The 52,383-nt window shown below is 47.2% G+C and overlaps 3 protein-coding genes and 1 pseudogene across 4 annotated transcripts; 1 reads left to right on the top strand and 3 right to left on the bottom strand.

Annotated features, from left to right (window-relative positions):
* The first annotated feature begins 13,328 nt into the window (after window positions 1–13,328).
* Window positions 13,329–16,777, top strand: LOC119303813 (actin-depolymerizing factor 4-like). 2 transcript variants are annotated; one of them, XM_037580962.1, is made up of 4 exons: window positions 13,329–13,439; window positions 14,707–14,742; window positions 15,989–16,251; window positions 16,355–16,777. In XM_037580962.1, the coding sequence occupies exons 1-4, from the start codon at window positions 13,329–13,331 to the stop codon at window positions 16,503–16,505; spliced, it is 561 nt and encodes a 186-aa protein (XP_037436859.1). In that variant the 3' UTR covers window positions 16,506–16,777. The 2 variants fall into 2 exon arrangements, with proteins under 2 accessions (XP_037436859.1, XP_037436860.1); XM_037580963.1 differs by lacking the exons at window positions 13,329–13,439; window positions 14,707–14,742 and adding an exon at window positions 14,802–15,022.
* Window positions 16,778–17,566: 789 nt separating this feature from the next.
* On the bottom strand, window positions 17,567–23,258 carry LOC119303814 (DNA-binding protein HEXBP-like). Its single transcript, XM_037580965.1, has 4 exons — window positions 22,991–23,258; window positions 22,160–22,461; window positions 18,518–18,607; window positions 17,567–18,357 (listed from the first exon to the last, which is right to left on the bottom strand). Exons 1-4 carry the CDS (start codon window positions 22,991–22,993, stop codon window positions 17,844–17,846), a joined length of 909 nt encoding a protein of 302 aa, XP_037436862.1. The 5' UTR covers window positions 22,994–23,258; the 3' UTR covers window positions 17,567–17,843.
* LOC119303815 lies at window positions 18,614–22,151 on the bottom strand (annotated as a pseudogene).
* Window positions 23,259–28,709: 5,451 nt separating the features above from the next.
* LOC119303816 (SEC14-like protein 1) lies at window positions 28,710–34,943 on the bottom strand. The gene is made up of 7 exons (XM_037580966.1): window positions 34,656–34,943; window positions 33,350–33,684; window positions 31,842–31,996; window positions 31,273–31,377; window positions 30,446–30,702; window positions 29,890–30,110; window positions 28,710–29,457 (listed from the first exon to the last, which is right to left on the bottom strand). Exons 1-7 carry the CDS (start codon window positions 34,909–34,911, stop codon window positions 29,098–29,100), a joined length of 1,689 nt encoding a protein of 562 aa, XP_037436863.1. The 5' UTR covers window positions 34,912–34,943; the 3' UTR covers window positions 28,710–29,097.
* Window positions 34,944–52,383: the final 17,440 nt, after the last annotated feature.

The raw sequence follows: 52,383 nt of genomic DNA on the forward strand, positions 1-52,383 counted from the left end.
CCAAAAAAAAAAGAGAGAGGCCAAAGAAGCCTACAAAAAAGAAAAAAAAAGAAAAAAAAAGAAAAAAAATGAGAGAAAAGAGAGAAGGGACAATGTTACTATCCTTTTACCACACTTGTGCATCAAAGTAGCACCATGTTCTTCATATAGAGAATTTTCATTATATAACTTGGCTTGTATATTCCAACGATGGGCTTCCTCAAGTGCCCTAGGTATTCATGAGCAAGCAAGTTGGATGCACACCCACTTAGTTTCAGTTTGAGCTTTCATACACTTATTGCTCTAGTGCATCTGTTGCATGGCAATCCCTACTCCTCGCATTGACATCAATTAATGGGCATCTCCATAGCCCGTTGATTAGCGGTGTCGATGTGAGACTTTCTCCCTTTTTTGTCTTCCCCACACAACCTCCATCATCATATTCTATTCCACCTATAGTGATATATCCATGGCTCATGCTCATCTATTGCGCGAAAGTTGAAAAGGTTTGAGAACATCAAAAGTATGAAACAATTGCTTGGCTTGTCATTGGGGTTGTGCATGATTTGAATATTTTGTGTGATGAAGATGGAGCATAGCCAGACCATATGATTTTATAGGGATAACTTTCTTTGGCCATGTTATTTTGAAAAGACATGATTGCTTTATTAGTATGCTTGAAGTATTATTGTCTTAATGTCAAATGATAGACTATTGCTTTGAATCACTCGTGTCTTAATATTCATGCCATGATTAGATTGCATGATCAGGATTATGCTAGGTAGCATTCCACATCAAAAATTATGATTTTTATCATTTACCTACTCGAGGACGAGCAGGAATTAAGCTTGGGGATGCTGATACATCTCCGTCGTATCTATAACTTTTGATTGTTCCATGCCAATATTCTCCAACTTTTACATACTTTTGGCAACTTTTTATACTATTTTTGGACTAACATATTGATCCAGTGCCCAGTGCCAGTTCCTATTTGTTGCATGTTTTTGTTTTGCAGAGAATCCATATCAAACGGAGTCCAAACGGAATAAAAACTTAGCGCAGATTTTTTTTGGAATATATGTGAATTTTGGGAAGTGTAATCAACGCGAGACGATGCTCGAGTGAGGAGCGCGCCCCAGGGGGTAGGGCGCGCCCTGGGCCCTCGTGGCCACTCCGTAAGGCGGTTGGTACCCTTCTTTCGCTGCAAGAAAGCCAATATCCAGATAAAATCATGTCAAAATTTCAGCCCAATCGGAGTTATGGATCTCCTGGAATTTAAGAAATGGTGAAAGGGCAGAATCAGGTAGCACAGAAACAGAAGGAAACATAGAGAGAGATCCAATCTCGGAGAGGCTCTCGCCCCTCCGCCGCCATGGAGGCCATGGACCAGAGGGGAAACCCTTCTCCCATATAGGGGGGAGGTCAAGGAAGAAGAAGAAGTGGGGCTCTCTCCACCTCTCTCCCGGTGGCGCCGGAACACCGTCGGGGCCATCATCGCGATATCGATCTACACCAACAACTTCACCACCGTCATCACCAACTCTTCCCCCCTCTATGCAGTGGTGTATCCCCTCTTTTACCCGCTGTAATCTCTACTTAAACATGGTGCTCAACGCTATATATTATTTCCCAATGGTGTATGGATATCCTATGATGTTTGAGTAGATCCGTTTTGTCCTATGGGTTAATTGATGATCGTGATTGGTTTGAGTTGCATGTTTTATTATGGTGTTGTCCTATGGTGCTCTCCGTGTCACGCAAGCGTGAGGGATCCCCGCTGTAGGGTTTGCAATATGTTCATGATTTGCTTATGGTGGGTGGCGTGAGTGACAGAAGCACAGACCCGAGTAAGTAGGTTGTTTGTGTATGGGAGTAAAGAGGACTTGGTGCCTTATAATGCTATGGTTGTGTTTTACCTTAATGATCTTTAGTAGTTGCGGATGCTTGCTAGAGTTCCAATCATAAGTGCATATAATCCAAGAAGAGAAAGTATGTTAGCTTATGCCTCTCCCTCAAATAAAATTGCAATAATGATTACTGGTCTACTTATCGATTGTCTAGGGACAAATAACTTTCTTGTGACAAAAAGCTCTCTACTGAAACTAATTTAGTTGTGTCCTTATCTAAACAGCCCCTAGCTTTTATTTACATGTTCTTTATTATCTTGCAAACCTAGTCTACAACACCTACAAAGTACTTCTAGTTTCATACTTGTTCTAGGTAAGGTGAACGTTAAGCGTGTGTAGAGTTGTATCGGTGGTCTATAGGACTTGAGGGAATTCTACCTTTAGCTCCTCGTTGGGTTCGACACTCTTACTTATCGAAAGAGGCTACAATTGATCCCCTATACTTGTGGGTTATCATCCCCCTACCATCCTTCTTCTCCTTTGCGGCTGCCTTTTGAGCAGCAGCATGAGCAACATCATTGGGTTGAGCCAGCACAAATGGACGAACCGTAGGCGGCACCTCGAAAACCACTAAATCAGGAGGCATCTGGTCCGTAGGAGGCTGGGAGTCCTCGACATAGGACGGTGGTAACTGGCTCTCGGACAGCACGATGGTCTGACTAAACTCCTGCATTTGTGTGGTCATGTCCTACAAACGTAAGCATCATCAACACCACAAGACACTACACATGGATAGTAGGAACTAGCAGTACAACATGGACATATCGAACTAGCAGGAACACATGCACACATGGACGATCTAGTTGAAGACATCACTACCAAATCCATGAAAGCATACCATAGCTCAACACAGCATAATAGAGCACTAATCATGGACACATGGATGATCTTGTTCAACACTTGCACACTAGCATAACACCAATCCATCCATGACCACTAGCTACCAACACTTGCCCACATGAAAACAACCCCTAGCATGCTCCAAATCCATCACAACTAGCTACTACAACATCACAGTCCAACGGATCAGACGAACTAACCATACCACATGGACAGATCTAGCTAGAACTAGTAGAAAGGAGGTGGTGATTGAACTTACAAACGCCATTGGAACGGCCGCGGAGGAGGTGCCTGGCACGTTGGAGAGGAGGACGAGTTGACTTGCTGCCACAGTCAACCAGTCGCCGGAGTAGTTGCGCCTCTTACCTCATTGTCGAAGTGCATCCACGTCGGAGGGAAAGCTCAAGAGGAGGAAATGATGGCGGGAATATTGGCGTGGCAGTCACCCTCAATATATCGGGCGACCGAATCGGCATGCGGTGACTCGAATTCGTCCCGCTGCTTTTTCAGAGAAGCACCATCGCTCCCTCCATCTCCCTCCCCTACATATGAGGAGAAGCACCATCGCTAAGGGGGAAGGAGGAATCCTTCCTCCACCCCAAATCGGCCTCCCTCAAGAGGGAAAGGGGTGCCTCCCTTATTGGGCCTTGGTGGCCCAATTCCTTCTCCACCACTTGGCCTTTTTAGGCCTGTTGATATTAAATTAAATATATAAATATTCTAAATACATCTAGACCACACGCACACACACATATATATATATATATATATATATATATATATATATAATTTAACATCCCCAAAAACATCTTCCACCTATATATAATTTATCGGTAATACCCGATATTACCCGATACTCTCTGAAACCCTTCCAGTGACCCCGACATGCTTCCAGATCCTCTCGGGAACTGTTCTGAATATTCATGAAACGCTTCCAATTAACATGACTCCCGTACCACTAACACTCAGCAGATCGTGATTGCCTTAAGCTTATGACCCCGTAGGTTTGGTAACCCATAGACATCAACGAAATCGTTTGTTCAATCACTGGCAGCGGGATCTTGGACGTCTGCATCGGTCCCTATGAGCACATGAATGATATTTGAGTGAATCTTTGGTTAATTATCATGTGATCTTCCCTTTGCTTCACGATACTTCACAAAACCATGGTGCATCGGTATCCTCCCGGGTCATCACTATGCTCGTTATACCAAAATCCTCGTTACCAGTTTTGTTCTTCTTTCTCGTTACTGTGGTCCGACATCCCTGTGACGAAGTCATGTGTGTCTGGCCAGACGATGATTGATGCAGCCACACCGAGAGGGCCCTAAGAATATCTCTCCATCATCGGAGGAGCAAATCCCACTCTCGAGCTATCCGGTCACTTATCAAACTTTTCGATGAACTTTTAAGTTATCATTATGATCACCGTGTTACACGTGACGTTGAGCAACCCCAAACCCATCGTATGGTAAGAAGTGATCGTGATACTATCATGGTCTAAGGAGTAAAATCACACGTTAACACTCTGTGTTATTAAATTGAATACAGGCGATATTAATTTAATTCACAACAAACAAGTTTGGGTCGATTCAATATGAGCGTTCTTCCAATGTCATAATCTTCAAGTTGTTTTAGGACTATCGTTTAACACCTTAAAGTGTATCCTAAGATCCGAAAAACATGATCGCCAACAACAAATTGAGCTAGTCCTAGAGGCAAGACTAGGAACATTTTATTTAACCATTTATTATTCCACATGTGCATATGAGTTTTTCACTTAATCGCATATTCCAGAGTCATAGCAGTTCTTGGTTGTTCTGCTCGTAGAACAAATTTATATTGCAGTCGATGCACCCAGTGTATTCCAACAATGTGCCAATGAAAAACTCTACAATATGGTTGTTCTTAACAACAACTTTTGTGAAAATTTCTCGACGAGCATCAACAACTACCTCTTGCTGGATAAAGTCATTCTCAACAATCAATAACTTCTATGAGGATTTTTCGGTGAATATACACTCATTCTTGTTACTGCATATGATACTAATATTGGATAACAACTTCACTGGTAGCATGTTGACTAACATATCTTTTGGGTTATTATTGTTGATGGTACCGAATAACCATCTGCCAGGAGAGCCACCAGACAACATAAATAAGCTACACACTTTTTGTGGGGTCATTATTTGAGAACAAGATATCTAGATCCATACCAACATTAATTGATTTGTTATAAGTCTCAAACCACTTGTTTTCATCAACCATGGGTGAATCTAGATGGAGGCCGTGGAGGGGGCCACATGCCCCCCCCCATGGCCTCCACCTTCTCTTGGGAGCTCTGTGTTGCTCTTGGGTGTGCTATCACCAGAGCTTGGGAAGCACTCACCCCCTAAAAAACTTGACGCCTACAACAACAACTTGTCTGGCTCACTCCTTGGACAATTATGTGCTAATGGGAAACTCTACAACACAACAATTTTTACCAACGACTTCTTCGATGAGCGTTGACAACTACCTCTCACTGGATAACATCATGCTCAACAACAATAACTTCTCTCGAGGGTTCCAGGTGAATACACGGTCGTTCTCATTGCCGCATACAAATGCTAATATCGGATAATACCTATATTGGCACCATGTCACCCGAGATATCTCTCAAATTGAGATGAAAACCAATGTCTCCATCCCGACGTCTGTGACTGAGCTATTGGTATTAATGGTGCAAGATAGCTAGTTATCGAGAGAGCTACCAGCCAACATAAGAAAACTCCACACAGACTTTCCATGTTGTCATTATCCGGGAATAATATATATGGATCCATGCCGACATCAAATGAATTATTGCAGAATCTCAAGTCAATTCACCTCAGCTAACATGGGGGGCAGACCCCCCCCCTCTCTCTCCCAAATGAACACAATGATTCTCTCACATAAAAAAGTACATGGCTGGAAACGTGCACATCGTAAAGGGAGAATATCATACGAAAAACTAACATTCAAAAACACTTCATGGAAACCACATTTGAACATTAAAAACAAAATAACTGTCGGATCTCGGGTTCTGGCAAAACTCTTAAGGTTCGAACACTGGGGTGCGCACGAAGATCTCCCCCTACCAACCTATGCCCTCAACCTCGCCACGATCTCAAAGGCAAGCTTGACGAACTCGTACACAAGGGACACAAGATTTATACTAGTTCGGGCCATCGTTGTAGTGTAATACCCTACTCCAGTGTGGTGTGGTGGATTGCCTCTCGGGCTGAGGATGAACAGTACAAGGGGAAGAACAGCCTCCTGAGGTGAGGTGTTCTTGTGCTTGGTGGGTGTGAGGACAGGTTGGATCTAGTCCAAGATGAGATGGCTGAGGCTCAGTTGCCTCCTACTGTGGTGGCTAATCCTATTTATAGAAGCCCTGGTCCTCTCCCCAAATATTGAGCGGGAAGGGATGCTACAACAGCCAATTTGAAAGGGGACAGCTAGTACAAGTTATCTTGACAAAAGCAGTCTTCGTCTGCCAAAGGCTCTGGTGGTGACGCCGCCATGGGCTCCATGGTGACCTCCGTCTTGCCGTCCTGCAGGTCTTGATCTCGTTGCACCGATATGGAAACATTTGCTTGACGCCTCAGTATTCCTCGCCTGTGCTTGCCTTCTTAGCACCAAAGAGGAAACAATGACACTATGTGCGTTGGCGCCCGCCTGGCGCCCTCCTGGTCTCGATCGTCATGGCTCACGTCATTGGAGCCTCGCGAGGTTTGCCTTGCCTTGATCTCTCTGCCCCTCGCGAGCTAGCCTGGTGAGGCCGCTCCCGAGGAGGTCTTGTGTCGTCCGCCTTGCGAGGCTTGGCCCCTCGCGAGGGTCTTGAATGCTTGTTGGTGAAGATGGGCCATAGGGCCCCTTTGCAGAGCCACGCCGTGGGCCGCAGGTAGGCAAGTCTGGGGACCCCTGTTCCCAGAACGCCGACAGTAGCCCCCGGGCCCAAGGCGCGCTCGGGCTTGGCTTCGAGGCAAAGCCAAAGGGCAAGTGCAGAGCGCCACGGGCCCCAATAGCCTACGGCCTTGGTCGTGGCATGGCGGTTGATTGGAAGTGGGCGTCTCCGCTTCCCCACGCTGCCTCAGCAACTGCCCGACCTGACGAATCCCCGCTGCATGCAAGGAAAAATCATCATTACATGTGATCATGGGGGGCGCTGGTTGGCCTTCTTCTGCTATAAATGGGGAGGGGGCAGATCCCCCGTCGCCCATCTCTTTCCATTCCGCTCGCTTCTCTCCCTTTGCTCCATCACCAGTAGCGACACCAATGGCGCCGTCGAAGAGGTTCTCCGCCGCGGAGAAGGGGAAGGCCCCTCGCGAGGGGCCCGGCTCTCCGGTGCCCAAGCGTGGACGCGGCCATCCCCACAAGCACGCCGCGACCGCCGCCGTGGCCCCCTGCAGCTGCAGCGGTGCCGCTTCACGTGGCAGGGGTCGCTCCGGTCGTGGCAGTCTTGTTGATGAAGGGAGACGTGTCGTGGTTGCGCGGCCTCCCTGGCCGCACTTCCACTCGGCTGAGGTGCTGCCGGAGTTCGTTGTCTGGTCGGAGAACCCGGCCGGCAACTGGCTTCAACTCCCGCGCTTCTTCGCCGACGAGCCGCCGCCCTCAGGTTCGCATGGGCTCTGGCTACAGGCTGACGGCTGCTGCAGCAGAGCTTCCTGGGCCGCGGTTGAGGTCTCCATCATGGGCAACATAGCCATGGCCCACGCCTGGCAGACGTTTGCCCGCGCGCGTGGCCTGGGAAGGCGGTGCACCCTCCATTTCAAGTATGATGGTGACGCGACCCTCTACGTGAGGGTGTTTGAGGAAGATGGTCGCCGTGCCGGGTGCTGCCCCGAGGTCAACGACGGCGAGGAGGTGCTCGGCCTTGGCGATGGTCGTGATGAGGATGAGGGCGGCCCCGCCCTTGGTGCCGACCACGTCTCGTCCAGCTACGGCGGCTCTTCCTTCGGCGACAGCTCCAGCAACGGTGGTTACGACCAGCCGTCGCGCCTGCTTCGAAGGCGGCAGAGGGTCGTCTCATCGTCGCGCCTCCGTGAAGCGCGAGGAGGGGTCTGGCTGAGCTCGGGACGGCGCCAAGAGCCCGCCCTCGCGGACCGCTGCAGGGGCACGCGCCGCTTTTATTTCATTCTTCCTTTCCTTCATGTATTAAGAAAGAAGCCAGTATGGGCCCCTGAGGGGCGTGCAACAAACTGTGATTTCTCAAGTATTATGCTATGTTTATCGTTCATGTGCTGTGTCGCAACATCGTCGTTTTATGTAGAGATAACTTAGATTGACTTGCTCAGAGTAGTCTCCTCCTCACGAGGCGCTTGCTTCCTGGTGCCTGTCGAGGCCTCCTTGGCCTGGTAGGCGCTTATGAACTGCGAAAAAATCGTTAAGAGGCTTATCATTCACCCGAGCCTTAGGCTCCACTGGCTTTGACCCAGCGCTTCGTATCACGGTACCCGAGGAGCACGGATTAGGAGAGGTGCGCCAGCTTGTGGGCTCGAACGAGGGTGCCTCACGAAAAGCAGACGAAAGGTAGAGGAAAAACGCTCACGAGGGCACCTGTCCAGCCCCCTCGCGAGGAATGCGAGGGAGAGAGAGAGTATAGGCTAAACTGAAGACGGAAACAGAGGCAGAAGGCGACGGAACCAAATCAGCGAAGAACACCAGAAGCAAACTTCGATTAAAAGAGGGCGAGCCAACTACGGAAAGCAAATGAAAATCTGCGTCCGGCACCTAGTCTAGTCTTCATGTCTTCTCACCAGTGCGGAGCTAAGTGCTGCCACTAGGACGTGGGAGGGAGCCCCTGAGGCCCGAGGGCGGCACTCCTGAGACTCCGGGGCATGTACAGCCCCACTCATTATTACGTGAGAGTGTCATGAGCGGAGACCTTGACAGGCACTGGGCCTTCTTCACAGGCGTTGGGCCTTTCTTCACAGGCGCTGGGCCTTTCTTCACAGGCGATGGGCCTTTCTTCATGGATAGAACTTCCGGAGGTGCTAGATGTTCCAGGCGTTCTGGATGGGTACCCCGTCCTGTGTCTCCAGGCACGCGGCACCAGGCCTGGAGACATGGACGACCTTGAACGGGCCCTCCCACATGGGTGAGAGCTTATGCGGCCCTTCCCTGGAGAGCACCCGCCTCAGGATGAGGTCACCCACCTCGAGCGTCCTGGAGCGAACGTTGTGACAATGGTACCGCCGCAGTGCCTGCTGGTATCTTGCCGCCCATAGTGCAGCTTCGCGGTGGCGTTCCTCCCCCAGCACGAGGTCCATCCCCTGCATGGCGTCCTGCTGCGTTTCATAAAACGCCAGGACCCGTGCGGAGCGATGCTTGACCTTGTGAGGGAGGATCGCTTCTGCTCCGTAGACGAGGAAGAATGGGGTCTCGCCCGTGGGCTTGGTAGAGGTGGTGCGGATGGACCACAGCATGGACTGCAGCTCGTCGTGCCAGCCCCTGCCGTAGGCTTCGAGCTTCTTCTTGAAGGTCCTGGTCTTGAGGCCTCTCAAGACCTCCGTGTTGGCGTGTTCAGCTTGGCCATTGCTTCAGGGGTGCACCACTGAAGCGTAGCAAATCTGCATTCCAAGGTTAGTGCAGTATGTTTTGAAAAGATTACTGGTAAACTGCGAGCCATTATCGGTGATGATGCGGTTGGGGACCCCAAAACGGCTCACGAGGCCCTTGATCAACTTGACCGCAGAGCCAGCTGGGATGATGCGGACGGCTTCCACCTCCGCCTACTTGGTGAACTTGTCGATGGCAACGTAGAGGTATCGGTAGCCCACAGGCGCTCGAGGGAATGGGCCCAGGATGTCCAGTCCCCAGACTGCAAATGGCCACGAGAGTGGAATGGTTTGGAGGCCCTGAGCTGGCTGATGGATTTGCTTGGCGTGGAATTGGCAGGCCTCGCACGATCTCACCAGCTCAGCTGCGTCATTGAGCGCCGTAGGCCAGTAGAATCTGCTGCGGAATGCCTTGTTGATGAGGGTTCATGACGACGAGTGGTGCCCGCAGTCCCCGCCGTGTATGTCGGCTAGCAGCTCTTTCCCCTGTTCCCTAGAGATGCAACACAGTGAAACATCATTTGGCCGCTTCCTGTATAACGCACCGTCCTGGATGCAGTATACCGTGGCTTGCCGGGCCACACGCTTCGCGTCCTCCTCCTTCTCCGGCAGCGTTCCTTGCATAAGGTATTCCTTGAATTCCTTAGTCCAGCATCCCTCCTGGGGCTCGAGCACCAAGAGTAGATGTGCTCCCGAAGTCGGGCCACGGGTTGGGGCTCCCATGGCAGGTGGCTGCGGGAGCTCCTCCCGAGGCTGTGTTGTCCTTGAAAGCGGTGGTGTCGCCGATGGCTTGAAGAGCCGCTCCTCGAAGACGTCAGGCTCTTGGGGCTGTCGCTTGGATGCCCTTCTGGCAATGTCTTCGGCTTCCTTGTTGGTTCCCCGGGGCACGCGCTGCAACTCCAAGCCCAGGAACTGCTTCTCCATCTTGCACACTTCCGCGAGGTATGCCTCCATGTGTTCGTCCTTCGGATCGTATACCTTGTTGGAGAAGTTGGCGAGGAGCTGCGAGTTGCCCCTGATGGTGAGACGCTTCACCCCCAGTGCCGCCGCAGCCTTCAGGCCGGCTATGAGGCCTTCATACTCTGCAATGTTGTTGGAGACCTTCTCGCCCTGCTGGAAGCAGAGCTGCACGACGTAGTAGAGCTTGTCCTGAGTGGGAGAGATGAGCACTGCTCCAGCCCCCGTGCCTTGGCACGCGAAGGCACCATCAAAATACATGACCCAGCCGCCGGGCGCCTCACTTCCCGGCGAGAGGGACCGGTCCTCGCCTATTTCGAGCGTCGGGGCGTCCGTCCATTCTACCACAAAATCGGCGAGCGCGGCTCCCTTGATGACCCTGGTGGTGCTGAACTCCAACTGGAATGCCTGCAGCTCGATGTTCCACTCGGCGACCCTCCCCGTGGAGTTGGGGCTCCTGAGCACCCTCTGTAGTGGGTAGGCCGAGACGACCTTGATGGGGTGGCCTTGAAAGTAGTGCTGCAGCTTACGTGAGGCCACCAGGAGCGTGAGTAGGACCTTTTGAGGCATGGGGTACCGTGTTCTTGCATCCCACAACACCATGCTGACGAAGTATACCGGGTGCTCGATGAGGGCAGGTGCGCTGATGAGGATTGCGCCTTCCAGGAGTTGGGGTGCCTCCTGAGGTGGTGGAGCCCCCAATGCTTGATCGCTTGTCGAGGCCTTTGCGGGTTCGGGAGCATCGTCCTACTGAGCTTGATCCTCTGTCGTCGCTGTTGCGGCCCTTGCGGCACCCTCCTGGTCTTGCGTCGTCTCTGCTGGGGGCGTAGCTTGGCGCGATGCGCCCTTGGCTTGGTGTTATTCCCGAACCGCCACTAGAGCTGCGCTGGCGGAGTGGGGAGTGGCGGCAAGATAAAGCACTAGGGGCTCGAGAGGTCATGGCACCACCATCACTGGAGGGCTGGTCAGGTATCTCTTGAGGTCTTGAAATGCTCGGTCGGCCTCCAGGGTCCACTCGAATGGGCCCTTCTTCTTCATAAGCTTGAAGAAGGGTAGGGCGCGCTCTCCCAGCTTGGAAATGAAGCGTCCCAATGCAGTCACCCGTCCAGCGAGCTTCTACATTTCCTTAAGGGTTTGCGGTGGACTCATGTCTTCAATGGCCTTGACCTTCTCTGGGTTGGCCTCGATCCCCCTGTGGGACACAAGGAAGCCCAGTAGCTTATCGGAAGGGGCGCCAAACACTCACTTATCCGAGTTGAGCCGCAAGTCCACCTGGCAGAGGCTTTCAAAGGTCTCCTCCAGGTCTTGGATCAAGGTCCTCGCCTCCCGAGACTTCATCACGATGTCGTCTACGTAGGCTTCAGCGTTTCTCCCGAGATGCCGACCCAAGGCGATGTGCATGAGCCGCTGGAAGGTTGCGCCTGTGTTGCGCAGCCCGAAAGGCATGCAAATGTAGCAGTACACCCCACACGGGGTCAGGAAGGCTGTCTTCTCCACATCTTCTACCGCCATCTTGATCTGGTGATATCCTGAGAACGCATCCAGGAAGCACATCAAGCCGCACTCGGCAGTGGAGACGACGATCTGGTCGATGCGTGGAAGAGGGAACGGATCTTGAGGGCAGGCCTTGTTGAGGTTGGTGAAGTCGACGCACATTCGCTCCTTCCCTCCTTTCTTGGGCACGACGACGGGGTTTGCTAGCCACTCGGGGTACCGGACCTCGCGAATGACACCCGCAGCCTTCAACTTGCGGGTCTCTTGGATGATGAAAGCTTGCTTCTCCGTGGACTGCTGCCTCACCCTCTGCTTTACGGGGCGTATGTTGGGGCACACCTTCAGGTGGTGCTCTATCACCCCTCTTGGGACTCCTACCAGCTCATTGGGCTCCCAAGCGAACACTTCCTTGTTTGCGTGCAAGAACTTCACGAGCGCCTTCTCCTGATCAGGCTCGAGGTTGGCGCCTATGGTAAAGGTTGCCCCCGAGGACTCGTCCTCCTCGACTGGCACTTGCTTGGTTTTCGCCTTGTCTTGAGTGAAAAACTACTTCTTCTTGGTTGGTGCGGCTCCCTTGGCCTTGGAGGTATCCGCATCGGCGGGCTGCGCTGTCGCGGCGGTCTTGAGGGCGAGCTTGAGCGTCATCAAGGCTTCCTTGGTGCCCCCAACTACTGTGAAGACACCCTTGTTCCCGGGCATCTTCATGAGGTTGTAGGCCGGATGGGTCGTCGCCATGAACTGAGCCAGGGCCGGGTACCCGAGGATGGCATTGTACGGGAGGCCGATGTGGGCGATGTCGAAGTCGACCAGCTCGGTGCGGTAGTTGTCGCGCGTGCCGAAGGTCACGGGGAGGCGGATCCGCCCCAGGGAGTGGGCGGAGCCTCCACCAACCCCTGAGAAAAGGCTTGCTAGGGCGGAGCCGCTCGAGCGGTACGTGAAGAAGGCTGAAGGCCTCGACGGAGAGCACGTTGAGGCCGGCGCCCCTGTCGATGAGCGTCTTAGTGACGGACACGTTGCAGATGGTGGGCGTGCAAAGCATTGGGAGCACACCCGAGCCGACGGTGGAGACGGGATGATCCCCTGAGTCGAAGGTGAGGTCAGCCTCGGGTGCGGCCCAGCCCAGCGGAGCCCCGGGGCGCTTGGAAGTGGCGCCGATCTGGCAAAAGAACGGCTTGACATGACGATCCGAGGGTGATGCTTGTGACCCGCCGAGGAAGGCCGCACCCGCGTGGTGCGCCGGTGCCGCATAGCGTGCAGCGAAGAGGCCGCGCAACTCCTCCCAAGATGCCACCATGGATCCAGGGAGGTTGAGCAGCCAGGCGCGCGGTGCACCAGTGAGAGCTATGGGAAGCCAGTTGGCCATGACTTTGTCGTCGCCCCGGCCTTAAGGACGGCCTCCTCATACGCCAGCAGGAAAGCCGACGGGTCCGCCGCGCCGTCGTAGCGCGGCGGCATCTCCGGCTAGAACTTGGGCGGCCACTGCACCTGCCGCAAGGCGGGAGCAAGGGCTCGGAGCCCCCAAGCGTCGCTGTAGGCACCCGTAGATCCAGCCGGAAGGGCGGCGCTAGCCATGGAGAATGGGCGTGAAGATGGTGGAGCGCGAATCGACGGAAGTAAAACTCCGGCACACCCCTACCTGACGCGCCAAATGTCGAATCTCGGGTTCCGGCAAAAACCCTTAAGATTCGAACACTGGGGTGCACACGAAGATCTCCCCTACCAACCTATGCCATCAACCTCGCCACGATCTCAAAGGCAAGCTCAACGAACTCGCACACAAGGGACACAAGATTTATACTGGTTCGGGCCACCATTGTGGTGTAATACCCTACTCTAGTGTGGTGTGGTGGATTGCCTCTCGGGCTGAGGATGAATAGTACAGGGGGAAGAACAACCTCATGAGGAGAGGTGTTCTTGTGCTTGGTGGGTGTGAGGACGGGTTGGATCTATCCAAGATGAGATGGCTGAGGCTCAGTTGCCTCCTACTGTGGTGGCTAATCCTATTTATAGAGGCCCTGGTCCTCTCCCCAAATATTGAGCGGGAAGGGATGCCAAAACGATCAATTTGAAAGGGGACAGCTAGTACAAGTTATCCTGACAAAAGCAGTCTTCGTCTGCCAAAGGCTCTGGTGGTGGCACCGCCTTGGGCTTCATGGTGACCTCCGTCTTGCCGTCCTGCTGGTCTTGATCTCGTTGTACCATTATGAAAACCTTTGCTTGACGCCTCGGTACTCCTCGCCTGCGCTTGCATCCTTAGCATCAAAGAGGAAACAAGGATACTGTGCGCGCTGGCGCCCGTCTGGTCTCGATCGTCATGGCTCACGTCATTGGAGTCTCGCGGGGTTTGCCTTGCCTTGACCTCTCTGCCCCTCGCGGGCCAGTCTGGTGAGGCCGCTCCCGAGGAGGTCTTGTGTCGTCCGCCTCGCGAGGTTTGGCCCCTCGCGAGGGTTTTGAATGCTTGTTGGTGAAGATGGGCCGTACGGGCCCGTTTGCAGAGCCACGTCGTGGGCCGCAGGCAGGCAAGTCTGGGGACTCCCGTTCCCAGAACGCCGACAAAAAGTGGTGTCAAGAGGGTGATGTTTTATTGTCAGCAAAATTTCAAGTCGAAACACATTAAGAAATATGAGCTATGAAGAAAAAACAAATTCACATCCACAGATGACCTAGCAACGACTACAAGCAAAACTTGTTGTAGTAGACAGTCAGAAAGTCGTCATGCTAAGGCACCGTAGAACAACAACCGCCGCCAATAAAGAATAGCGTAGGTTGGAAAGATCCAACCTGAAAACACATGAACGCAGACGAATTACAATCAGATCCGAGCAAATTCACCAAGGACAGATCCACGTAGACACACCTTCACACGCATACCGATGATGCTAGACACACCATCGGGACGGGGCTAAGGCAAATGTGTCTCTTTTGGCAGCAGTAGTACGTTTTTACCCAGGCGGCCAGACGACAGTCGCAGCACGCAAGAAGCGGTGATTTGTCACGCCGCGGGGTAGGGAGCAATCCCGCCCGCCCATCTCGCCATCCGACGGCCACGGAGGTGCGCAGGGCAGGCGGCCGCAAAAAAGGCCGACCACGAGCGCACCACATACGGAGCCCGAGGCGACGCCCCGACGACTCCACCCATCAAAAGGGGGGCCGGGCGAGGCGAGCGAGCAGCAACTCCAAGCTACGCAGCACACAACTCTCTCCACCCCCAGCAATCCATCCACCCCCACCCCCCTTTCCCCTCCCCTCCCGAGCTCGGCAATGGTAAGTCCCCCTCCCCACGCCGCGCCTGCGGCCTCCGCGCGCCGATCTCGCCGCCTGTCCGCAGATCGGCGCTCGCTCGCTCTCCCCCTCCTAGTCCAATTTTCCTCTGCACGCGGGGTAGATACGTGCGTGGGTCCTCGATCTCGCCGCTGGTAGGCAAGTGCTTGACGGGATGCCCGGATCGGACGAACCCGAGGCCTCCCCTTGCTTTACCTCTTTTTCTGCGTCGCCAGCGGTCGGATCGTGGGAAACCCATCTGCTCTCCTCGCGAATCTCTTGGGTGAAACGCGTGTTTTGGTCGGTAGCACGAGATTTGGCTGGGGAGGGGTTGACTGGCCGCTCGGATCCCTAGTTTTAGGAACTTGTAATCGGTAGATCCAGGCTATACTCAGCTGATCTGTGTTGTCAACATGCATCTGCCTGTTAGCTAGCAACCCTTGCCGACCATGCCGTGCATCTGTGGGTAGCGCTGGCGCCGAGCCACCAAAGTATGATTTACAACCTATTGAGCGCCAGTTTTGTCTCCAAGAGATCGCTAATCCATGTTCCAGGCTAGTTGGTGGAGAAGGATAGAGAGAGATCTGGTAGTCTGTGTTAAGTTGATGGATAAGTTTGATTTAGGTGGTTGCAATTGAAAACTGTCTGCCATGCCGTGCAGAAGATTAACAAAATTTAGGATACGTAGCTCCTGATTTCAACTTTTGTTGGACTGTGACACCTTGATCCTTTTGCCATTTCATTTCCTGGTTCATGACATTGTAGTAACATTGTAGTAAAATTTGGCTTCGAGCACCAATGGGGTAGTGCTCTCTTCCACTTATGTAGTAAAAGATATATAAGACTATCCGCAAAGGGGTTCCTTGAGTTGTATGTTTACTAAAGAGTCTATGATGTTGTTCAAGCAGAATTGAGGTTGCATTATCTGTGTAACTATGATATCCATCGTAACTTTGTTTATGCGCCCAGGCAAACGCTTCGTCAGGAGCTGGGATCCATGATGACTGCAAGCTGAGGTTCGTGGAGCTCAAGTCCAAGAGGATGCACCGCTTCATAACCTACAGGCTGGAGAACCAGAAGGAGGTCATTGTGGACCAAACTGGGGAGCGCGAGGCCACCTATGAGGACTTCACCAAGACCCTGCCTGAGAACGACTGCCGATTCGCAGTGTTTGACTTCGACTTCACCACCCCGGAGGATGTGCCAAAGAGCAGGATCTTCTATATCTTCTGGTATGTTCTTTTCTGATCCTTGCATTTCCCCTGCGTGGCTAGTTCACATGAACCAAAGGCTGACTGATTGCTTACGGGGATGTGTTGTGCCTGAATTCGAAAGGTCTCCTGACACCGCAAAGGTGAGGAGCAAGATGACGTACGCGAGCACCAACGAGAAGTTCAAGAGGACCCTGGACGGCATCCAGATTGAGATGCAGGCCACTGACCCGAGCGAAATCAGCCTGGACGTGATCAAGGAGCGCGCGCACTAAGGCAAATCATCCCAATGCCTCGCAATATGGATTTATGTCAAATATAGATTTGGCGGTGTGACTCTTGAAACTTTCTTGATGATTTGTGGCTTTGTTACCGTGTCGAAAGGCCCTCCTCCCGTGGTCCGTGAGACCACGGAGGGCTTGCTCTATCATGTAATCTGTTCTTTTTCCTCTGCCCATTTATATGCCGGGCCTTATGCTGCTGCACTGCACTGTTCTTCCAAGTTACGGTTATAAATAATCAAATGTTCTGTTTGGATTCGTCACAAGGCTGGTGTGTAATTCAGCATGGCAGTCTATCTGCATATCTGTTGGATATGATCTCTACCGTGTCTTTTTGTCGGGTGAAATTTCTGTTATGTGTGTTAGCTCTCTTGCTGTGCTGTGCTCTACCAACCGCACCAACATCTTTTGACTGCTAAACAGTTGAAATGTGTACTACTATATAAATAGGATATGATGCTGATGGCGACCATGATGCCGAGAGAAAGCAATGGACATGAGGCAAAGCATTCAGCATTTGTACGCTACATTACTTTAGTGCTTTGCTTGTGGCCTGTGAATGCAAACCCTTGTTCGGGTCCAATCATTTATCAGACCACCAGACAACAAGAATTTCTTTCCCCATATTCCAAAAATTCACACTTGAAATCATGAAGCTGCGTAGATCAATTTTCACACCATAAGGAGTATAAGATTTTTAGTACGGCAGTTGCCGACAGCCCAAAACACAGGAAATGAACTGTATTTCGATGGAAATTGTTCTGCTCGTTTCCTACAAATCGAGTACATCTACAAGGAACTTTCCTCTGGAATCCCTCGTTCCAACTGCAGGAACAAAATGAGCCCCATGTGCTCGGTATCATCTCAAAGGCTGCCAAATTTTCTTGTTCCTGATGTAAAATATGTATGAAGAAACAGCAAAGAAAGCCATCACCGCCGAGGACAGTCAACATCTGCAACCCCCACCAGTAACACGGCACGCATCCAACAAACCTCCGAAACTTTCAACTCAGCAGAGCACGAGGCAGGCAGACCGAGGCAACGAAACCAGCTCCTCAGATAAACTCGAAAGCGTGTCACATTGATATAATCTGGTCTAACCATGGCAGTTCATATAAACGACTCTTTCTCGGCCTAGTTCAGCAGAGTTACAAAGCTACACCATAAACACTCATTCCACAACAACCAACACCCAGGGAGCAAGAAGAGCGTGCACCGACCAAGCGAAAAACGGTTTCGGCGTCGTACGCCAAAGCTATCTAAAACATGAACCAACCAACGAACGGAACAAGGGCGGGGTGCTTCAGGCGCCGGGGCCACCCCCTGAATCCATCAGAACCGGCGGACTCCGCGGTCGAAGACCCTGGCCGAGGGGCACTCGTATGACATGTGGCCCCTGCCGCCGCACGTGTCGCAGATGACAGTGGCCATGCAGTTGCGGCTGATGTGGCCTGGCTGGCCGCACATGCGGCACGATATGTCGCGGAAGGGCCCACCATGGATCTCCGAGGCCAGGGTCGTCGTCTTCGGGCAGGCGCGGGCCAGGTGGCCCGACACGTTGCAGAGGTTGCAGATGGGGTCATTCTTGCACTCGCGGGCTATGTGGCCGGGCTGGCGGCAGTTGTTGCAGGCGCGGTCGTTGGTGCAGTCGACCGCGATGTGTCCCGGCTTAAAGCAGTTGTTGCATAGCTTGGCGTTGGACCCTGAGGCGGGGCAGTCGCGCGCCATATGCCCCGTCTTGCTGCAAGTGTGGCACAAGGCCTCGTTCTTGCATTCAGTGGCAATGTGCCCAGACTTCTTGCAGTTCCAGCAAACTGTTTTGGAAGTGCATTCTGCTGCAAAGTGCCTGACAAAAGATATATTTAAACAAGAGTTATGGCCCAACTTTTTAGAAATTAGCCAAAAGAGACAAGCAATAATAAAGAGAACTGCATACTGATCCCCACAAAGTTGAAAAAAGTACAGGTGTACAAGTACAGTAAGAGAGTGCTGAAAGTTCACTTTACCCTGGAAGATTACAATTATTGCAGGTAGAAGCAGATGGGCAATCCCTAGCAATGTGGCCAGGTCTCCTGCAGTTCTTGCAAATAATATCCCTGGAAAATCATTCAAGTTAAACATGGCCATTTTTCCATCAAAGGACGACAGATATATTATGATGATGACAAAAGTATAATATTTCCATAACTCACTAACAAAGAGCATATCAAGATAAATATTTTCCCTATTCCACTGGAACCCAGTGATCTGTGTGCATGTACAGTGGTTGATAAGGCAGTCTTCTCTTAAACGCGCCACGTAAGCTAGAGATGACAAATAAAATATAATGGACAATGGGTGATTTCTTAGTCTTATCTCTAATAACTAGATATACCTAAATATGTGCGGAGAGATATCGTTGCTAAGAGATCATCTCTTAATTAAGAGAACGCAAGCCTTTTTTTTTAAACGCGGTCTTTTATGGCCCGATTCATTAAAAAAGGTAGAAGATAGTTGCCTAGTTAATTAACGGAAACCCGGGCGAAAACCGTTACAACTTACAACACGTCCCCAATTGGGCACCATCAACACACACACCGACCCCGGGGCCACACAACAGACGAGCCGCCGACTCCGTTACCCAAGTAACTCCCTACAACCAAAACCAAAGCCACCGCTCCGGCATCCACACCGACCCCGAGGCCGTGCACCAGGCGAGCCGACTGCTCTGCCACCCAAGCAACCAAAGCCGACAACCTACAACCATCTCCGGAGTCGCCGCTCCTGCGTACAGACGAAAATCACACATGCCGACCCCGAGGCCGCACACCAGCTTCGTCACCCGAGCAACCAGAGCCGACACCCAACAACCAGATGCAGAGCTGCCACTCCGATTTCCACGCCAACCCCGAGGCCGCGCACCAGGCTGACCAACGACACTGCCACCCACGTGACCAATGCCGACACCCCTCCACGATGACGAGATCCGGAGTTGCCGCTCCGACTTCCACGCCGGCCCCAAGGCCACGCACCACCCGAGCCGATGGCTGCCCAGGCCAAGATCACTCCAGAACGATGCCTCCAAGAAGGAACGCGACACTAGAGCACTGTCATCGTTCGCTCCAGGAACCTGGAACTGGGGTTTCCCCCAGAGTGCGAGAGAAGAGGTTGTAGGTCCTCGAACAACGACGCCTCCAAGAAGGTGTGCCCACAGGCATGGCCATCGTCGGCTCCGGCCAAGGCAAGGGCAAGGCTTTCACCCCGAGAAGCCAACAGAAGCCCTCCCCTCAAAACAGCACACAGGAGCCACCGCCCGCCTGAACAACCACCCGCCTCCAGAGCCCAGAGTCACCGATGAGAACAGCCCTGTCGCCGCCACCCGCACCATGCAGAGCCGCCGACTAGGCTACCACATCACCACTGCAAGAGTCAGAACTAGCCACGAGTAGTCAGATCCGACGCCCCGCACAACAGCTACAGCCAACCCACCAGCCAGCACCAAGTGTCCCTCGTGCAACTGAGGGCCGACGCACTGCCGCAAAGTACTAACGCCCCCGAGCTCCGGCCATGGCGCTGCCCACGCAGCCACCACAGCCGCCGTCGCCAAAGAAGAGGTCCGGGGCCGCCGCCCCGGCGTCCGAGCACCACCCGCCATCACGGCCTCATATCCGCCCCGCTGCAGCAGCAGCACATCCCCGCACGCTCGCCCCCGCGTGCGTCGGTCCTTGTTCGCGACCCCATGAGGTAGATCCGCGACGCCGGCCTCAAGAGCGCCAGCACCGCACCTCCAGCGCAGCCACCCACGAGCAAACACACCCGCCCGCCTTCGAGGGCCTTAGCCCGCACCTCCCGCCGCAGCCACTGCACCGCTAGAGGGGGCGTTGTTGAGCGGCAGAAGCAGCCCGCCCACTCAGCCACCCGCCGGATCCACGTAGCTAGAGCCACCAGGGGCCGGATCTAGGCCGCGGGAGCAGCCGTTGACTCGCAGCACCTGTGCCCCCATCCACCACCTGCGCACGTGGGGAAAGCCACTGGCCGACAGGGGGCTTTGCCCGCTGGCGTGCGCCGGCGACGCCGAGAGGGAGGGAGGGGATGGGTGGTGGTGGTGGCACCGGCGCTGGGTTCCGCCCGTGCCGCTCCTAGGAGCGACGCGGGGGCGAGAAGGTGGAACCGCAAGCTTTTTTGGGGTTTCTCTCTCCTCCACATCAGCACTTATCCTACAGGGCACTCCAAAGATAGCACCATTGTACACGCCCTTCAGGCTTTTTGCTCTTTGATGTGCTTTTTCAGTGGATTGCGGAGTACTAGCACTAACATACACCTTAGTAAATCTATAAAGTAGTGTGCTACAAGTTATAGATGGGGGGAGGGGGGTCCACACCATACAACATAATGCAGTGAGGGTGGTTATGGTACTACCTCCGTCCTAGTTTATTGGTCCCTTTCGTATTTAGTGTAAAATTTTGACCATAGATTTAACTAACAAAATATCAATGCATGTCACAGAAAATGATATCATTTGAAACTATGTTCAAATACGAATCCAACAATATAATTTTTGCTGACATGCATTAACATTTTGTTAGTAAAATATATGGTCAAAATTTGACACAAAATACAAAGGGGACTGATAAACCAGGACGGAGGTAGTATTATAGAAACAACACAGACCTGTAATGGCGTCATACTGTAAGAACATGGAAACATCACATTCAATTCATACTTCCTGATACCAAGTTCCAGTTGTTTCTCAGATCAATACCAGAGCAATATTATTGAAAAATATTGGATTCATTAATAATAATGTGTTTCTTATGAGTTAGCCAACTCCACTTAGTCCCGCCTATTCAAATCCTATCATATCTAGCAAATTTGTTCCTAAGTCCATCAAGAGAGCCTTTGATACCCATCTAACAGCTTTCCCAGAATCCAGGCTAGAAACTTGAGAGATACTCAAAAGGTACGTGTTAGCCTTGACGGAGGAAGAGATAAGTGACGTCGGCAAGTAAATCACATAAAATTCTGCCCTGACAATTTGACTGACCAGATAAGAGGCAACTGGGGCTGGTTGTGGTGGTCCAGCTAGCCCATGTAGCACACTTGAAGACAAGGGTGTAGGCATATATATCTCTAGAGATATCCATGGTTCATTCACCATATACCAATAACATTGGCATTGCCAGAAATAAACCAGGCAGCCAATTTTCTAGAGATATGTATTTCCCTGTGTGATTTAGTTAATGCAAAGCTATTGGGATAGTAAATTGGTCAGACTAAAACCTATTAAAAAGAACACCAACATGCCTCCAATACTAGTTCACCAACTAAAGATGCTTAAATAAATCAGACAAGCACAATAGCTATTATTCACATTGGACAGCCAACGATGCGTGAACTTGTGCTGCAGTTGGTATTCCAGTGAATATTTCAGGTAACATAAACACTCAATGTAAATCCAAGTCAGCATAACGTATTTTGCAAGCAAGCTTCTAAGAAGAAAACATCAGCAGGTGCACAACACTACTGGACAGCCAACGATGCGTGAACTTGTGCTGCAGTAGGTATTCCAGTGAATATTTCAGGTAACATAAATACTCGATATAAATCCAAGTCAGCATAACGTATTTTGCAAGAAAGCTTCTAAGAAGAAAACATCAGAAGGTGCAGACCTGTAGCTACGACGTTCGCTGCGACGAGGAGGACTACGACCACGACGAGGTGGGCTACGGCTGCGGTGGGATGAACGTTCACTGCGCAGCCTATCTCGCCGAGGGCTTCGGCTCCTGCTCCGGCTGCGACTCCTGCTCCTACTCCTGCTCCTGCTCTTACTCTTGGTGCTGCTCTTGCTCCTGCTCCTGCTCCTGCTCCTACTCTTGCTCTTGCTTCTGCTTCTGCTCCTGCTCTTGGCCCTACCCACGCTCTTGCCACTGCCGCTGCTGGCGCTTGGTGATGGACTCACCATAACTTGATCCTAGCACATGAATTTCAAAATGAGCGTGGAACGGTCAGACTCCAAACAGATTCAGGGAGAAGGCCAAATGAAGGCAAAACCACATCTACTAATGGTAACCTTCCTACTCAGCGAGCTCTAGAAATTAAATAACACCCATGTTAAAGGGCATGGACACAGACAAGCTTGTCCGACACCATACATGTCGGGTACATGGATTTCACACCATCCTCCAGAATCCAAATCAACAGAGGGCCATGGCTACACATATATTTAAGCATAGCTCGCTACCCCGAAACAAAATAAGCTGCAAATGGAAAAATGTACACTAAATAAGCAGCGCGACAATCAACAAACAGAACTCTAGCGCCCGAGAGGAGACTCGTATCTAAGCCTACCAGCGTATCCAATTCAAACCCAGCGTTCAACAGGGGGGTTCATTTCCAGTATGGGCTAGGCGTATGCTACTCACGGACTCGGCGGCCGCCCCGGGTCGGACGGCGACGGCGTGCGAGGAATGGGACGATCCAGGGGAGGGGAAGGGGCTCACCATGGCTCGGGGAGGAGCGTCGGGGTGGGGTGGGCCGCCGCCCGCGCAGATCTGCCGATGCCCGAGCGGGAGAGGGCGCGGAGGACGGACGGATCTGGCGGCGAGGGGCGAGGGGGCGGGAGCAGGGCGGTGGGTGAGGGAGGGAGGCCGCCGTCGGCGGAGTGGGCCGGCGAGGGAGGCGTCGGCGTAGGGGCACGCGGAGGCGCTGGGACGGCGAGGGGGTGGTTGTTTTGGGTGGGAGAAGGCCGGTGCGGTAGTGGTACTGTGCCAGTCGTGCCTGCTAGGGTTAAAAGGTATGGAAGAAACCGTGGCCCTGCCTCGTTGGTCAGCCAGCGAGTGAGTTAACGGCGGCACCAAGGCCACCGAACTTGCAGTTAAAAAATCGACTGAACTTGTCTCTGTAATTTTGTTTTACTAAGCTTGAACTTTCGAACAAAACTGAACTCACCACATGACATGTGTGGTCAGCTATTTTAAGTTAAGTTATGACAATTATTGTGGAAGAAGAAGAAGGAAAAGGAGGAGAAGAAAGAACAAAACTGAACTCGGGCTCTCAATGTTTATTTTCGGGGTAATGTTATTCAGCGTGGAGTGGCATGACAAAACGGGATATTTTTCGCGGCATTTATGTGTTGGAAGCATGACAATTCTTTCTAGCGAACACGGCAATTTTCATGTGTTTTTCTCTTTGATGAAATGAAGAATATTAATGATATTGGCCGATACCTACGGATATGCATGCATGCCAATACAATTTTCATCAAAATCACTTAGAATATCGATGACCAACAAATATAGGGGATTGTAGCAGTCTTCGAGGAAAGTATTTCTACCTAAATTTATTGATTCAACATAAGGAGAAGCCAATCTTTTTATAAGTTTTTAGCAGTTGAGTTGTCAATTCTCAACCACACCTGAATAGATAACTTGCTTGCGTCAATTTATTAGTAGCAAAATAATATGATAGCAATATTGATAGAGCAACAGAAACAGAAACGGTAACAAGTTTGCAGAGTAGTAGCAAGGTGTGGCAGTAGTGAATGTGAAAGAAACAATGGAAGTAAAAGTGTAAGCATGGAAATAGATTCAATATGCAACAGTCAAAATTTAAAGCAATAGCGAACTAGCTTCAATTCATCAATTTTATATAGGCATGCATTTTATAAATAGGCACACGTGCTTGCAATAAGCAATTGCATAACATCGTCTGTTCTACCCTCCTGTGGTAGCGGTGTCTTAATAGAAACTAAGAGTAGTTAATGCACTTCTTTTAATAAAAAATCGGGATAAAGCATTAACACATGATGAATACATTAATCCTCAAGTTAAAGTCATTCGCGTCGATATCCAAGTTATTGTCACCTTGGGTTTAGAGTTCAGAACGATAACAGGTGACATGCAAATAAGATCAAGGCCATTAATATATTTAAGAAAACATAAAGGGTTCAGATCTGAAATCATGACATTCGAGCCCTAGTGACAAGCATTAAGCATAGTGAAGTCATAGCAACATTAATCTCAGAACATAATGGATACTAGGGATCAAGCTCTAACAAAAATGAAAATGATTACATAAGAAAACTCATCCAAATCCCATCTACCTCAGTATGCATATAGAATAATTACTCACACATGGATGTGAGCACCATGAAATTGTTGATGGAGAAGGATTGATGATGAGACGACGACGAATCCCTCTCTCTGAAGCCAGAGACAGACTCCAGATTAGGTCTCCCGATGAAGAACAAGAGGTGACAGCGGCTCCGTACGATAAAACACGGTGATAAGAGCAACTCCAACGGGGCAACCCAATCGAACGCGCGCTTTGTCCGCCTTTTGTCCGTTTGGGTCGGCCAGGCGGACACCGATGTCCGCATTTTAAAATGGGTCGGCTTGACCGTCCAACGGGGAGGCCGACCCAAATGTGACGGCATGAAAAAAAAACAAGTTGCACGAAATAAACGCAATTAAACATAAAAGTGGCCGGTCAAACGCCGGCCAAAGTCCACCTACATCTAATAAACATTAAATAAAAACATTAAAAAAGTCTGCCCCCGCCTGCTGCCGCCCCGCACGCTGCCCTAAACGTCGTCGGCCTTGCCCTTGCCCTTGCCCTTGACGTCGCCGTCGTCGGTGAGGTCGATGAAGACTGGAGCAGGGCCAACCCACCAGAACGCCGCCTGGTACGCTGCCAGGGCAGCCTCCTCCGGCGTCTGCTGGGGCGGCGGCATTGCGGTAAGCCGCGCGCGCTCCTCCTCCTCCTCCTCGAGCCGGAGCGCCTCCGCGTCGCGTTGGAGCATGGCCTCGTAGCGCATCTGCTCCTCGTCGTCGCCCTGCTCCTGGCGGAGCCAGTGCTCCTTCCATCGCTCGAGGTGGGCTGCCTCTTCCTCCGATGTCGCTGCGAAGTAGACGGGAGGCGCGCTCACCCACTCGCGGTACTGGCCCGTCCACGAGTAGGCCTTCTCCGGCCAAATGGGTGGAGGTGGGGAGCGCTTACGCGACGGCTCCGGCTCCAACTATACGGGCGGCGACGGCGGAGGCGGCGGCACGAAGAGCGGGGTGTGGACGGAGTCCCCCGCCGCCGACAGGGCAAGGGCTTGCTCCAGCCCATCCCAGTGCGCGTCCTCCTCGATGCGGCTAGCCTCCAGTGCGTGCTGCAGGGCCTCCTCGAGGGCGGCTTGGTACTCCGCCTCCGCCTCCATGTCCTCCGGCTCTACCTGCGGGGGCGGCGGTGGGAACGGCGGCGGGACGACGTCGACACCCGAGCGACGTTGCTCCTCGTGTTCGAGGGCGAACCAAGCCTCCCAGTTAGGAGAGTCGGCGGCGTACTCGGGCAGCCGACGCTGCTCCGGTGTGAGCAGCGCGCGACGCCGACGCACCTCGTCGTCGTGCGCCCGCTGGGTCCACGGAACCGCCGGCACCGGGATCCGGTTTGGATCCAAATGCCAATGGTGCGGCAGCGTCATGTCGGGGTAGGGAAGGGGCTGCCTGTACTCCCAGTGCCACCGCGCTTGGTGCACCGGGATGTGCAGGCACCGGCGTCCAGGGCGGAAACGCGCCGGCGGTGGAGGGGGAGGGGGAGCACGGGATGACGAGGCGTCGGGGGTGCCCTTCCCCTTGCCATTGCTTTTGCCGAAGAGGCCCATGGCGCGCTCTAGGGTTTGTGGTCGCCGGCGAGGAAGCAAAGGAAGTGGTGGGGGGCCAGATGTGGACGGGAGAAGTGGATGAGGCCGACCCCGCCGCACGTGTGGTTTAAAAAGGACGCGCGCACTGGCTGACGCGTGGGCCCGCTGTCGGTGGTCGTCATAAATAAGAGACCGGTGGCGGTTGGGTGGCCGCCGGGTGGGGACGCGGCGCACGGCGAGGAGACGCGCGGCGCGTCCGCTTCGCGTCCGCGCCGACGCGTTTCAGGCGTAATTTTGGGCCGGAAATGGGTTGGCGCGGACGTCGGGCGGACACGATTTGAGTTTGGGTCGGCGCATTGGGCCGCCACTTTTGTCCACGCCAACCCAAACGGACGCGGGCGGACGAAATGGGTCGCCCCATTGAAGTTGCTCTAATTTTTTGTGACTTTTTTGGGTATATATGGGAATTTATGGCGGCGCCCAGGGGCCCCACACGGCTAGATGGCGCGCCATGGAGGGTGGCTCGCCACCAGGCTGTGGCCCCCTCTAGTACTTTTTCGCTCCATAATTCTTTATTTCTAAAATAATTCTTAAAAAATCCGCTGTCCAATTTCAAGCACTTTTATTTCTGCACAAAACAACATCAATGCTAGTTCTACTGAAAACAACGTCAGTTCGGATTAGTTTTATTTAAATGATACAAAATTAGAGGTCAAAATAATAGCAAAAGTATTTGAAAAAGTAAATACGTTGGAGATGTATCAAATATGGGCAGACTTTTTAATGATAAGATTGAAACACAAAATTCAAATTTGTGAACCAGGTAAGACAGAAGTGAACCCTAAAAATCCACCATAAACACATATTAGTATTACTATGGTGTGGGCACACACCCTAATTTCACTCTTGGTGGACAAGAGATGACGGCACACACAAAAAAACTCAATTACATTACATTTCCTTCAAAAAAATATCAAATAAATAATACCCAATCTATTCATTAATATAAGACGTCTTTTAGACTTTGACCAATTCAAAGTCCAAAAAAATATCTTCAAGAAAAGGTATTATATTTTGATACGGAGAGATATTAATAACAGAGGAAATACATATGCATTAGAGCTGTAGCACGAGTAAGATTGGGTAAAGAGTTGCTCACCAAGATCTGTAGACCTCTTGTATCCCTTCCTTTTAGGTCAACAAGCATCATATGTTTGGAATGGGTTGGGATCCTCTGCAGTACTGTATACCAACCCGTTTGGAATTAGCCCAAGCTCAAACCGCAAGCTACCAAATATTTGACTTGTCAACATTTTGGTCAAGCTTTAGATTACTCATGAGTTGCCAATACTAAAAACCAAAATAAACTAGAGTTGTCAAAGAGAAAAATGACATCCACCTAAACATGACAATTTTGGCCATAACAAAAAGAAAAAAAGGTATAGCGGGATACACATTGAGATACAAAAAAGACAGATCTAGCATGAATGTTTTGCAGAAAACGCCTCGAACATTCCTGAAATGATGCTTTGGTCCACATCCTCATGATGCTGCCCATTGAATCACAATCCAACGGCCGAGGTCGCACCGGAGCACCTAAGAGCATTACTAGTAAAGCCCCCAAACCCTCAAACCCCTAAAAAATAACTGCTTTTTTACAGTTTTCGTCGAAAAATGCCGTAGACTAGAACCCCTTAACCCTCAAACCCTCAAATTTTTTTAAAGGTCCAACCCTCAAACCCTCTCCCAATCCTCAAAAGTAAGGGTTGGGGAGCAAAACCTACCCCAACCCTCATTTGGCGGTTATACTCGCGCGGGAGGGAAAAATCCTCCCAACTCCCGCGCCCACGCCCGCGACCGCCGCTGCTAGTCGCCCCCGTCGCCGGCGGCCGCCCCGTCGACCTCCTGCGCGCAACGACAACGTCGTTCATGGGGAATATTCCGTTATAAGGGTTAGGTTTGAGGGTTCTAATCTTTGCCCCTGTTTTTCAACCCGTAAAAAGTGCACAAAAAGATCATTTTTGGCCCCTTAAAACGCTAGTGAGGGTTCGAGGGTTTGAGGGTTCTACTAGTAATGCTAAGCTTAGGTGCTCCGGGAGCACCTGATATTCTCCCTGTGGCAACTGTCCTGCTGCAGCTTGTCATGTTGGAGCTAGTGCTGGTTACCTTTGCCACCCCCGACAAAGGGCCTCCTTGACTCGTAGAAAAAGTAAAGAAATAATATAGGAGCAGGAAATTTACCTATGATTACACTATTCATCCACTTGATTCATATGAATTGGCCATAGGAAGAATGTAAAAAGAAAAATCCTTTGATTTGAGTCAAACGAACTTTACAATCAACTCCAACCTCTTTCTTTTACATTCCTATGCATAAAGACCATAACTAACATGGTATTAATTTAATCTTATCTTTTGCATATGCTTTAGCCTTAATTTGACTGTTTTATATGATTCTTTTGTTTTTCCTAGCAAATCAAACACAGAATTCTACAAATCCACTGGTTTTACAATCCTCTGTTCTGCTTATGGAATCTTATCATATTCTTATGTTTATACTGTAATATTGAAAAGGCTATGAGAATGGTTGCGCATTAGCTAGCAGCAACAGCAATCTTGTACTCCATTCAACACCACAATTCTACAAATCCAGTGGTTTTACAATCCTCTGTTTTACTCTTGAAGTACAAAATTACATTGGCAAACTACACCTAGCAACAACCGCCGAAAAGGGTGGTGATAGTAGCACCTATCACACTGCGAGTGAACCATGCTGAATACACGCACAACTTTATTCATATCTACTATATAAATCTTGCGGCCGGCACAGCACGACACTATACGCCGGCTTGCAGAGGAAATTCGGAAGAAGAACTGGTGCAAGAAACAACATACCGTCAGCCTCAAAGAAACAACATACAGTAACGCTATGCTACTGGCACTGGCAGACAATGAACCGTCGGGTGACAGAGACCCGGGAGGCTAAGACATGGACTGGGGGTCATTCATCCCAGCGAGAAACGCGACAAAGATCCACACCATCAGGAGGCCGACCACCGCAGCCCTTATCGCGTTCTCGCAGTTGTAAGGGGATGGAAGCTCCTCCAGTTCCTCGTCGAAGTCCATGTCCGAGACTCGTGATCTGGAGCCGGCGCTGGTAAGGCTCCTGCTCCTGCTCCCCTCCCCTGCCTGGATTAGTGAACTGTCGCGAGGCTTCTTGCATCGTGAGCAGTTGCATTTGCCACCAAGAAAAGCTGGCACTATCTGTAAGAACTCAGCTAACGTCTTTTTGTATGATTCCCCCTCAAAACGCAGCTTCTGCTTTGTGGATGGTTTCAGGAGCTGCTCAGGATTGAAAAGGGAATAGTAAGTACCATAGTTGCTTATTAGATCATCTCAAAATAATTAATAATGCTCATTCAGGCTTTCATCCAGACTTTCCTGTTTTGTATGAAAAATGCATGACATAATTTTAATATGGGAGAGGCCGTAACAAAAACCAATAGAAGAGTGCGACAGGCAAATTTTGGCACTAAACCTAATACTGAGACAGGTGGTTAGACCTGCAAATTTTAGCAGTCATGTACATTAATATCACAACAGACTAACCAAACAAGATCATGAAGACATGGTCATTATCTACATAAAACAGATGTAGCTGATGATGGAGGTTTGTATATTACATGATTGATAGACAGAAAGAATGACAAGGATGCCAGCTATACAAATGTGAATCGTGTGCATTGAGTAATGGGGCAAAGATAGTAATCTTACTTGAATAAAAGTCTGTGCAATAACTCTGACAACTGGAGGAAGACGGACAACAATTAATACTCCAAGACGATTTGGGTAGTTTTCTTGAACCAAGTTGACAAATGACCTCATCATTTGCATCGGAAATTTGAATGGAGAAATCCCGTGGCAATCCAGCAAAACAGTAATTCTTGGATCTTCTTCGTTGGTCAAATGTATAATACCATGGTCAATCTGAGAAACTGGACAGAAAGATGTTAGTGATTAGTGGCCACTACTGCAACCTCAAAACAGGAAGGAAAATGACTCTGAAGTGGCAAGTAAACCAGAAAACTAACTAACTTCTAGTAAATGATAAGAACAACTAAACAAATAATTGCTGAAAGAGAAATTATGTTTTCTGTCAGATTAAGTAACAGTGGACCAATGGACCGCATGATAGAAAAATAAGGTCTATCGCAAAGTGTAAGCAAGAAATCCATTCCCATCTTACCAAGCTCTAACTGATGATGGACTATTACAAGGAAAATAACTATGGAACAAATTGATAGTCAGATAAAACAGGTTGAAAAATTACCTACTGCTTGCCCAAAACAAGGTCTATCACGAGGGGCTATGCTAGAGCACGCGACTCCAAGACGGATTACTAAGCAAGGCCGAAGTGTAGTGTCAAACCCATGCCAAAAGACCAAATGGGACCATTTCTCAAGTTCTTGCAATGTAAGTATGTGAAAAGTTTCCCTCCAACGGATTGTCTTCTTAACTGAAGAGACCAAGATTGAAAGGTCACCATTTGCTGCCATGTGGAATCTGCGTAGTTCATCCTCACTGAACCTGAAACATACACCAGATAAACTATTCAGCCATATGGCATCGCGCTGCACGCCAGTAAGATCCTTTCTATGCTTGCCAGCACCACAACATGTAACTAGTCTTCTGATATAGAAACATGCAACTCCAAATATAACAGAATGTAACAAAAGAAAGGTTTGAACATCATGTCAAAACATAATATATTATTTTCCCCTCCAAATACCCGCCAACAAGCTACTTAGGATACAGTAAAAGGGGCTTGGATAACTTGCACCCTCCTTAAGAGGTAAAACTCATGACTGGACATAAGATAACATAGACAATAACCGTTACATAACCAAGATTTTTATCAATATCTTGCAAGTTAAAATATTCAAAAGTGCAAAAGAAATATCGTTGCTCCCCCCACCCCCACCCCCGCACACCTTGTGGTGGTAGGTTAGGATTGACGTGCAAAATATGTACTCCCTCGCTAAAATGGGTGTATTTGGACGTATTTCAGTGCTAGATACATCGATTTGAGCGACAAGTAATTCCAGGCAGAGGTAGTATTACTTAATATGAATAGCAAATAGCCTAGTACAAGCCCACCTCTCAGGCAAAGTGATTCCTTGTTTTTCAAGTTCCTTGAAAAGTAGCACCAGCCAATTCTCAGAAACAACAATATCCTTTGTACCATCCCCATCAGCGGCCTCCCTAAACAAAGAAACCACCACCATCATCAAACATTAGCTGAATGCATGTGCATCGCTACAGAAGTAACAAAATAAATTCAATCTTGTGGCGGATCAATCTCCATACTAGTTCGAGCCATAGTCATATTACAAAAACAAAATAGTCATATTGCAAGATGGCAGAGATAGACAGATAGTCATATTAGAAAAACAAAATAATCCAAAACAAGATGGCAGGGATGATGGAGAGGTTCCACTTGTCAGCAAGTTACTTCTGGTGGAGGAGTAATGCCATGGCATTCATCCTATTACCACCAGCTCCAATATACAGTATATGGGAGGAAATATAAAAAGACATTTCTTTCTGTACCCTCTTCTTGATATTGCAGTTAGATGTGATCAAATTTAAATGGAACGGTTTGAGAAAATATGCTATTGTGTTTTTTAAAGCTACTTATTGTGTTTCTTCCTGAAGTCTTAACCAACCTTGTATCAGAAATCGATGATGTTTCATTTGATTCGGCAGGAAGGTCAGGAGCTCCTGTAGTGCTACTAGGTCCATCATCAGCTTCATCGCTCTTAGATGAAAGATCACCTAGTGCAGATGTGACAGATAGGAACAGCAGTGGAGTGGATAATTTCTGCATTTGGAGAAAAATCATCAGCGCTCAGAAGCAATGAAAACATAAATATATTATCATTAAAACAAATACTATTTGAGAAACAGCATAAAGCAGATGTGTCATAATAGCCAATTTAACAAAGCATTATAGAACCACAAAAAAATATACCAGAGGATTTGAAACATCATAGAACAATGTGTTATACTCCTACTCGGCAATTCAACAAAGCTTAAAACGACAAAAATACATTCAAGAGAATTCAAATAGGTAACTGAGCATACATGAGCACAGCATCACATGAATTGAATGAGATGCTCTACAGTAACTTAGTACATAGTCCCTCCGTCCCACAATATAAGACCGTTTTCCAAGCTATTAGCTTGAAAAACAATCTTATATTGTGGGATGGAGGGAGTAATATATATTATCAGGGTTAGTGCTAAAATATATTGGAAAGGAAACTACAGACATGTTTATAGTTTCTTCATCTCTCTCCAAGTCTTAATCCAGCACACACCTCAAGAAGCTTAGTCTGCAGAATAAGGAGCCAAACAAAAGCTAAGCCAAAATAAAATCTATGCCAACTCATAAGTCAGTATTTTCCACTGAGGGTTGAGTGAGCCTGAGCCTAGCACGGTTATAGCTCTTTGTTAGACTCAAAATCCGGTAAAGAAAACACCATTTATTCATATAAATATAAGAACTGATTGTGATGGTAGAGCTAATTCAAATAGCTCTGCTGGTTGTGATCCTCTCCACCAGAAGCAACTTGTTGACAAGTAGAACCATCTCCATGATCTCCACAATCTTGTTTTGGGGGTTTAAATATGTACTCCCTCCTTCCGAAAAAGCTTTTTCGGACGGAGGGAGTAATACATATGATTCTTTATACAGTTTTTCTATCTGCAAATTGTCTGGCTTTTCCCTAAGCCTAGGCTAGCTTTGATATCATTGGGTTTCCCACCAGATTGGATTTCTTTTTACTTCCGTAGCTACACATGGCCCCTCAGCTAGTTACAGATACACATGCGTTAAATCCATTGGGTGGACTAAACCAGGGGACTAAGGTGAGTACGACGCATAGTTATATTTGTCACAAATTATGAAGCATATTATGCTTGCAACTTGCAAGTATAGTTACAGTGCTGGAGTATAACAGAGCATAGTCAACTTATCCCTGGTCTTCTAGATAAAAGAATAACAGCAAGAGAACGATCCTTTCAATTATCTTCATGCACATAGAGGAGCTAACACAATATTAATGTAGGTCACAACTTACAAAAGCACATATAATTTTGTAACAAAAAAAGAATGTGCAGCTCAGACATTTCAAGAGATCCAAGGCCTTGAAGAGCTAAGGAATAAAATTACCTGAATGCCTTGCACAACAAATTTGAGTGGTGCCCATCTTTGAATCCACCTAAATGGAGGATATCCAAGAACTTGCAGTGCTTGAATAGAATTCCATACAAAAGGACATTTTGCTTTAGAAATCCTCCTCACTACCTCAAGAGCAATAACCTTTACCAAAAACGACGCCACATGACCTGTTGACTCCCTGCTCAAGATCAATTGTTTTGGCACAATATGCTTTATTGTCTTTGGTGAAATGGCCTTTGCTGGAGAAGCAACCAATGTACCCTGGTATTTCTTTTCACCATCTGGTTTGCTTGAAGACTGGAAGTTTTTAGTAAAATTGGCCATTCCTACAAAGCACGAGCAGAATCAGATCACGAGCCCTGCCATCTGCCTCTAGCACTACCATCAGCTCAACCAGCAATTGCAAAGCAGGTGTCTCTAACAAAGTAACAAGAAGGAAATGGAACTAACAGGAAAACAAATCCGCATACGGTTATCGGAGCAAATTTATGACGACGTGAGATATAAGAAAAGTAAACAATCAGACCATGCATTAAGAATTAAACTGCAAAACATGACAGTCCTTATCTTTTGATGTTTAACTCCTGTCAGTTTTCTAACTGTTCAATAGTATTTCCATGCTGCAGACAGAAAAGCTTTCAACAATTACAAATAATGTGTCTCTAGCAACCAGGAAATGGACCAGGGGAGAGGAGATATGCGTACAGTTATGGCCAGAAAAAATCATGTCAGCTTGTGGTATTAGAAAAGTAATCAGAACATGTCTGAAGAATTAAACTGGAAAACAGGATAATCCTTACTGAGTATTCCCAGCTATGGCACCAAATTAAAAACATACGTACTATCTGATGTGGAAGAGCTCCCATAGGTTTGTAAATAACTTTCCGTACAACAAACAGAAAACATTTCTGCACTATTGCAAGTTAGAACCCAGGAACTCTCGGAATTTCTTAGTTGAAAAGTATCTAAGTACACACACACTCCAGCTATCAATTTCCCCACGACTTGCGACGAGACTATCCAAGGTCAACTAACTGTGCGTCAACGTTACTAGGGCCACTAGAACAGAACCAAATTCAGCAGAATCTCCCACTAATCGGCAGAACCCAGTAGCGGACCCAAAGTGGACCGTGTACAGTTTAATCCGTCTGAAATTTTGGGGGAAACGAGCTGCCACTAACACAACCAAATCAGACCCCCGACTGATCGACGGGGCGAAATGCGGTATCGAGGAGAGCAATCAAACACGAGGCTCTCGGAAACCCGAGGGAGCTGCGTCAGGGCTTCCATTCCATACCAGCGAGGAGATCGGCGGCCAAGGCGGATCGCCTGCGCGGTGGAGAGTGGACGGGAGGGGAGGCGTCGCGGGTTCGGTGGGCGGAGAGGGAGGAGGTGTGGACGGCCCTTCTCCGGCGCTGGCGAGGGGAGGGAGGGCGGCGGATTCGGCGGACTCGTGAGCCGGGACCGGGACTGGGTGGGAGGGATCTCCAGCTGCGGGTGCGGCGCGTTCCCCAACGGGGACAGGACAGTTTTTTTTTAGGAGAGGGCCCCATTTTGGTTCTTCTAGAGAAACGGTGGTGCCGGGAGAAAGGGCCCCATTTTGGTTCGACTTGCAAAACGAAGTTCCATTTTGTTTCACTTGCAAAACGCAGTTGTAGGAATGAAAGTAGATGTCGTGGTCATATTTATTGAATCACATAGTAATTGGAAGTAGATGGCGTCTGGTGGTTGCATAACGCATTCATTTGAAACCACCTTGTTGAAACCAGCTGTTTCTAGGTAGCCCTAGACGGCATTGAGGCGCACCCATCAACCACCGGCCTGTGGCGACAGTGGGGCATTCTGTTTGATGGCTGGGGGTACGATGGCCTCCTGGGCCAAATTCGGCAAAGATCGATTGAGCTTGATACGCATTACGGTCGAAGAACTGTGCCGAGGTTCACCAACCATATGTGGGCACGAAGAGAAGCGGAAGCCATAGCAAAAGACCAGTGACATGCACTATGTGCATGACTCGTGGTGTTGCGCAGTGTGCAAAGAGTGTGGCGGTGACTGTCGGTTGTTGTTGATGCTCGAATATGAGGGATGGGGAGGTGTTATGTTGAAGGCTCAAACTGTCTTCATGGTGACGATGCACGGGGTGTTGCATACTTCCTAAAGTTATCGTCACAACGCTTCATCGCCCTCCTAACTTCGGATGTGCTCCAGTCAGGTTTCTTCATGCTAAGGGCTCTTTTGATGCTAACCCCGTACCCATAACTGCTCAAGATAGAGGGTGTGCGTCCGAGCGTAAGCTCGGCTATGATGTAGCCCATGGGCGTTGCTTCCTTTTCTGAAGGCGTCACAAATCAACTCATATCCCCTATCATTGGTTGCACTCCTTGAGGGTGTTGATGGGTGTTTGGCAACAACACACATGAAACCACAAATTTGTCGTTTTTGTACCCCTTGCGAGAGTCATATGGCCTTTGACATGAGCCCTTTATTTACGGCACATGTTTGACTTTGTTGGATGGTGATGGTCATCTATAATGTGGTGTTCCTATGCGGACCTCGTGGTGAAGTTCACGCTTTTGGTGAAATCTTGGTTTCGCAAAGCCCTTCAATGGTGTTGGCAGGACACCTTGAAGTGATGGCACGAGTCTAGCCAGTGAGGGATGTGTATGCAATGTTGTTTGAGTGGAGTACAACCCTTCGGCAATGCTGACAACATTACGTTACCTACATCTACTCATGATAGAGCCAGCTAGGGGATGGTCACTGAGTAAACATGTGATATTATAATTATGCCATGATCTGTCATGCCCTTGGACAATGTAAGTGGCACTCCTTAGTACTCTACTTAGAATCATCTTCATGGTGGTGGTCATTGTGTACTTAGAATCTATATTCGCCAAGTGCAGATTTTGTCTTTTTCTGTTTGTCCTTCATTTTTATTGCAATCTGGTAAGGTTTGCATCACTTAATGTATGCCAAACGACCACTAAACTGACCACCATACCAATCAACAACTCTCAAAACTGCCTTCTCATTGGATGGCTCATCCTCCCCCGCCCTGTCCCTCTACCCACCAGCCATCCCCAACCACCATCATCTCCATCGCCACCGGCAAGAATCAGACAAACCCAGCCCTTTGTCCTAGCCCTTCCACATTGTTAGACAACGGCTTCGCAACTCGGTGTGATTTACACTCGATGCTTGGTGTCGGCGACGCCATGGATCATGACTTCGAGACCTAATTTTGGTGGACAATGGATCTTGTAGGTCAGTGTGGCATGCCCCTTGATGGACAAGAACCACATGGTCCTTCACTTCTCGCGCTTCTTGATATCCTACGAGCATCGATCCTACAAAGAGCTTAGAAAATTGTCTCTTATAAAGGTTTATCAGAACGTGTCTACAAGTTATTTTATATCCCAAGAAAAAATGGTGCGAAAGTGGAAATATTGCTAGATCGGGTGAACAAGAATTAACACGCGGTAGAATAATAACTAGAACAAGAGACAACTAAAACTTGTCAAGAGCTAACTATTTCCAAGAGCAAAGTCATGGTAGCTTATGCATCTCTCTCTCTCTCTGGTTTGCTGTCTATGCCATGTCTTTCAAAGCTAAGGTAGGGGAGCTCACCAAACTTCAAGAGAGTCATGAGAAACTTCAACTTACTCATTTACAATTGATATTGCGGTCCGGTTGTATGTTTTATTCAATTTTCAGTAAATGAAATTTGGGGAGAAGCCCCTTATAGTTAAAAAAATCACACATGGGAAAACCACAAGCTCCACACATATTTACAAAGTATAACACGAGTTTCACTAGTGGCTTTAACCATTATTTGATTTGCTACTATTGAAAAAGGTGTGCAAGTGATGGTAATGCGAGATGGCAATTGGTAAAGCAATGAAGGGTGGAAAGAATAAAGTGGAGTGGAAGGAGAGGTGAGGAGAAACATGCTTTCTTTTTATCACCATGTGTTGGTGCAATGTCTTGCCTCCTTGGGTTTTGGAGATTGTTGTCAGAAACAATAAGGGGCCGATTTGTTTGCTAGTGCACACAGAGAGAAATAGTCCCTGATGTATCGAGAAGAATGCTACATTCTGACGAGAAGTTTGAAGAACTTCACCGCAAAGTATTTGCGTTGCATAGGAGAGAGAGAGAGAGAGAGAGAGAGAGAGAGAGAGAGAGAGAGAGTTAAGTTTCGAGAAGAAACCACACCGAGAAGATTGTGTGATGGAATTGGCCCCTTAAAATATTACTGAAGTAAAACAATTGTTCCCCAATGGGTCCAAGAAGAAATGACTGTAGTCGAGAAGACTGAAGGCGAAGAGAAGGCATAGTATTTGTTTCAGTGTTCTTCTTTCTCTTATTTGAGACATATGATCACCATACTATTAAGTTGGGTATAGGTATTAGAGACTTAAGTCTGTTGTGATGCTTAGCCGAATCCTATGTGAGACTGAGAGAAATCTCTTTGTGCTTCAAAACTTTACTTGCGAGCCAGAGACGTTGTTCTTCTGAACCGCGAGAGATATGTTTCGAACCGAGGAGTCAGCTTTACTTGTTCCTCAAGTAAATTTGATGTGTGCTCAAAATCCGCCTGTTGGAAGACGTGTCAGTTGGCCATTGGCCGGACCGCATGTCCTACATGTGCATTTCCCATCCAGGAAGGTTGCATCTATAAATAGCCACCCGCTCCAACATTTTTAGTGGGTTGCTCCGCTTGAGATTCCGAGAAGATTGTTTCGAGCACCCCCTCTTTGAGTTTAAGATCCACTAAGAGGATTCTCAAAAAAAGATCCACTAAGAGAAAATCAAGAACCAAAATTTAGATAGTGATTGAGCATCAGAGTAGATATGAGTTGAGACTTCTTATACCTATTACTCTTGAGAGTTGCACACTCTCTAGATTGATAAGTGTCAGCTTGAGTGTCAAAGAGTAATTGTCTTCACCAAGCAAACTCTTCAGTAACCAAGAGTAATTATGGTTTGCGAAGCAAGTCTATCCAAGGTTGGGAGATCGTCGATAAGCATCTACCCTGAGTAAAATCTATGGAAGTTTGCTCAGCTTCACATTGAAGGAGAATAGGATGGAGAGAGGTTCGCTCCTGTGTTCAATCACAAGTTCCTCCAATCAGAAGTAGCTCTTTTGGAGAAGACTGAACTGGTCTACCAAATCATCTGTCGTCGTCGAGCACCATTGGTCACTTTTAATCTACTGCAATACTTTCAGTAGTTTATCTTCAGTCCTCTGTGTTCGATAGATATCCCACTGATCCTTTATTTGCATCTATTTATTATCTGTGCCTTGGCTATGTTGTTTAGTGTATTTCAATTTGTTGTGCTCAAGGTGTTTGTCTTTATGCTCGTCTATTGATCCTTTGGTGTTACTTTGTTATTCAACTGACTCATGTTGTGATGAACCTTTCTCAATAAAGTGATTGTCTTTCACGAAAGTCCTATTTTGCTCTCGAGCTCAAATGCTCCTTTATGAACAGTAAAATAAAAAATAGTAAAAAATTCAAAAAACTCTGAATTTTCTTGTGATAAACTTTGACAGATGTTTTGTATTCTTGTGAAATTTCAGCACAAAATGATATTTGTGGAAAGCGTGGCAAAAAAATCAGCAGTCCAAAATGTTTCCAAAACTAGCATTTTTGGAACATTGATTTTGTTTTTTTGCCATAACTTCCACGAATGTCATTTTCTGCTGAAACTTTGTGAACATACAAAACATTTGTCAAAGTTACCACATAAAAAACAGAATTTTTTGATTTTTTTACTATTTTTTTGATTTTACTGTTCATAAGGGAGCATCTGAGCTCGGGATTAGATACTCGGTGTCCTTGTCTTTCGTGATTTGTTTCGTTCATAACTAGATCATTGATGGCACGCGTTGCCGCGCCCGTCCATTTTGAAAGTAGAATGATAGGAATTATTGTAAATATATGAAGGCAAAAGATGCGTGCATCGGGCTGTCGTTTTTGTTTTATATGAAGGCAAAAGCTAAACAAAACCAAAATGTGAACTACGGGAAACTAAAATACGGTGAAATAAGTTGTTCCAAGCATGTTTCCCTTTTGTTTTGATATGAGAGATACTCCAATCAGTAGTAAGTAGAAATTGAAAAGGAGAAAATATGTTTTGTTCACAATAACAAGGATTGAAATTGCCTCAGCCTCTTTTGTGTCATCTTACATACATGATAATATACTTATTAAATATCTCCACTGGCCTACCTCTAGAGCATCGGTTTAAAGCACGAGCAACTTCTCTGTCGAATAACACAACACTTGTAGTTGATATTATAATTGATAGATCGCTTTGAAATTACAATGCAAAGAAGAGGATCCTCCATAGTTGGTAGTATTTAGCAGTGATCATCAAATGAAGACATTCTAAAGCTGCATAAAAAGTGCACATGAATCTACACCGTGTTGTGATTTGGAGAGGGGCATGTGCTCCATAACCTGAATATTAGGATAGACTCATGTGAAAAGATCCTAGATTTTCGTCCTCAAGGCTACTGATTCCAAAATCCTTTTTATAATTCTTCAGCCCCTGTTAATAAGAACAGTATTATTTTCACATCAGATTGATAAACGAAATATAAATAGTATCAAAAGATAATGGATATCAATTATTTGTTATCATTCTACCTTTAAGAGTTTGAGTGCCGGTTGCGGATCAACCTTCTCATCATGTTAGTTACAATGTCAAGAACATGATAAACACAGAATATTACAATTAAGCGAGATGTTACTAGGTTGCACAATTATAAAGTTAAGAAATCTAGCAATTATGAATGCTCGAATGTGAGAAATCTTCTCTTTGGTACTCTTATGTGAAATTGGATCGCATGCTTTAGAGAGAGATAATTAATCTATCAGATGATGGTGTCATGGTGATATATACAGTAACATGGATTTAAGATGTTGATAAGAATCTTGTATATTGTGCAATATAATTGATTATTTGCATTTTACTGCCAGGAAAAAAACCCATTGGTTTGCTTTTAGTTGCTTAATCTGAAGAGAAGAGGGGAAGAAAAAGGTAGGACAAATGCAAATGGAAATACAGAAGGTACATGAAAAACATTGCCTAGAGGTCAAATGAAATAAATTTTGTATTGCAAAGTAAGGAATCCTACATCACGTACTTGCACTGGAATTAAGTTGCTGCATGCGCTGCTGGAATCAAGTCATTGTTCTGTTGGTACCTTATCACCCCATTGAAACTAAAGATATGGTATAGAAGGATGTTATTTGACTTAAGAATGTTGAATGAATTTGGGATTATATAATATACATGATTGGCTTCAGATTTATAACATCAATATATTGCATCTATAACAGATTTGCTACCTGTCAAGTAGATGGTTAAAAAGCTTTCTCCTTGGTCACTCAGGATTTTCTTCTCTGAAAGCATATAAGCATGAAATACAAAGTCAGTCGCCACATATTAGTTCATACAAATGCAAGCCAAGAAAATTCAACCCACATGAACAGTGTCTGTTTGTATGAGTTTGCAGGAGATCTGGCCTAGCGACACAATGTGATGCACCATGGCATGCCATTTCTGAAGTGAACAACAATTTAATCCCTGCCTGATCAGCAAAATGGAAAATAAATAAACATATAAGAAGATGACAATTTACAGAAATTTATGATAAATATTTTCTGTTGAGATTAATTATGAGAAAAGGTGCTAATGGCCCGCCTTGAAAAGAATTGAAAGGGATCACAAAATATAAAAATGGAATCAACAAAGTAATGAGCATACATGGGAATTTAATTTGGATTGAAGGGAATTCAAATGGCATACCATGAGAAGAGAATGGTCCGATGGATACAATTACGAACCAAGAGCAGATTGTTGAAATCCCGCGGAAGCAAATCGGAAAATACATTTTGAAGGCACCAAACATATCTTATAGGGGGTGACCGAGCGAATGATAAGGATACACTTTAAACTGGACATGTTCGTACGAATGTGAAATGTGGTTTCTAGTCACCAACGACAAGCTAGCAACATGAAGAAAACAATGAAACAGATTAAGGCAAGTAAAATACTTTGGAGTCATCACCTTAGTTTCATAGAAGTACGTATTGAAGCAGGGATTTGAATTAAACATCAGTACAAATGGGGAGTTAGGACGGAAAAATATTAGGATTAAAGGGGAGAGTTGGATCAATAGATCTAATATATTTAGTACTACTAACAAGTGTATAAACTGAGGATTTTGGCTCGGCACATAGAATAGCAATTTTGGTTCCATAACATCTAGATAAAGTAAAAGGAAAGGCAAAGGGAAAGAAATCATCTGCAATGCAAGAACAATAGACCAAAATCAGATGCGAATTAGGAATTTACGCATTGATCGATGTGCAAATTAAAGGAATAACACGATGGCAGAGGAGGGGGTCAGGATATGCTGATCTGTAGCAAGTGACATGGTAAAAGAAGAGTGTCCATCGACAGTAGCACATGATGAAAAACAAACATACTGTTTCTAAGGAGAACTTACTGATTGATCTGAGAAGAAGTGCCACCGGATGTAAGCACACTATCAATGTCAATCGGCATGACTGATCGCCGCGCACCCCCAACAAACAACATCACCCACCTACATTACAGGAAGGGAGATGAGAAGCGATCGATTGAGACCAATGGATCAGGATGCAGACCCCGCATAAGACAAAGGGACGAACTGTAGGAGAGGAAACATCTCAAGGGCGGGTGAAAGGTTGAAGGAACGGCGCCCTCTGATGGCAGCTCTCCTAGGGACACTGGTTCTAGAGGCGCCACCGCAAGGCCAACTGACAAATCACGGTTGGCTCCGCTGCCCGAGATCAAGGATGCGGGATGGGCGCCGCCACACGAGGGTTTGCTCATGAAAGGACGGAGGAGCGACACAGCGGTTTTTTAGGGGTTGCGACGCATCGGTTTAACACCAGACGGGGAGTGGTATAGCCGAAAGCCTATTGGGTCCAATTTAACACCAGACGCTCAAAATTGTCATGAGAGTAGTGACACGTCTCCGTCGTATCTATAATTTTTGATTGTTCCATGCCAATATTCTACAACTTTCATATACTTTTGGCAACTTTTTATACTATTTTTGGTACTAACATATTGATCCAGTGCCCAATGCCAGTTCCTGTCTGTTGCATGTTTTTGGTTTCACAGAATATCCATATCAAACGGAATCCAAACGGGATAAAAACGGACGGAGAATTATTTTGGAATATTTTTGATTTTTGGGAAGAAAAATCCACGCGAGACGGTGCCCGAGGTGGCCACGAGGCAGGGGGCGCGCCTGCCCCCCTGGGCGCGCCCCTGACCCTCGTGGGCCACCCGTAAGGCAGTTGATGCCCTTCTTTTGCCGCAAGAAAGCTAATATCCGAATAGAGATCATGTCAAAATTTCAGCCCAATCGGAGTTACGGATCTCCGGAAATATAAGAAACGGTGAAAGGGAAGAATCTGAGAACGCAGAAACAGAGAGAGACAAAGAGACAGATCCAATCTCGGAGGGGCTCTCGCCCCTCCCACGCCATGGAGGCCAAGGACCAGAGGGTGAAAGTGCTAGTGATCGACTAGAGGGGGGGTGAATAGGCAATTTTTATGAAAATCTTCAAAACATGGAAGTTTCGAAGACAAATGGTAGAAATAAACCTATTATCATGCATCGGAAGGTAGACTACACTAAGCAGGCCATAGTCAAGTATTCAATGAAGTGAAAGCACAATGACTAATAGCAGCTAGGCAGTATAGATCAGGTAGGAAGATAGTGTGAAGCCAATCAGAACAAGCGGTCACTCAGTGAAGACAAACGATAATGCAATCATACAATGACTTCATTAGAGCCAACAGTAAGTAAAGGAATGGGAAGGATAAAACCAGTGACTCATTGAAGACAATGATTTGTTGGACCAGTTCCAGTTGCTGTGACAACTGTATGTCTAGTTAGGGAGGCTGAGATTCAACTCAGAAGACCGTGTCTTCACCTTATTCCCCTTGAGCTAAGGACACCCAGTCCTCGCCCAATCACTCTGGTAAGTCTTCAAGGTAGACTTCCAAACCTTCACAGACTTCGTTCACCGGCGATCCACAATGACTCTTGGATGCTCAGAACGTGACGCCTAACCGGCTGGAGGATTCACAGTCCTCAAGTGTAATAAGTCTTCAGATCACACAGACAGAAAGACTTAAGTGATGCCTAACACTCTTTGGCTCTAGGTGTTTAGGGCTTTATCCTCGCAAGGAATTCTCTCTCAAAGGCTTTGAGGTGGGTTGCTCTCAAACGACAAAAGCCGTACACTAACTCTGAGCAGCCAACAATTTAAGGTTGTAGGGGTGGGCTATTTATAGCCACTAGGCAACCCGACCTGATTTGTCCAAAATGACCCTGGGTCACTAAGGAACTGGCACGTGTTCCAACGGTCAGATTTCAAACACACACGACAACTTTACTTGGGCTACAAGCAAAGCTGACTTATCCAGCTCTGGATAAGATTTGCTCTCATTGTCTTCGCTCGAAGACATAGGGTTTTTGGTTAAGCATCACTTCAGTCATTCTGATTGGTTCACTTGGACCCCACTTAACAGTACGGTGGTTCCTATGACTCAACAAAGAAGAAAAAGAATGACAAAACAACTAAGTCTTCGCGCTCCATAGTCTTCACTCGATGTCTTCTCTTGTCATAGTCTTCAATGTGACTGTCTTCACATACCACATTTGACTTCAATGTCTTCATACTTTTTAGGGGTCATCTCTGGTAGGAAAACCGAATCAATGAGGGACTTCTACCTGTGTTATCCTGCAATTCTCACAAACACATTAGTCCCTCAACCAGGTTTGTCATCAATACTCCAAAACTAACTAGGGGTGGCACTAGATGCACTTACAGAGGGGAAACCCTTCTCCCATCTAGGGAGGAGGTCAAGGAAGAAGAAGACGAAGGCCCCCCCTCTCCCCTTCTCTTTCGGTGGCGCCAGAACGCTGCCGTGGCCATCATCATCACCGCAATCTTCACCAACAACTTCACTGCCATCATCACCAACTCTTCCCCCCTCTATGCAGCGGTGTAACCTCTCTCTTACCCGCTGTAATCTCTACTTAAACATGGTGCTCAACGCTATATATTATTTCCCAATGATGTATGGCTATCCTATGATGTTTGAGTAGATCCGTTTTGTCCTATGGGCTATTTGATGATCAAGATTGGTTTGAGTTGCATGTTTTATTATTGGTGTTATCCTATGGTGCTCTCCGTGTCGCGCAAGCGTGAGGGATCCCCGCTGTAGGGTGTTGCAATACGTTCATGATTTGCTTATAGTGGGTTGCGTGAGTGACTGAAACACAAACCCGAGTAAGGGGGTTGTTGCGTATGGGATAAAGAGGACTTGATACTTTAATGCTATGGTTGGGTTTTACCTTAATGATCTTTAGTAGTTGCAGATGCTTGCTAGAGTTCCAATCATAAGTGCATATGATCCGAGTAGAGAAAGTATGTTAGCTTATGCCTCTCCCTCAAATAAAATTGCAATAATGATTACCGGTCTAGTTATCGATTGCCTAGGGACAAATAACTTTCTCATAACAAAAAGCTCTTTACTAGAACTAACTTTTGGGGAACGTAGTAATTTCAAAAAAAATCCTACGCACACGCAAGATCATGGTGATACATAGCAACGAGAGGGGAGAGTGTGTCCACGTACCCTCGTAGACCGAAAGCGGAAGCTTTAGCACAACGCGGTTGATGTAGTCGTACGTCTTCACGATCCGTCCGATCAAATACCGAACGCACGGCACCTCCGAGTTCAGCACACGTTCAACCCGATGACGTCCCTCGAACTCCGATCCAGCCAAGTGTTGAGGGAGAGTTTCGTCAGCACGACGGCGTGGTGATGATGATGATGTTCTACCGACACAGGGCTTCGCCTAAGCACCGCTACAGTATTATCGAGGTGGACTGTGGTGGAGGGGGGCACCGCACATGATTAAAAGATCAAACGATCAATTGTTGTGTCTCTAGGGTGCCCCTACCCCCGTATATAAAGGAGCAAGGGGGGAGGTGCGGCCGGCCTAGAGGGCGCATGCCAGGAGGAGTCCTACTCCTACCGGTAGTAGGACTCCCTCCCTTTTCCTTGTTGGACTAGGAGTGGAGGGGGAAAGAGGAGGGAGAGAGGAAGGAAAGGGGGGGGGCGCCACCCCCTTCTCCTTGTCCTATTCGGACTAGGGGGGAGGGGCGCGCGACCCTGCCCTGGCCGCCTCTCCTCTTCTCCACAAGGCCCACTATGGCCCATTAAGCTCCCGGGGAGGGGGGATTCCGGTAACCTCCCAGTACTCCGGTAAAATCCCGATTTCACCCGGAACACTTCCTATATCCAGACATAGGCTTCCAATATATCAATCTTCATGTCTCGACCATTTTGAGACTCCTCGTCATGTCCGTGATCACATCCGGGACTCCAAACAACCTTTGGTACATCAAAACATATAAACTCATAATATAACTGTCATCGAAACGTTAAGCGTGCGGACCCTACGGGTTCGAGAACTATGTAGACATGATCGAGACACGTCTCCGGTCAATAACCAATAGCGGAACCTGGATGCTCATATTGGCTCCCACATATTCAACGAAGATCTTTATCGGTCAGACCTCATAACAACATACATTGTTCCCTTTGTCATCGGATGTTACTTGCCCGAGATTCGATCGTCGGTATCTCAATACCTAGTTCAATCTCGTTACCGGCAAGTCTCTTTACTCGTTCTGTAATATATCATTCCGCAACTAACTCATTAGTTGCAGTGCTTGCAAGGCTTAACTGATGTGCATTACCGAGAGGGCCCAGAGATACCTCTCCGACAATCGGAGTGACAAATCCTAATCTCGAAATACACGAACCCAACAAGTACCTTTGGAGACACCTGTAGAGCACCTTTATAATCACCCAGTTATGTTGTGACGTTTGGTAGCACACAAAGTGTTCCTCCGGTAAACGGGAGTTGCATAATCTCATAGTCATAGGAACATGTATAAGTCATAAAGAAAGCAATAGCAACAAACCAAACAATCAAGTGCTAAGCTAACGGAATGAGTCAAGTCAATCACATCATTCTCCTAATGATGTGATCCCGTTAATCAAATGACAACTCTTTGTCTATGGCTAGGAAACATAACCATCTTTGATCAACGAGCTAGTCAAGTAGAGGCATACTAGTGACACTCTGTTTGTCTATGTATTCACACATGTATCATGTTTCCGGTTAATACAATTCTAGCATGAATAATAAACATTTATCATGATATAAGGAAATAAACAATAACTTCATTATTGCCTCTAGGGCATATTTCCTTCAGTCTCCCACTTGCACTAGAGTCAATAATCTAGTTCACATCTCCATGTGATTTAACACCAATAGTTCACATCACCATGTGATTGACACCCATAGTTCACATCGTCATGTAACCAACACCCAAAGGGTTTACTAGAGTCAACAATCTAGTTCACATCGCTATGTGATTAACACCCAAAGAGTACTAAGGTGTGATCATGTTTTGCTTGTGAGAGAAGTTTAGTCTACGGGTCTGCACATTCAGATCCGTATGTATTTTGCAAATTTCTATGTCAACAATGCTCTGCACGGAGCTACTCTAGCTAATTGCTACCACTTTCAAAATGTATCCAGATTGAGACTTAGAGTCATCTGGATCAGTGTCAAAATTTGCATCGACGTAACCCTTTACGATCAACCTTTTGTCACCTCCATAATCGAGAAACATATCCTTAGTCTACTAAGGATAATTTTGACCGCTGTCTAGTGATCTACTCCTAGATCACTATTGTACTCCCTTGCCAAAAAAACATTGTAGGGTATACAATAGATCTGGTACACAGCATGGCATACTTTATAGAACCTATGGCTGAGGCATAGGGATTGACTTTCATTCTCTTTCTATCTTCTACCGTGGTCGGGCTTTGAGTCTTACTCAATTTCACACCTTGTAACACAGACAAGAACTCTTTCTTTGACTGTTCTATTTTGAACTACTTCAAAATCTTGTCAAGGTATGTACTCAATGAAAAACTTATCAAGCGTCTTGATCTATCTCTATAGATCTTGATGCTCAATATGTAAGCAGCTTCACCGAGGTCTTTCTTTGAAAAACTCCTTTCAAACACTCCTTTATGCTTTGCAGAATAATTCTACATTATTTCCGATCAACATATGTCATTTACATATACTTATCCGAAATGTTGTAGTGCTCCCACTCACTTTCTTGTAAATACAGGCTTCACCGCAAAGTCTGTATAAAACTATATGCTTTGATTAACTTATCAAAGCGTATATTCCAACTCCGAGATGCTTGCACCAGTCCATAGATGGATCACTGGAGCTTGCATATTTTGTTAGCACCTTTAGGATTGACAAAACCTTCTGGTTGCATCATATACAACTCTTTCTTTAATAAATCCTTTAAGGAATGCAGTTTTGTTTATCCATTTGCCAGATTTCATAAAATGCGGCAATTTGCTAACATGATTCGGACAGACTTAAGCATCGCTACGAGTGAGAAAATCTCATCATAGTCAACACCTTGAACTTTGTCAAAAACCTTTTTTCAACAAGTCTAGCTTTGTAGATAGTAACACTACTATCAGCGTCCGTCTTCCTCTTGAAGTTCCATTTATTTTCTATGGCTTGCCGATCATCGGGCAAGTCAACCAAAGTCCACACTTTGTTCTCATACATGGATCCCATCTCAGATTTCATGGCCTCAAGCCATTTCACAGAATCTGGGCTGACCATCGCTTCTTCATAGTTCGTCGGTTCGTCATGGTCTAGTGACATAACTTCCAGAACAGGATTACCGTACCACTTTGGTGCGGATCTTACTCTGGTTGACCTACAAGGTTCAGTAACAACTTGATATGAAGTTTCATGATCATCATCATTAACTTCCTCACTAATTGGTGTAGGTGTCGCAGAAACCGGTTTCTGCGATGAACTACTTTCTAATAGGGGAGCAGGTATAGTTACCTCATCAAGTTCTACTTTCCTCCCACTCACTTCTTTCGAGAGAAACTCCTTCTCCAGAATGATTCCGAATTTAGCAACAAAAGTCTTGCCTTCGGATCTGTGATAGAAGGTGTACCCAACAGTCTCCTTTGGGTATCCTATGAAGACACATTTCTCCGATTTGGGTTCGAGCTTATTAGGTTGAAGCCTTTTTACATAAGCATCGCAGCCCCAAACTTTCAGAAACGACAACTTTGGTTTCTTGCCAAACCATAGTTCATAAGGCGTCGTCTCAACAGATTTCGATGGCGCCCTATTTAACGTGAATGCGGCCGTCTCTGAAGCATAACCCCAAAACGATAGCGGTAAATCAGTAAGAGACATCATAGATCGTACCATATCTAGTAGAGTACGATTACGACGTTCGGACACACCATTACGCTGTGGTGTTCCGGGCAGCGTGAGTTGCGAAACTATTCCGCATTCTTTCAAATGAAGACCAAACTCATAACTCAAATATTCTCCTCCACGATCAGATCATAGAAACTTTATTTTCTTGTTACGATGATTTTCAACTTCACTATGAAATTCTTTGAACTTTTCAAACGTTTCAGACTTATGTTTCATTAAGTAGATATACGCATATCTACTTAAATCATCTGTGAAGGTGAGATAATAACGATATCCGCCACGAGCCTCAACATTCATCGGACCACATACATCTGTATGTATGATTTCCAACAAATCTGTTGCTCTCTCCATAGTTCCAGAGAATGGCATTTTAGTCATCTTGCCCATGAGGCACGGTTCGCAAGTACCAAGTGATTCATAATCAAGTGGTTCCAAAAGTCCATCAGTATGGATCTTCTTCATGTGCTTTACACCGATATGACCTAAACGGCGGTGCCACTAATAAGTTGCACTATCATTATCAACTCTGCATCTTTTCGCCTCAATATTATGAATATGTGTATCACTACTATCGAGATCCAACAAACCATTTTCATTGGGTGTATGACCATAGAAGGTTTTATTCATGTAAACAGAACAACAATTATTATCTAACTTACATGAATAACCGTATTGCAATAAACATGATCCAATCATATTCATGCTCAACGCAAACACTAAATAGTATTTATTTTAGGTTTAACACTAATCCCGAAAGTATAGGGAGTGTGCGATGATGATCATATCAATCTTGGAACCATTTCCAATACACATCGTCACTTCACCCTTAACTAGTCTCTGTTCATTCCGCAACTCCCGTTTCGAGTTACTGTTCTTAGCAACTGAACTAGTATCAAATATTGAGGGGTTGCTATAAACACTAGTAAAGTATACATCAATAACATGTATATCAAATATACCTATGTTCACTTTGCCATCCTTCTTATCCGCCAATTACTTGGGGTAGTTCTGCTTCTAGTGACCAGTTCCTTTGTAGTAGCAGCACTCAGTTTCAGGCTTAGGTGCAGACTTGGGTTTTTTCACTTGAGCAGCAACTTGCTTGCCGTTCTTCTTGAAGTTCCCCTTTCTTCCCTTTGTCCCTTTACTTGAAACTAGTGGTTTTTTTACCATCAACACTTGATGTTTTTCTTGATTTCTACCTTCATCGATTTCAGCATCACGAAGAGCTTGGGAATCGTTTCCGTTATCCCTTGCATATTATAGTTCATCACGAAGTTCTACTAACTTGGTGATGGTGACTAGAGAATTCTGTCAATCACTATTTTATCTGGAAGATTAACTCCCACTTGATTCAAGCGATTGTAGTACCCAGACAATCTGAGCACATGCTCACTGCTTAAGCTATTATCCTCCATCTTTTAGCTATAGAACTTGTTGGAGACTTCATATCTCTCAACTCGGGTATTTGCTTGAAATATTAACTTCAACTCCTGGAACATCTCATATGGTCCATGATGTTCAAAACATCTTTGAAGTCTCGATTCTAAGCCGTTTAAGCATGGTGCACTAAACTATCAAGTAGTCATCATATTGAGCTAGCCAGACGTTCATAACATCTGCATCTGCTCCTGCAATAGGTTTGTCACCTAGCGGTGCATCAAGGACATAATTCTTCTGTGCAGCAATGAGGATAAACCTCAGATTACGGATCCAATCCGCATCATTGCTACTAACATCTTTCAACTTAGTTTTCTCTAGGAACATATCAAAAATAAAACAGGGGACCCAAACGCGAGCTATTGATCTACAACATAGATATGCTAATACTACCAGGACTAAGTTCATGATAAATCTAAGTTCAATTAATCATATTATTTAAGAACTCCCACTTAGATAGACATCCCTCTAATCCTCTAAGTGATCATGTGATCCATATCAACTAAACCATGTCCGATCATCACGTGAGATGGAGTAGTTTCAACGGTGAACATCACTATGTTGATCATATCTACTATATGATTCACGCTCGACCTCTCGGTCTCCGTTTTCCGAGGCCATATCCGTTATATGCTAGGCTCGTCAAGTTTAACCTGAGTATTCCGTGTGTGCAACTGTTTTGCACCCGTTGTATTTGAACGTAGAGCCTATCACACCCGATCATCACGTGGTGTCTCAGCACGAAGAACTTTCGCAACGGTGCATACTCAGGGAGAACACTTATACTTTGATAATTTAGTGAAGGATCATCTTATAATGCTACCGTCAATCAAAGCAAGATAAGATGCATAAAAGATAAACATCACATGCAATCAATATAAGTGATATGATATGGCCATCATCATCTTATGCTTGTGATCTCCATCTCCGAAGCACCGTCATGATCACCATTGTCACCGGCGCGGCACCTTGATCTCCATCGTAGCATCGTTGTCATCTCGCCAATCTTATGCTTCCACGACTATCGCTACCGCTTAGTGATAAAGTAAAGCATTACAGGGCGATTGCATTGCATACAATAAAGTGACAACCATATGGCTCGTGCCAGTTGCCAATAACTCGGTTACAAAACATGATCATCTCATACAATAAAATTTAGCACCATGTCTTGACCATATCACATCACAACATGCCCTGCAAAAACAAGTTAGACGTCCTCTACTTTGTTGTTGCAAATTTTACATGGCTGCTACGGGCTTAGCAAGAACCGTTCTTACCTACGCATCAAAACCACAACGATAGCTTGTCAAGTTGGTGCTGTTTTAACCTTCACAAGGACCGGGCGTAGCCACACTCGGTTCAACTAAAGTTGGAGAAACTGACACTCGCCAGCCACCTGTGTGCAAAGCACGTCGGTAGAACCAGTCTCGCGTAAGCGTACGCGTAATGTCGGTCCGGGCCGCTTCATCCAACAATACTGCCGAACCAAAGTATGACATGCTGGTAAGCAGTATGACTTATATCGCCCACAACTCACTTGTGTTCTACTCGTGCATATGACATCTACGCATAAAACCTGGCTCGGATGCCACTTTTGTGGAACGTACTAATTTCAAAAAAAAATCCTACGCACACGCAAGATCATGGTGATGCATAGCAACGAGAGGGGAGAGTGTGTCCACGTACCCTCGTAGACCGAAAGCGGAAGCGTTAGCACAACGCGGTTGATGTAGTCGTACGTCTTCACAATCCGACCGGTCAAGTACCGAACGCACGGCACCTCCGAGTTTAGCACACGTTCAGCCCGATGACGTCCCTCGAACTCCGATCCAGCCGTGTTGAGGGAGAGTTTTGTCAGCACGACAGCGTGGTGACGATGATGATGTTCTACCGATGCAGGGCTTCGCCTAAGCACCGCTACAGTATTATCGAGGTGGAGTGTGGTGGAGGGGGGCACCGCACACGGCTAAAAGATCAAACGATCAATTGTTGTGTCTCTAGGGTGCCCCCTACCCCCGTATATAAAGGAGCAAGGGGGAAGGTGTGGCCGGCCTATAGGGGGCACGCCAGGAGGAGTCCTACTCCTACCGGGAGTAGGACTCCCTCCCTTTTCCTTGTTGGACTAGGAGTGGAGGGGGAAAGAGGAG

This window comes from Triticum dicoccoides, chromosome 5A (genome assembly GCF_002162155.2).
Source record: "Triticum dicoccoides isolate Atlit2015 ecotype Zavitan chromosome 5A, WEW_v2.0, whole genome shotgun sequence".
Classification (NCBI taxonomy): Eukaryota; Viridiplantae; Streptophyta; class Magnoliopsida; order Poales; family Poaceae; genus Triticum; species Triticum dicoccoides.

What these genes read in the sequence shown, in the direction of transcription:
- LOC119303816 (XM_037580966.1), bottom strand. Translation starts at nt 34,911, where the DNA reads ATGGGGCCCTCTCCTAAAAAAAAACTGTCCTGTCCCCGTTGGGGAACG. An exon ending in GGAATCACTTTGCCTGAGAG is followed by an intron (nt 30,703 to 31,272) that starts GTGGGCTTGTAC and finishes TGTATGTTTCAG; the next exon opens with GTTCAGTGAGGATGAACTAC. An exon ending in TTGTTTTGGGCAAGCAGTAG is followed by an intron (nt 30,111 to 30,445) that starts GTAATTTTTCAA and finishes CTTTCTGTCCAG; the next exon opens with TTTCTCAGATTGACCATGGT.
- LOC119303813 (XM_037580962.1), top strand. Translation starts at nt 13,329, where the DNA reads ATGGAGAATGGGCGTGAAGATGGTGGAGCGCGAATCGACGGAAGTAAA. An exon ending in GGTTCCGGCAAAAACCCTTA is followed by an intron (nt 13,440 to 14,706) that starts AGATTCGAACAC and finishes ACGTTTTTACCC; the next exon opens with AGGCGGCCAGACGACAGTCG. An exon ending in GTCGCAGCACGCAAGAAGCG is followed by an intron (nt 14,743 to 15,988) that starts GTGATTTGTCAC and finishes TTATGCGCCCAG; the next exon opens with GCAAACGCTTCGTCAGGAGC.
- LOC119303814 (XM_037580965.1), bottom strand. An exon ending in AGCGAACGTCGTAGCTACAG is followed by an intron (nt 18,608 to 22,159) that starts GTCTGCACCTTC and finishes ATGATTTTCCAG; the next exon opens with GGATATTATTTGCAAGAACT. An exon ending in AATAATTGTAATCTTCCAGG is followed by an intron (nt 18,358 to 18,517) that starts GTAAAGTGAACT and finishes ATCTTTTGTCAG; the next exon opens with GCACTTTGCAGCAGAATGCA.